At 37.7% G+C, this 72,089-nt stretch overlaps 1 protein-coding gene across 1 annotated transcript; it reads right to left on the bottom strand.

Moving 5' to 3' along the window:
* Positions 1-18,818: 18,818 nt before the first annotated feature.
* Positions 18,819-20,007, bottom strand: LOC127123429 (uncharacterized). Its single transcript, XM_051053649.1, has 2 exons — positions 19,345-20,007; positions 18,819-19,124 (listed from the first exon to the last, which is right to left on the bottom strand). Exons 1-2 carry the CDS (start codon positions 20,005-20,007, stop codon positions 18,819-18,821), a joined length of 969 nt encoding a protein of 322 aa, XP_050909606.1.
* Positions 20,008-72,089: the final 52,082 nt, after the last annotated feature.

Raw genomic sequence — 72,089 nt, 5'->3', positions numbered from 1 at the left:
GAGTTAATTGAATGACATACTTCTTATTTTAAAAAAAAAATCTAATTTTTCATGCGTGCAATCGATTGACACAGGATGTCAATCGATTGACATTAGCCAAAATCCCAAATTTTTTAAATATCAACATGTTTACTTAATCTTCCTCATCCTCTAACTCCCATACATCAAACCAATTCATATTATAACATTCAAATACATCATATCATGAATTTAACATCATATAACAATCTCATAACAATTAAACATGTTATAACGCACATATTAAATCATGAATCACAACAATTCAACACATAATTTGCATAAATTTCATCAAGAACACATGAACACATCCACTATAGTGAAATCAAAATAAAAACCTAGAAGAGAGTGATGATTCCTCTCTATCCTTCATACAATATACACTCATTGAATATAATCCCCCCCCCCTCCTAACCTTGGATTTCCAGTAAAGTAAGCTCTAAGCTCCTCAATAATGGTATTTTCTTCCCAAACCATAGGTTGTCTCCCTTGCCTCTTTTCTCTTGTTTCAAAATAATACGTACTTTAAAAAGGTCTAGCCCTCATTTTTTTCTATTTAAACCAAAACCTAATTCCCCTAATTAGGTTACTCCCTTATTATCCTCAACTTACTTTCATATTCCCTATTTTGCCCTTACTCTTCTTAGTAACTTCAATCTCCTCTATTTTAATTTCTAATAATTCAACTATCCACCGAATTCTATTATTTCCCTTAATTTTCTACAACCACCATATTCTTTATTATTCCACTCAACTTAGATTAATTAAAATAAGTCTAATTAATTTTTACAATTCCCTTAACTTTCTCCAATACCCTCCAAAACACATATATTCTCCAATTATCCCAATAAAAGCATATAAGTTACTTAATAATTTAAATAAAATGAAACTAATTCAAATAAATAAATTAACTGAATTTGGGGTGTTGCAGTAAGCATTGTGTAGAGGTTTGTCATTTTAAGTTCAAATATGTAGAGTTCTCTTTCTAGAGGTTTTCTTTTATCCCAAATGTCATCATAGGTTTTGTAAGCATTATATGGTTATGTTCTATTGCTCTCATATTTAATAGTTTATGTGTTTGGTTCAAAGTTTAAGAGGGGGAGGGGAGGTAGATGGAGGGGACCAAAATCTCTCCTGATCCACTTTTTGCTTCCCCCCAATTTGGAGGGCAGGGGAGATGTTTCATTTTAATTATAATTATATTTACAAATTTATCCTTATTTATTTATTTAAATATAAATTTAACTTATTATAATGTTAAAAGTTCTATTTTGAACAAATTTTATCTTTCTTCTATATTTCTTGTATTTTTATATCTTCATCTTATTATCATTATATGTGTTTAAATTTTTTAATTTTATTTTTTATATTTTAATGTTACTTTTTAATTATCTAAATGTTTTTGTTTATAATAAATTTTGTTAGATTTTATTGTATTCGATAATCTTTTTAAAATCATATATCATAATTGTTACGTTTTTATAAAATCTTTCATAATGTTCTCTGATTGAATACTTATATTTCGTCAATAAATTTGTATTTGAATTATAAACGGTAAATATCATAAGTCTTATGGTAAAATTAGAAGGATAAAAAAGTAAATTAGTTTTAAATACCTCTCATCCCCTTGTGAACCAAACATATTTGTAAATAAAATGCTTATCTCCCTTCCCCTTTCATATTTTAAACCAAACATATATGTAATTAAAATCCCTCCCCTCCCTTCCCCTCACCTCCCCTCCCTTTGATAAAAATATCTCCCTTCCCCTCCCCTCGATTGAACCAAATAGACCCTAAGTGAAATTGAATGTGCATCCAGTTTCTCACATTTTTAAACAGACGTTCGCGTTTTAATTTCTATTTTAGATTGGTGCATAAAAAATGTGAAAAATTTCTAAGTTAAAAACACCTAAAAAATGCAATCACCCAACTTTTCATCAAAAATCACAATGATGTTATAACAAAGGTTTTTTAAAGAAGGCATAATGCATGATCAAAAAAAACTTTGAGCACTAAGAGTGTATATGTCAAGAAATTCATATACCTTAAAACTTGATCCATGAAAGTCTTGAACAAAGTTTTGATAAGATCCTTCTTTTTCCTTCTTTTGATATGGAGGTTTGTGTTTGAAATATTGTCTTCATCAAAATCATGTTGGAAGTTTGTCTTCACAATCTCCCCCTTTTTGATGATGACAACCAATCTTTATGTTTGAACATAAAAACTCCCCCTATCTCTTGAAAGCAAAGCTTGGGAAAGTCCCCATATCTATAATATGACTTGCTTTGAGATTTCCTGCATTAAGTTAGAGAGCAAAGCACACAAAATCAAGCATACAATCTTCTCCCCCTTTGCCATTATCAAAAAGAAGGGAAAAATAAAATAACAACAACTAGGAAATTATGAAATTAAGCAAACATTTAGTACACGGAAGTTTAAACATTACAATCAAAATACGCACATAATGTCTGAAACATAAGCAAAGTACGAACAACAATAAAAAACATAGTAAGACAAGGACAACAAGACAAAATAAAGAGATATTCAATCACATATCATTCCCATCAACATTGAAACCACCTCTTGAAAAACCGCCTTGGAAAAGTTCCCATTGATCCATTCTTGATGATAAGTGGCCAATCTATGTCATTACATCCGTTTTAAACCCGTGAAGATAGTCCATGATCATTCCGTTTGATGGTTGTTCTACTGGAGCTTCTGGAGGGGGGTGCTTTAGAGGGGGGTTTATCTCTTCATCACCTTGAGCCTAAGGCTGGTTTTTGCCAACATCATTATACAAATATTGGATCTCATGAGTTCTTTGGTTGAAAATAACTCTTATTTTTAGGTTGATCCTTTTGATGCTGATGTAGTATGATAGCTTGTTCATAGAGAAACATACTTCATTTTCAAAATTGACATTGAAGTGATGAAAAATCCTAGTTATAAAGTGAGCATAAGGTAACACGTTTGCATGTTCATTGTATGTTAGCATGTGACATAAAATGACATGCCCCCAGTCTACACAAATGTTGTGCTTGATAGCATAGAGAAGCAACATTTCATAATCAGTGATAGTGCAGTGATTTGAATATTTAGGCACAAGAACATATACCAAAAAATAATGAAGCATTCTATCATCAAGAGCAAACTTAGCTGGTGACCAATAGACACGTTCTGGAAGACCTCTTGAATTTTTCTTTCTCTTGTTATAAAATTATTCCTCAGACAAACTACTTAGACTATAGTAAAATGCATGCTTATTATAGCCTTCCCAAGGAACTTTGGTAGTTCCATAAAACCTAAATCCTTTAGAGGGAATACCAAGAATAGTGCTTAAATCGTTGGCAGTCATGGAAATTGGTACTCCTCTTACCACAGAGGTAAATTTTCCCTTCTTTAAAACCATGTTTGAGTATAAGACTTTTACTAGTTCAAGATAGAAATCAACAGGTTCACAAATTAGATGTCTTAAACCCAACTTCTCAAAGACAGAAGAAAAACTAAAAACTTCATCTGGAAATGATATAAAGGATCCATATTTAGGTTTCATAATCTTCTTTTGGTAAAAAAAAAATTCATACCTTTCTTGTTGACTTTGAGTGGTGAAGAGCCTTGAGAGATCTAATGGGCCTCTGGAACTTTATGCATTTCCTTTCCCCTTTGCCTTAAGTTAAGAAGCCATAACTTTTCTTAGATAACATAAGTTTGAAGCAGTGGAGGAAGAAGAGAGAGGAAGTTTTGGTTTGCACAAGGGGAGAGAGAATGTTGAATTTTTTCTTTGAGTGAAGGTAGGGTTTTATTACCAAAGCTTAGCATAAAAGGAGTTATGATGGGTCAATGTGATTGGACCATTCAATAAGAGAATTAAATAAAAAATAAATTGTGATAAATAATATGACTAAGTAATAGGTTTCACATGATACTAGGAAATAGGAAACGTGTAGCAGTATCCAATCCAAAAGTTAAAGTTTAAATGTGAGTAAAAGTAATATAATATAATAAGAAAATAAATAAATAGGAGAAAGTGATAAGGCGTGTAGCAGTAAAAGAGACTGCAGACTGCTATGAAGGGTTTCATGCGCGTGCCAAAAAAATTACAAGTGACCAATCGATTGACCAAAGGAACCAATCGATTGACATAGCTTCAAAAACTGCTTTTTTAAAAGAAAAAAACATAGGACCAATCAATTGATGGTTAGAGCCGATCGATTTTATGAAGCTTCGGACAGAAAAAAATTGATAAAAAAAATATGGGTCAATCGATTGATGGAGTGACACAATCAATTGACATATATAAAAAGAAAAAAATGTAAAACTACAACAAGTATGAAGCATATTAAAAAAATAACATAATCATTTATTTATCATACATTGTATCATATACCCAAGATTATCTCAACAAGGAAAATTATAATTTCACAAATGGAATTTTGAAAATCATGAGAGAATTATATTTGGTGAGAAAATTAAATGAAGAAGAGTGCATGTACCTTGTCAATTTTTATGAGTGAATTCAGATGAAATTTTTGAGGTTCTTAATTCGATTAAATTTCACTTTTGCTTAGAATACCAAGATCCCTTCTGATTTTATAAAATGAATCTCTTGCCAATGGTTTAGTAAAGATGTATGCTAGTTGATTTTGGGTATTAATAAAGGAGATTTCAGTGTCGCCTTTGAGAACATGATCCCTTAAGAAGGGATGACGTATATCAATATGCTTGGTTCTTGAATGCATTATAGGATTCTTTGAAATATTGATTGCACTTGTGTTGTCTCATTTGAGAGAGATTCTTCCTATATTTACACCATAGTCGAGAAGTTGTTGCTTCAACCAAAGTATTTGTGCCCAGCAGCTACCGGAGGCGATATATTCTGCTTCTGTAGTACTGAGAGCCACACTTGCTTTCTTTTTACCTGACCAAGAAACTAGAGCATTTCCAAAAATGTGACATGTTCCACTCGTGCTTTTCCTGTTTGTCTTACATCCTGCATAATCTGCATCAGAGAAACCAACAATACAACATATACTACCTTTGGGGTACCATAAGCCGACATTTGATGTTCCTTTGAGATACTTCATTATTCTCTTTACAGCAGTGGGATGATATTCCTTTGGACATGCTTGAAATCGAGCACATAAACATACACTAAACATAATATCGGGTTAACTGGACGTTAGATATAACAAGGAACCGATCATACCTTGATACTTAGTGATATATATTGGAGTTTCAGATTCGTCATGATCAAGATATGTCCCCGATCCCATTGGAGTGGCTATATCTTTGCAAGCATCCATGTCAAATATTTTGATAAGTTCTTTGCAATATTTAGATTGATTGATGAATATCCATTCCTTTGTTTGTTTGATGTGCAACCCAAGGAAGTAGTTGAACTTACCATTCATGGACATTTCAAATTCTCCTTGCATGATTGTTGAGAATTCTTCACATAAGGATTCATTTGTGGGTCCAAATATGATGTCATCTACATAAATTTGCACTAATGTAGTATGATGGTTAATTCTTTTGATAAACAAAGTAGTATCCATTTTACGTTTTTCGAAATCATGTTCGCAAGGAAAATTACTTAACATATCATACCAATCCCTTGGTGCTTGCTTCAATCCGTACAAGGTATTTTTAAGTTTGTACACATGATTTGGATGTTTGAAGTCTTCAAATCCTGGAGGTTGACTTAGATAAACTTCTTCAAGTATGTATCCATTTAGGAATTCACTTTTAACATCCATTTGGTACAATTGAAAATTCAATGAACAGGCATATGCCAACAATAATCTAATTGCCTCTAGTCTACTAACAGGAGAAATGTTTTCTCAAAATTTGTACCTTCCTCTTGATTATATCCTTGGGCTACTAATCTTGCCTTGTTTCTTACAATGTACCGTTTTCATCTAGCTTATTTTTAAAAATCCATCTAGTACCAATAACATTCTTACCTTTTGGTCTAGGAACTAGATCTCATACTTGATTTCTTTCAAATTGATTAAGTTTCTCTTGCATGGCTAGAATCCATTGGTCATCATCTAAGGCATCTGTGACTTTAGAAAGTTCTATTTGAGAAATGTATGACCCCAATTTTGACCCTAAGATCCCTCATGCAATTTCATCATATGCATTAGCATTGGGATCACACCTTGGCATTCTCCTTACCCCTCTTTCATTGGGTTTGTTTGGGGAGAGATCACCAAGAACTATGTGATTGTCTCATACTTGTATATTATCTTTTTTACTAACCAAAATACCAAAAATATGTCTTTGTATTTGTCTAACCCCTTTGTAGGTAGGGCATGATCCTCATTGATCTATCAAGTTCACATTTAGGGTTTAAGACCATCATGGCTAAGAGAACCAACAAGGATTGATCCACAATGTCTATAAGCATCATATATGAGTCCCATTGATCTCTACATGTCATATTGATCATGTTTTCTTCAAGAGTTTGGAAGTGATTTGCCTTGGAAACCCTAGTTTGACTGGGTATCTTAAGTAACTTCTCCAACAAGCTATCTTACCAATTGATCAAAATTCTCAAGGGACACTCCAAAATTAATCATCTTATGCATATATGGTCTACCATGAGCCTATAAAGTCAAGAGAATTGAAGGTTAGCAAGTTGGTTGATGGTGGTTGGCCAGATGAATTCATCTGATCAAAACTGGGTCTCCCTAGACCCTATCTCCTACAATTTTCACCATATGAAAATGATTCCAAGAGAAACGTTACTCTAAATGACATTACAAACAACCTTCATGTTGAAGTCTAGAGCTAATTTTGCTTGTAAAGTCATTTTACATGTTGAAACATTATAGGTCATTTTGTCTAAACCCTAATTTGAAAGTCAACTTCCCAAGGCCATAACTTTCTCAATTTTTATGAGATGAAAGATTTACAAGTTGAAATATTAAATTCAATATGTCTACTTAAACTTTTATGTTTGGAGTGAGAGCTAAATAAACTTTTATGAGCATGTGATATGAGAATACATTATAGGTCATTTTTGCCCTATACTATTGAACAAGTGATTTTCCTCAACTTCAAAAATGCATAAATCTTTCATTATAAATCCAAATGACATGAAATTGGTGACCATTTTGAAGGTATTTGAAAGAGATACAACTTTGATGAAGACACGTTTTTCATTTGGAGCTCACATAAAAAGTTAAGCAAGGTGGCACATTGAGGTATATGACTTGACACTTAGAAAAAATTTCAACATGTTGAAATTTCCAAACTTCCACCTCAAAATTCACCATGATCCATGTCCCAAATAAAAAAGTGTTCAACATCAAACTTGTTACCCTTGATCTAAGCTTTCCAAATAGTCCTATTTCATACATTTTGGAAGAGGTTTGCTAGGTCTGTGCATGGTCTTAATAGGTTTGCATCATTGGAGAAAATCAAATGTCCAAAACTCCATTTCACTTTGCCTTGCCATTCAAGCATGATTTGAACTTTAGTACAATTGCAATTAGATCATAATGGATTGCTTCAAGGGCCTGTACATGCCCATGCAAGCTTGTGCATCACCCTTGCCATTTTTAGCAATTTTTCAAGTGTGCAATTATCAATCCCAAATGCTATAAATACACCTTGCGCGCCAACTTTGCCCCCCAATTGAAACCCTCACAATTCAAAGGAAAATCTAAGAATTTTCAACTTAAAAATTGAGTTTGAATCTCACTGTTTGGAGATTCAAAAACTCCAGGATCCAAAGCTTTGTACCATTGCCAAACCACTTCTGCAAGCTCCTCGAGTGTGATCAAGTCAAGTTTGAAGCAAGCAAGATCCATTTCTGCACAGCATTGAAGGTAATTTTCAGAAATCTTCTTCTCTTTGATTCTCAATCAATTCTCATCAATTCACTTGGATCTTTGGTTGTCTGATGTCCTACCAATATAGGCAAGAAGATGGAGTTGCTTTGAGGTCAAATTGAAGCAACTCAGTTGACACACCTCAAAATTCAACTCCTCATATCTTTCTATATATTTGGAGTTAGTTGAAATTGAGGCCATATTCGTGCTCTACGCCACTTTTTTCTTTCAGATCATGTCCTCTTTTTTCATTTTCTTGATGGTGATGAGTGAACCAGTCCGGTGGACCTAGCCTGAGAAGGTGACCGGAGGTCCAGCGTCGGTGATATGCTGGATAGGTTCTGAGCCATTGATCTTGTTTAAATTGTTTTAATCTTGAGCGTTGCTTTTGAATACCATTGGTGTGGCACGCTGACTCGTATGTTTGGTGGAACACGCACTTTAGACCACTTGATCTGCCACCTCAATTAATGAGGGAGATCAAGTGGTCCACGTTTTTTTGATTTTTTGATTTTCATTTGATTTTCATTAATTCATATTAATTTTAATATTGATCCAAAAAATATGAGAGTTTCACCAAAAAAATTTAAATAAATTCTTCTTTCATGTTCTGAATTAAAATTATTTTTTGGATCATTATTAATATTTTTCATGATTTAATTGATTTTATGGATATTTTAAATTGTTTAAAAATACTTTTAAGTCTCCAAAAATTATGAAAAAATTTCTCCAAGGACCTTTGACCTTGTTTGACCTATGATAAATCTCATGACCATTTCTTTGGTGTTTTGATGAGATTTTAGGAATTTGATAGACCATATTTAATTTTATGCATTATTTTTAGTATTTTTAAATTGAATAAATGTCAAATAATTGTGTTGAGCTATCTTGATGATTTGTATCAGTTTGACTTGTGTTGTTGGGTCTTGATCAAGGTTGATTTGACTTTGCTAGGTCAAGATCATTGGATTTAGGGGATTGATGGAATGTGCATTCCATCTCCCAAAATGAATGAATGATCTTAATTTGGTAAAAGTCCTCCTTTGACCAATTTGAGTTTTGATTTATTCCCCCCCCCCCCCCTCCCTCTCCATCTAATTCCCCTTCTTTATGCATCCATCTCATTTGGCCTATGATATCTCAAAGTCCTAAGGCTAGTTGATTGAAAAATCAACATAAGTATGGATGAGATTAGGTCACCTCTTTTACATATTCTTTTTGTGTGTGGTATGTTCCATGAGCATAGTCCATTATACTATGTCTCTGACATGCATTAACACCAAAATTCTATTGCCCGACCTCAAATAGTTGTAACTTCTACATAAGTCCAATTACGATTGCTTAACATAACGCTAAATTTTTGACACAAAAAGGCATAGCATTCTAGTTAGTGAGATTGTAAGTCTCCCCTCTTTCATGGTATTGTGTGGAAATTTGGACTTTTTGAAGGTTGAGAAAAACAAGAAAGGGGTTTGAATTGTTTTGGAAATAAAAACTTTTTCAGAAATCAAAACACACACAAAATTTTATACTGGTTCGCTTGAAATTCAAAGCTACTCCAGTCCACCCGGCCAAGGTGATTTCACCTTCAAAAAGGACTTAATCCATTAATCTTGAAAGATTACACAACCAATAGTCTAAGAGAGTAATCTCTTAGCCCTCTCAGGTATTCAGACTGCGCATAGTCACTCTAGGAAATAGTTTAAGCAAAAGTAAATTGTAATGTAAAGTGCTTCTAACAACAAGCAAGTATTACAGTAAATATGAGAGCAATAGATTTTCACGTAAGAGCAGCAACTCGTGAAAAAGAGAGAGAATGACTGATATTTCTGTGTGTCTCAGGTGTGTTCTCTAGAAAAGTAATTTGTCCTTTATATAGTCGTTGTGAAGGACCGTTGGAGTGATGACAGAATCTTGGTCATTGAAGAATAATTAATGTCATTACTTCTACTGTTTCTTTCTAAAACCATTTTGTCCGCCTCATTATTCCTTTCTTTAAATACTTTCTTTCCATAATGAGATTCTTTTTGGTTATACGTTCTGAACTGGTGAGTCTGCATTAGAGTCTTGATATACCAGTGTTTGTCTTCAAAGGATGATTATGTTTGATTTCATCAGAGCTTCTCAGTGCTCTGGACTTCTTAAGTATCAGAGTCTGGCTCCAGTAGTCTTTTGTTGGAGCTTCTGACTTCTTAACTGTTGCGTTGGTATCTGCGTTGATCAGAATCAGAACCTTCTGGACGTATCCTTTTTGAGTGGCATCTGATCATCGAATACTTTATATCTGATATAATTTTGTATCTGATGTATGGTCAGAGTCTTGTGTAAATGTTCAGAGTCTTGCACACTAAGAAAAAATATCGTTAGAGTACCATTTTTGGTTTCATCCTTTGTGATCATCAAAATCTTATATATATATATATATATATATATATATATATATATATATATATATATATATATATATATATATATATATATATATATATATATATATATATATATATATATATATATATATATATATATATATATATATATATATATATATATATATATATATATATATATATATATATATATATATATATATATATATTATAGAACCAATCTTTGTTCTTACAATCTCCCCCTTTTTGATGATGACAAAACAATTCAGATTAAAGATGAAATGTTTAAAGAAACTCTTAGATCGGATATTACAGTGGGCTCCCCCTGAGTTAAATCTTTGGATAGTTCAGAAGTTCTTAACGGACCTTCCATGGTTTGGTGCTTATAGCTACTTTCCTGCATATCTTAAGTCATTGATTTTAGAGAAGATGTTTTCAATGCTTGAAAGGAATTAGTTATGTTTTCATCAGAGATGTTTTAGTTCTCCCCCTTTTTGTCAGAATAAAAAAGACATAGCAAAAGAGTTGATATTGATAGGTAAGCATTTACATAAGCCAGAAAGCAGAAAGTGTAACACCCTTCTAAATACCCCAATTATTTAATTAAAACAACATATATAAATCAGAGTAATTATGCTATTTAAGGGTGTCACACAAACACTTCACACCATGTTCCAAATTATCCTGTCATGCTCATTTATTTAATCAAATAAAACATTTGCATAATTAGCAGCGGAATAAAATCCAACATCAATACAAAACATGTAACACAATACATGTAAGCTTATTCAACAATCATTAATGAAAACAAGTAAAACATCCCGTCCCGATGTTACATCTATCAGAGCATGACCCACTAAGGAACTACTCTAGACTCCAAGGACTAGCTTCTACTCAATCACTGCTCGTTACCTGAAAATAAGGTTGTAAGGGTGAGTTCCTCAATCGATATAATAAGCATTATAAAATCTCATGTAATGTTAAGTAAATAACACATTAATCACCCTAATCGTATCACACATTCAGTAACGGCACATCAACTCAAATATCATATTCAATACCAACACAATTCATACTCATACTCAATGACAACACAAACACACAACACACGTATAATACTGGAATACATCCATTCATATTATACGCCATACATAATTTATGCAATGAGACTCCATGTATGCGGTACCGACTATTCGTGAACATATAGTTCAACTTCACCGACCAATCCAGGTACGGCTACCAAGCTCACTAGTCCCACTCATTTGAGACCTAGTGACTCACATCACTAATTCCTCACTATGGGAATTAGCTACCACCCCAAGGGCCATGCTATGCACGCTAAATCACCTAGCATGCAACATCAACGACATTCCAAAATGACTAACATCACTAATTCCTCACTATGGGAATTAGCTACCACCATAAAGGCCACAATATGCACGCTAATTCACCTAGCAATGCAACATCATCAACAATAATTCACAATGGACACATGCTCACACTCTAAGCCATAATCAGTCCATTCACAATTGCATACATAACATATACATTCACAGCATTATGCATACAATCATACATCATTAGCATATTATCACGAAATCACATCATGTCATGCCAATTAGAAATCACAGTATTAGCACACTCTACTAATACCTACACTATTCAAAACAGCGGGAAATAATCCCTAATACATCATACATCAACTAGATCACATCACTCAGCTGAAATGACCAAAACTGCGCAACCAAGGTTCAGAAAAATCACAATCCTGCCCATACGCGTATTGCCTATGCCCATACGCGTATGGCACATTTCCTCGCCCAACCCATACGCGTATCATCTGTCTCATACGCGTATGCTACGCGTACCACTCTCCCATACGCGTACCAACAGAGACAAATCCACGTTCAAAATATCATTTTTCCTCACCCATACGCGTAAGGCCTCATCTATACGCGTACCAGCCATCTCATACGCGTACTGCCTAGTGCCATACGCGTATGACCAGAAACCAGAATTTCCAGATCTGCAATGGCTTTCTCTGCTACGAGATCTATCCAATTCAACCTTTCACAGTCCAAATTTTACACACAATTCATTCATATCATCTAACATGAATCATACACTTTCGATTTCACAAATTGCTAACCTTTCTACCTCTAATTCCTACGAATTTCTTCAATTATAATCCAAATTTCGTTCATCCCAAAAGTTCACAAATTCATCCTATATCATTCAATCAGAGGCAAATCAATGGTTTCTCACTACCCATCACATATTATCCCATAATACCCATTAATCGATGATAAACCCCCCTTACCTGAGTTAATCCGGCAAATCTCTGAGCTCCAAGCTTTTCCTTCCTTCAACCCTTGTTCTCTGGCTCTTCCTCTTTGCCCTTTTCTCCACTTTCTCAATCGCTTCTCTGTTTCACGTGAAAACCTTTTCTTTACCAAAAATGGGCTCTTCTTCCTTATTTCACACTTATATATTTTCCAATTTATATTATTATCCCAATAATAATAATAATTCAAAAATTCCAAAATAATAATAATAATAATCCAATTATCTAATTAAATTAATAAATATATTATTAACTCAATTTAAATAATTACCATATTATTATCGGGGTGTTACAACTCTCCCCCACTAAAAGAGTTTTCGTCCTCGAAAACATACCTCAAGCGAATAACTCTGGGTAAGACTCCTTCATCTTACTCTCCAGTTCCCAAGTCACATTGCCACCTGTTGGTCCTCCCCAAGCTACCTTTACCAAGGCAATCTCTTTACCCCGCAACTGCTTCAACTCTCGATCCTCGATCCTCATAGGTGATGCTTCAACAGTCAGGTTATCTCTCACCTGTACATCATCTACTTGGACTGCATGCGACGGGTCATGAATGTACCTCCTCAACTGAGACACATGAAAAACCTCATGCAAATTCGCAAGCGACGGCGGTAAAGCGATACGATAGGCTACTTCCCCTATCCTCTCCAAAATCTGATAAGGACCAATAAATCGAGGTGTCAACTTCTTTGACTTCAAAGCTCGACCAACCCCAGTTATCGGAGTAACACGAAGAAACACATGATCTCCCTCTTGAAATTCAAGTGACTTCCTCCTCTTGTCATGATAACTCTTCTGATGACTCTGAGCAATTCTCATCTTCTCCTGAATCATCTTAATCTTTTCCGTAGTTTGTTGAACAATCTCCGGTCCAACCACAGCACTCTCACCGGACTCGTACCAACATAAAGGTGTCCGACATCTCCTACCATACAAAGCTTCAAACGGTGCCATACCAATGCTCGAATGAAAACTATTGTTGTAGGTAAACTCAATCAAAGGTAAGTAACAATCCCAAGCACCTCCCTTTTCCAAAACACAAGCTCTCAAAAGATCCTCTAATGACTGAATCGTCCTCTCAGTCTGACCATCAGTCTGCGGATGATATGCAGAACTCAATCTCAGCTTAGTTCCCAAAGCCTTCTGCAAACCTTCCCAGAACTTTGATGTAAATCTCGGGTCTCTGTCCGAAACAATACTAGACGGAATACCATGCAAACTTACAATCTTCTCAATATACAACTCAGCTAACCTCTCTAACGGATAATCCATTCTGATCGGAATGAAATGAGCCGACTTCGTCAATCTATCCACAATCACCCAAATAGCTTCAGAATTCTTACTTGTCCTCGGTAGACCAGAAACAAAATCCATGTTGATACTATCCCACTTCCATTCCGGAATTGCCAACGGCTGCATTAGCCCAGACGACTTCTGACGCTCAATCTTTGACTTCTGACAAGTCAAACAAGAATAAACAAAACTCGCAATTTCTCTTTTCATTCCCGGCCACCAAAATAACTTCTTCAAGTCATGATACATCTTCGTAGCTCCAGGATGAATACTCAGACCACTACGATGTCCTTCCTCCAGAATACTCTTCTTAAGTTCGGTAACATCCGGAATACACACCCGATTACCAAATTTCAAAATGCCATTCTCATCAACTCTGAATTCACCACCTTGACCTTGATTCACTAGAGTCAACTTATCAACCAAAAGCACATCGGATTTCTGACCCTCTTTAATCTCATCTAGAATACCACTCGTTAACTTCAACATCCCCAATTTAACACTATTGTGAGTACTCTCACACACCAAACTCAAGTCTCTAAACTGCTCAATCAAATCCAATTCCTTAACCATTAACATAGACATGTGTAACGATTTCCGACTCAATGCATCAGCTACTACATTTGCTTTACCCGGATGGTAATTCAAACCAAAGTCATAATCCTTCAGAAACTCTAACCATCTCCTCTGTCTCATATTCAGCTCTTTCTGATCAAACAAATACTTTAAATTTTTATGGTCACTGAAAACCTCAAATCTTGACCCGTACAAGTAATGCCTCCATAACTTCAGAACAAAAACCACAGCTGCCAACTCTAAATCGTGCGTCGGATAGTTCCTCTAATGAACCCTCAGCTATCTCGAAGCATAAGCTATAACCTGCTTATTCTGCATCAACACACCACCCAAACCCAACAATGAAGTATCACAGTAAACTTCAAATGGTTCCGACGGACTCGGTAATATTAGAATAGGAGCAGTAGTCAACCTTCTCTTTAACTCTTGGAAACCTTCTTCACATTTTGAGTCCCAAACAAACGCTTGCCCCTTCCTAGTCAACATCGTCAACGGTAACGCCAATCTTAGAAAATCCCTCAATGAACTTCCTATAGTAACCTGCCAAACCAAGGAAACTTCGAATCTCAGCAACAGACTTAGGAGCTTCCCACTTAGACACCGCTCTATCTTAGAAGGATCAACAGCAACACCACCTCTTGAAATCACATGACCAAGAAAACTCACCTCTTATAACCAAAATTCACACTTAGACAGTTAGCAAATAACTTCTTTTCTCGTAGAACTCCTAAAACCACTCTCAAATGCTCAGCATGCCCTTCTTCAGATTTCGAATACACCAAAGTGTCATCAATAAACACCAACCAGTTCATACCCAAGATAACATCAATCTGCACAAGTGGAAGATACACTAGGTCCATCCCAAAGTCTCTACCAAAAATACTCAAAGGACATTTTAAACAAACTGAAGTAGTAGTCATTGAACCCTTCGCAGGAGTATCAATCACCATACTTCCAAGCATCTCAGATATCTCTAACTTAAGTTTCACAACACAATCCAAAGATATAAAGGAATGAGTCGCATCAGTGTCAATAATAGCTACAAGAGAAAAGCCATTAATATAACACGTACCTCGGATCAACCGATCATCTGCAGCAGTCTCAGAACCCGATAAAGCAAAGACCTTGCCTCCCGACTGATTCTCTTTCTTCGGCTTAGGACACTGCGGACTGATATGACCCACCTCTCCACAGTTGAAACAAGTCATAGTCTTCAACCGGCACTCTGCAGCCAAGTGACCACCTTTGCCACACTTGAAACACTTCTTCTCAGCACTGGTACACTCATGGAAACGATGTCCAGCCTGACCACATCTGTAACACTTAGCAGGGGCACTGGAGTCTCCCCCACTAGGCCTCTTCATCCCACTCTGTCTCTGGAAACCTTTGCCAGCTGCATACGGTTTCCCACGATCAGTCTGATTCTTGCCTTTCCTATCAACCCTTTGCTGATAGCTCTCTGCTCTGGCTTTGGAATCCTATTCAAAAATCCTGCAACAGTCAACCAAGTCAGAAAATACTCTGATCCGCTGATACCCAATAGCCTGCTTGATCTCGGGACGTAACCCATTCTCAAACTTCACACACTTTGAAAATTCCCCAGCAACCTCATTATAGGGAGTGTAATACTGCGACAGCTCTGTGAACTTAGCAGCATACTCAGTAACAGACCGATTGCCCTGCTTCAATTCCAAGAACTCTATCTCTTTCTTTCCTCTGACATCCTCTGGAAAGTACTTCCTCAGGAATCTCTCTCTGAATACAGCCCAGGTGATCTCAGCATTCCCAGCAGCTTCCAACTCAGTGCGAGTAGCAACCCACCAATCATCTGCTTCCTCTGACAGCATATGCGTATCGAACCTGACCTTCTGGTTATCGGCACACTCAGTCACTCGGAAGATCCTCTCGATCTCCTTCAACCACTTCTGAGCACCATCTGGATCGTATGCTCCCTTGAACATTGGAGGATTATTCTTCTGGAACTCACTCAGTTGACGAGCAACTCCCATTCCCACAACATTCGGATTTCCCCCAAGTACTCCAGCTAGCATACCCAGAGCCTCAGCAATTGTAGCATCATCTCTACCTCTTCCAGCCATCTCTATTCTGAAAACCCAACAAACTAAAACAATAAGTACTGATAGGGTTACACAACACCTATCCCGTACAGGGGAACAGAATAATTACGACTCGACTCGACCGACTATGCTCTGATACCACTAATGTAACACCCTTCTAAATACCCCAATTATTTAATTAAAACAACATATATAAATCAGAGTAATTATGCTATTTAAGGGTGTCACACAAACACTTCACACCATGTTCCAAATTATCCTGTCATGCTCATTTATTTAATCAAATAAAACATTTGCATAATTAGCAGCGGAATAAAATCCAACATCAATACAAAACATGTAACACAATACATGTAAGCTTATTCAACAATCATTAATGAAAACAAGTAAAACATCCCGTCCCGATGTTACATCTATCAGAGCATGACCCACTAAGGAACTACTCTAGACTCCAAGGACTAGCTTCTACTCAATCACTGCTCGTTACCTGAAAATAAGGTTGTAAGGGTGAGTTCCTCAATCGATATAATAAGCATTATAAAATCTCATGTAATGTTAAGTAAATAACACATTAATCACCCTAATCGTATCACACATTCAGTAACGGCACATCAACTCAAATATCATATTCAATACCAACACAATTCATACTCATACTCAATGACAACACAAACACACAACACACGTATAATACTGGAATACATCCATTCATATTATACGCCATACATAATTTATGCAATGAGACTCCATGTATGCGGTACCGACTATTCGTGAACATATAGTTCAACTTCACCGACCAATCCAGGTACGGCTACCAAGCTCACTAGTCCCACTCATTTGAGACCTAGTGACTCACATCACTAATTCCTCACTATGGGAATTAGCTACCACCCCAAGGGCCATGCTATGCACGCTAAATCACCTAGCATGCAACATCAACGACATTCCAAAATGACTAACATCACTAATTCCTCACTATGGGAATTAGCTACCACCATAAAGGCCACAATATGCACGCTAATTCACCTAGCAATGCAACATCATCAACAATAATTCACAATGGACACATGCTCACACTCTAAGCCATAATCAGTCCATTCACAATTGCATACATAACATATACATTCACAGCATTATGCATACAATCATACATCATTAGCATATTATCACGAAATCACATCATGTCATGCCAATTAGAAATCACAGTATTAGCACACTCTACTAATACCTACACTATTCAAAACAGCGGGAAATAATCCCTAATACATCATACATCAACTAGATCACATCACTCAGCTGAAATGACCAAAACTGCGCAACCAAGGTTCAGAAAAATCACAATCCTGCCCATACGCGTATTGCCTATGCCCATACGCGTATGGCACATTTCCTCGCCCAACCCATACGCGTATCATCTGTCTCATACGCGTATGCTACGCGTACCACTCTCCCATACGCGTACCAACAGAGACAAATCCACGTTCAAAATATCATTTTTCCTCACCCATACGCGTAAGGCCTCATCTATACGCGTACCAGCCATCTCATACGCGTACTGCCTAGTGCCATACGCGTATGACCAGAAACCAGAATTTCCAGATCTGCAATGGCTTTCTTTGCTACGAGATCTATCCAATTCAACCTTTCACAGTCCAAATTTTACACACAATTCATTCATATCATCTAACATGAATCATACACTTTCGATTTCACAAATTGCTAACCTTTCTACCTCTAATTCCTACGAATTTCTTCAATTATAATCCAAATTTCGTTCATCCCAAAAGTTCACAAATTCATCCTATATCATTCAATCAGAGGCAAATCAATGGTTTCTCACTACCCATCACATATTATCCCATAATACCCATTAATCGATGATAAACCCCCCTTACCTGAGTTAATCCGGCAAATCTCTGAGCTCCAAGCTTTTCCTTCCTTCAACCCTTGTTCTCTGGCTCTTCCTCTTTGCCCTTTTCTCCACTTTCTCAATCGCTTCTCTGTTTCACGTGAAAACCTTTTCTTTACCAAAAATGGGCTCTTCTTCCTTATTTCACACTTATATATTTTCCAATTTATATTATTATCCCAATAATAATAATAATTCAAAAATTCCAAAATAATAATAATAATAATCCAATTATCTAATTAAATTAATAAATATATTATTAACTCAATTTAAATAATTACCATATTATTATCGGGGTGTTACAGAAAGCAAGAAGGCAAGAAACAGACATCAAAACATAGAAAGCAACAAGCAAAACAGCATAGGTGCCTAAGGGTTTGGAGGCGGAGGCATCCTCTGGAGAAGCTGGGACATCATGTTCTGAATGTTTACATTGACAGAGTCCTGTTGATTCAGTCTGGCTCGAACTATCTGTTGTTCTTTCTGCAGTTCTTCGAGAGTCTTCAAAACCAGAGGGATGAATCCAGAGTTGGAGGACTCCTCCTGAGTCAGTGCATCATCTCTAGCTTTGGCAGCAGACTCTTCAGCAAGGCGCGTTGCTTCTTCAGCATTGGCTTTGGCTTTTGCCTCAGCATCAGCGTCAGCAATAGCCTTTGCTTCAGCTTCTCTGATTCTCTAGAGTTCTTCTTGCCGCGCTTTCTCTTCAGCTTCCTGTCTTGCCCGTTCCTCATCTTCTCTGGCTAGACGCTCTTGGAGTCTGATCTCAGCGTCTTTGATGAAGTCGTTGCGGACTTATCACTCTGTTCCAGTGAGTCCTTACAGCGGAGGGATCATCATTGATACCAGAGTTGATGGTCAGAGACTTGACCTTTTCAACTGAAGACTCTGCAAAAACCTTAATTGCTTCTTCAAGGGTCAGAAGGGTAGTTTCTGGTTCATTGGCAGAGGCTTGGGAGGGTGAGGTGGTGGCACTTAGGTTAAGTGTGGGAGTTGTTGGGTCAGCAGAAGTTATGGGTTGTGGTATGTCAGAGTGTGTTGGTTCAGATGGTTGTGATTCAGAGTGGATTGGTTCAGATGGGGTTATGTTTGGATTTTCCAGAGGTGGGGAAGTGACTTCAGGTTCAGGGTTAGGATATGATGGCTTTTGAGAGGCCAAAGCATGGTCTTGGAGTTGAGCCAGAGTGGGGGAGTGAGGGTCAGATGGTTCAGTGTCTGATGGAAGTTCGTAGTAAGGTGGGGATTGAGGAGATGGTGATGAAGATGGGGAGGTGGTTTCATTTAGCATTTCTGCTTCTGAAACAGGTAGAGTTGTGGTGGCAAGGTTGGATTTTTGAGATGGTAGGTTAGAGGATCTGGTGGTTGAGGGGGGAGTGTCAGCAGTGGTGTATATATGGTTTGTTTGAGGGAGAGAAGAAGCAATGGGTTTAATTTTTACAGAGGGAGGGAGAGACACAGACTTACCTGGAGAGACAACCAGAGGCACTATGGGTCTTGATCCAGATGTTTCTCCCAGCTTAGCTTTCTTCGCCTGCTTGGTCTTCTCAGAGGGCTCTCGCATCCTCTTCTGGAAGTTTGGAGAAAACTCAGGCAGCCAGTCCACTGAGAATTCTGTGATATCCACCCCTTACTTGTACAGATCCTCTAGATAGTAGGCAATTACCTCTGGAGGTTCGATCTTGGAGAATAAGTAGAGTCCGTTAGGAATCTCCCTCTGATCTTTCAGTGCTTCCCAGGAGGTATCAAGTGTTGGTTTGGCTCTTACTTAATCAATGATTCCCATGCTCTTCAAATTGCGAGCATTCAGAGGTCTGTCAGTATCATTCATGACGTCTTCCATGAGTCTGAGCTTAATCAGATGGTCTACGAGGCCACTATCGATCAGCACATCAGATATCAGTCTCCCCAGAGGGATGTAGTTCCTTGTCTTCATATTGTTTTTGGTGTCCTTGACGGAATCTCTGAGGTACTTGAATAGAAGTGCAGGTAGGCAGAGCTTCAGACCCTTGTGAATGCAGTACAGGATGCACTTCTGATCTGTGTTGATGTAGTCAGAAGAGTTTGAAGTTGGACGATGATGGATGGGGCCCAAGATAATCTTCAGCCAGACCCGGAGGTTCTGATGCAGTTCCTTGTTCTTGGAATGCTTGCCTTCAGCGTTCTGTTGGAAGATGGTAGGGTTTATCTCCTGGGAAAAGTACTTTGCCCTAGGGTTGATATTCTAGATGCGTCTTCCTCCTATCTCCTTCATGTTCATAAGAGAGGCAATCGATTTCTCTGTGATAACTATCATGACTCCCATAACGTAGGAGACAATGTAGTGATCATCAGAGTCTGCGAAACGCCAAAACTCCTTTACCAGATTCGTGTACACCGGGCCATAAAGGCGTTGAAAGTAATTTTCCCACCCTTGCTTTTTCAGTTCTTTAGTGAGGTCGACGCCATTGCGCTTCATGTTGTCAAAATTCACCAAGGTTTCCCAAAGAACTTCCAGCTTATCAAAAGGAGTTGCTAGATGAAAATGAGGCTCACGATCAAGAATGTGAGGTTCCTTGTAGATAGGAGTGTAAACGACGCCGGTGGTTGCAGGGGTTTATTGACTGGAACTTGGTGCTTGCTCTGTTGAGTTCATCTGTTGGGAGAAGTTGTACACTGATTGTTGTTGAGAATCCATGAAGAGTGGTTAAAGATGATGATGAATGTTGAAGAACTTGATGAAAAACTGCAGAAAAACTGCAGAAAAACCTTTGAAGGAGGAGAAAACTAAGAGAGAGGGTTTTGTGAGTTCGTGAGTGAAAGTGTGCAATTTTAGATTGTGAAATGCATATATACAATTAGGGCCCATGCAAAACGACACAGAAAAGTTGAGTTTAACAGATAGCACGTTAACCAAGTAAGCACGTTAGAGAGGAGAATGATTACAGCTCATAAATGACGTCTAATCCCAAAATCAGCACACTGCTCGAGGAGATATCAAGAGTTTGTTTCTTGATTACCGCTAGACAACTGTCTAGAAGTTCCAAGGTCATACACAAGATGTATCATGTGTTACTTTATCTGATATTCAGGAATACCAAAGGGTTTGTTCCTGGAGATTTCTAACTCAGATGACTTCTAACTGGTAGTAGCATCAGAGTCAGATAAAGGATCCAACTGTTTACTTCAGAGTCTTATTTTGTTATCTTAGAGGCACATTTCATTCTGGACAATTTTGAATGTTTAGATTTTTTAAGATAAAAGAGAATCTATCTTCAGCAAGGGGTTTGGTAAAAATATCAGCCCATTGATGGTCTGTATCAATAAATTTTAATGTTACTACCCCTTTCTGAACATAGTCTCTAATGAAATGATATTTTATTTCTATGTGCTTAGCTCTGGAATGCAAAATAGGATTCTTACTTAAATAGATGGCAGCAGTATTGTCACAGAAGATAGGAATGTTACTCTCAAAGATTTGAAGATCTTCTAGTTGATTCTTCATCCAGAGCATCTGAGTAGTGCATAGTGATGCTGAAATATATTCTGCTTCTGCAGTGGACAGAGTTATGGTTGATTGCCTTTTGCTGGCCCAGGATATCTAATTCTTTCCTAAGAGCTGACAGTTTCCAGATGTACTTTTACGTTCCATTCTGTCCCCTGCGTAATCTGCATCACAGTAACCAGGAAGTATATACTCTGATGTTTTCTCATACATCAGGCCCATGTTAGGGGTTCCTTTCAGATACCTGAGTATTCTTTTAACATCTGTTAAATGCGATTCTCTAGGATCTGATTGGAATCTAGCACAGAGACATACACTAAACAGAATATCAGGACGTGTAGCAGTCAGATAGAGAAGAGAGCCTATCATACCACGATAGAGCTTCTAACAAACCTTCTGGCTAACTTCTTCTTTTTCAAGAACGCAAGTTGGATGCATAGGTGTCTTAGCCGGTTTGCATTCCGCCATTTCGAATTTCTTCAGAATGTCTTTAATGTATTTACTTTAATGAACATAGGTGACTTCTGACGCTTGATTGATTTGAATTCCTAGAAAGAACTTTAGTTCTTGCATTAAGCTCATTTCAAATTCTGCCTGTATTAGCTTAGAGAATTCTTGACATACAGAAGGATTAGCTGAACCAAAAATAATGTCATCAACATATATCTGGCATATCATGAGGTCATTTCTAATGTTTTTATAAAAGAGTGTAGAGTCAACTTTTCCTCTAATAAAGTAATGTTCTAGAAGAAAATTGCTTAGTCTTTCATACCAAGCTCTAGGAGCCTGTTTTAAACCGTATAAAGATTTCTTAAGTTTAAAAACATGTTCTGGACAATTTGAGTTTTCAAAACCTGGAGGTTGATTGACATACACTTCTTTTGATATATAAACATTAAGAAATGCACTTTTGACATCCATTTGATATAGTTTGATTGAATTATTTACAGCAAATGAAACAAGTAAGCGAATAGATTCTAACCTGGCGACTGGGGCAAAGGTTTCGTTGTAGTCAATGCCTTCTTGGCTGTACCCTTGTGCCACCAATCGAGCTTTATTTCTGACAACTTCACCTTTTTCATTCAGTTTGTTTCTGAACACCCATCTGATTCCAATAATGTGAGTGCCTTTAGGCTTTGGAACAATATCCCAGACGTCATTCTTTGAGAATTGATCTAGCTCTTCTTGCATAGCTAGAACCCAGTCGTCGTCTTGAAGTGCCTCATCATAGAAAGTAGGCTCGATCAGAGACACTAGTCCAAGAGGAATTTCTTCAGGTACCTTGAATGTTGACCTAGTTCGGATAGGTTCAGCCTTGTTTCCCATAATCAAATCTTCAGAGATGTTGGGGCGACTTCTTGATTTCTTCTGGATAGCTGAGGCTTTAGTTGCATCTGGAATTTGTTTGTCAGATGCTTCTGAAGCTTTGAACTTTTCGTCAGAACCTGCAAGAGTAATCTCAAATCTGCAAGTTTCTCAACTAGCTTTGACTTTTCAGGGTCAAGCTGATCATCAAATCTAACATGAATTGATTCTTTCATAATTTTGGTTTCTGTGTTGTATACTCTGTAGCCTTTAGAGTGTTTTGAGTATCTTAACATAATATCTTTTTGTGCTTTTGAATCAAACTTTTTCAGATGTTCTTTAGTATTCAGAATAAAGCAAGAGCATCCAAAAGGATGAAAATAAGAAATGTTGGGTTTTCTTCCCTTACACAGTTCATAGGGAGTCTTCTCCAGAATAGGTCTTACAGAGATTCTATTCTGAATATAACACGCTGTATTTACAGCTTCAGCCTAAAAGTGCTTAGCCACATTTGTTTCATTGATCATGGTTCTGGCCATCTCTTGGAGTGTCCTATTCTTCCTTTCTACAACTCCATTTTGTTGTGGAGTTCTAGGGCAGGAGAAATCATGAGATATTCCATTAGAATCAAATAGTTCCTCAAAAAATTTGTTTTCAAATTCTCCACCATGATCACTTCTGACTCTGATGATTTTAGAGTCAAATTCGTTTTACACTTTAAAAGAGAAGCTAGTGAATACAGAGTGAGACTCACTCTTGTGCTTTAGGAATTTTACCCATGTCCAGCGACTAAAATCATCAACAATAACTAGTCCATATTTCTTTCCATTGATTGATGCTATTTTAACCGGACCAAACAGAGCAATGTGAAGAAGTTCTAGAGGCTTAGAGGTGGAAACAATTTTTTTTTAAAAGATGTTTTGGAAAATTTTCCTTTTTGACATGCTTCACACAGAGCATCTGAAGAAAACTTCAGCTTGGGTAGACCTCTGACTAACTCAAGTTTATTTAGCTGAGATAGTTTTCTCATGCTAATGTGGCCCAAGCGTCTATGTCATACCCATTGCTCTTCATAAACAGACATCAGACATTTTATATTTTGTTCTTTTAAGTCTGAAAGATTTATTTTGTAAATATTATTTTTCCTCTTGCTAGTGAATATGACTGTTCCATTGTTCTGATTTATTGCTTTACATGTTTTTTGATTGAAGATTACATCATAGCCGTTATCACTTAATTGACTTATTGATAACAGGTTATGCATTAATCCTTCTACATAGAGAACATCGGATATAGAGGGAATATTACCATTACCATTAGTTCCGGAGCCTCTGATCCTTCCTTTCTGATTTCCTCCGAAATCGATGAAGCCAGCATCTTTAAGTTCCAGGCTTTGGAACATATACTTTCTTCCTGTCATGTGTTGCGAGCATCCAGAGTCCAGGTACCATGACTGGTGTCTTAACTCTGCTGCATAAGATATCTGCAACATAAACAATCTTATCCTTTGGTACCCAGAATCATTTGGGTCCTTTATGATTAGTTTTCCCAGAGTTTCTAGGAACTTTGGGTTTTCTAGCATTATCAAAACGTTGTGCTTGTGTATGTGTGTAGTGATAAGAAAACGGAGATTTAGGTTTGTCATTAGTGGAAGATTTATCTTCACTAGGGTCATACCCAGTTCCTCTTCTATTATTATGACTAACTCCATAAATCATGGATGCCATTCTGCTTCTCTCTATCCCATTCTTCAGAAACTTTTGAAAAGATTTTTCATATTCATAAATTATTGTGTTCAAAGTTTGTGGAGCTTGAGCTAATGCTTCTTCAAGTTTTAAACATTGTTTATTTGTGGAATCTCTTTCTAATATCAAAGTTCGATTTTCATCTTTTAGATCTGAGACTGTTATCTCAAGTTTACCACATTCTTCTATGGTTTCTTCAAGAACCTCTTTTACAGCTTTAAATTTTTGTTTAAGTTTCTGGTATGAGTTTAGAGTTTCAGAAAGGCATGATTCGAGGTCAGAGCGAGAAAGATCAGAAAATACCTCTTCAGACTCAGATTCTCCATCTGATATATTTCTGGAGGTGGTAGCCATGAGTGCAACATTTGCCTGTTCTTCAGAGTCTGATTCTGAGGAATCAGATCCACTGTCATCCTAGGTGGCCATCAATCCCTTTTTAGTTCTGAAAGAACTTTTCTTGAAATTTTCTCTTCTAGAGCTTTCTTTCTTCAACTTGGGACATTCGTTTCTATAATGACTTGTTTACTTACATTCATAGCATGTTATATCTTTGTTAGATTTACCTCTGGAAGTTGATTCTGATCAATCTCCCTTGGGTCTTTTGAGACCGAGATTCGACGCATGCGAAGGAAATACGCGCCTTCAGCCAGATCTTCCGACATTGTTGTTAGGGATCCTTAGGATGACTAGTCTCCTTTTCTCTTGTATTTTTCATTTGGTTTCTGAAATTGTACTCAGTGTAATCCTTCCAATTATATAAATAAAAGACATTTTTGGTCATATCAAATTGTTGCAATTGTAGTTAAATATATATATATTTGCAAATAATACAGTAAGTTCCTTGAAAAATAATAAAAATAAATAAACAAGCATTGCATTTCATGCATCATTTGCATAAGCAGGTTTCTCTTTCGCCAGATGTCTCATTGGTGTTTCTTCCGTGCTTCAGCCAAGCTGATCATCGTTACAACACTCGCGCCAATCACTCCAGAATGATGGAGCATCTTGAGCAAGAGAATAGAGAACTGAAGGACGAGATCGCTCGACTGACTACCATGATGGAGTAAGTGCTAGCTGCTCAGAGCCAGTCTTCTCCGACACCCGCAACTCCTCCTCCTCAAAGGACTGTTATCTCAGAGGTGGCTACCTCTACCATGCTTGTTGCTACCGCTCATTTTGTGCATGTCATGCCTGCCGAATTCCCGTGGGGAATGCCGCCAAACTTCATGCCTGAAGGCTTTGTGCCTACCTTTGCTTCTATGCCGACATCTAGCCCGGTCATGTCTGTGCCACCTCCCATTGTGCACACCTTACCTCGTGTAAAAGACATCATTTATCATTCCAAGCCATCTGAGGGCCCGGATGTTTATGAGAAAATGGATGAAATGAAGGATCAATTTCTTGAGCTGCGCAAGGAATTGAAGACATTAAGAGGAAAGGATCTTTTTGGGAAGAGTGCTGCTGAATCATGTCTGGTGCCGAATGTGAAGATTCCGGTGAAGTTCAAAGTGCCTGACTTTGAAAAATATAGAGGGAACACATGTCCGCTCAGTCATTTGGTGATGTATGCCCGTAAAATGTCTACCCAAACTGACAATGATCAGCTGTTAATTCACTACTTCCAAGACAGTCTGACCGGTGCAGCGCTCAGATGTTATATGGGGTTGGACAGTGCAAGCATCCGCACTTTCCACGATTTAGGAGAAGCTTTCGTCAAACAGTATAAGTATAATGTGGATATGGCGCCTGATAGAGACCAATTGAGGTCTATGTTTCAGAAAGATAAGGAGACATTCAAAGAATATCCGCAGAGATGGAGAGAGTTAGCTGCTCAGATCACCCCTCCTTTAGAGAAGAAGGAAATGACAAAGATCTTTTTGAAGACCCTGAGTTCATTTTACTATGAACGTATGATCGCCAGTGCCCCCAGTGACTTTATCGAAATGGTAAATATGGGGATGGGGCTTGAAGAAGGTGTCCGAGAAGGATGATTGTCAAAAGAGGAGGCATCATCGAGTAAGAGATATGGCAGCAATTTCGGGAAGAAGAGACAATGAAGCCAACACAGTCATTAATGGGAGGCGAAGGAGGCCTCAGATCAGAAGGAATCAACCACCCCGTCAACACCATCATCAAGTATCCTCCGTAATTCCAGTATTTTCAGCAAATCAATCAACACCAATTCAACAACAACCACGTCAACAGTAACAACCTCAGCAGCGAGCAAACACCTTCAACAACAACTGTAAGACCCCAATTTTGTCCCTAAGATCCTTCATGGCATCATATCATAGCATTACATTGCCTCAAGGATCATTGGACACCTTGCTTCCTTCCCTGTGGGGGGGATCTTTCTTGAGAGTGGTTCTTGATCACCAAGCATTGCTTGCATTTGTATATCATTGCTTTTCTTTTAATCACTAATCAAAAATGTACAAAAATATGTCATCTAACATTTGCCTTGCAGCTTAAGCAGTCAACAGGTCAAGGCATATCAAGTGAATCCTTTGTGCAAGAGAGGAGGTTCCATTGAGATATGGATCATGTGGTCATTATATTAAGCTTATATGATCTAGAGGTTCATTGTGAAGCAAAATCCCCAGGTGGTTGAGGCCCAAGTTCATCAAAATATTTTCAGGTCATCTAAGGGCCTATGTCAGTCAACTGAAAGTCAACTGTGGTTTTTGAATTGGGGAATTGAATTTCTTCATCCCATTCATGTTCAAACAAGTCTTATTCATCATGTAAAACATCTACATTGAAGAATTTGAAGCCAGTGCAAAAGTTTCCCAAAATGGAAAGTGACCTATAATTTCAAGTTTCCAAAAATGGAAAGTTTTTGGACCAACTTCAACTCAACTTTCCAACATCAAAAAAGATTCAAATGAACTTTTGTCCAACACGAAAGTTGAAGATCTCTCTCTCCCATTTCCAAAAAGTCCAAGATCATGAGCATCTGATGAATGGTTAAGGAGATATGATCCAATCATTGCCAAGTGTGCATGGAACTTCAAAAGGCCATAACTTTTGACTCATAACTCCAAATTTAGTGCCTCTTTTTGCATTTTGCTTGTCATGACCTCTAATTTCCAAATCATTCATCACATTGCATGAAATTTCATCATATGATCATTTGCTCATTCATGCCCATTTTGGAGGGAAAATGACAAATTTAAAATTGGTGCATCATATGAACAAAATACCATTGCCAACATGTGCATGAGGTGATTTTAAGTGAATTTGAGCTCCCATTTGGTACTGTTCATGTTTGAATTTGCCATGCACCACACAAATTGTCTTTTTTGGTCACACACCCCATTTCCACTAATCTCAATTAAACCATGCTTAATTTTAATTAGGATGTGATTAAGACTGAGTATATATACCAAATCCAACAGAATTTCTGAAGCTTCACCATTTCTAGATCTAAATTCAAGTTCCCTCCAAAATTTCTCCAATTTGAAACTTCAATTTCTTCCACATATGCCTTTGATTTTATTGCATATTGTGGTTCTCTGAGCATCATTAGGTATAGATCAAGCTCTTGATTGCAGCATTTGGCCAAGATTCGTGTTGTGCAAGCTCAAGAACAATGAACATGGAAGCTTCCATCTGAGCTAGATCCAAGCATCTCCAAGCTTCAATTCACACATAAAGCTTCATAACATCATCTCAGGACTGATTTTGGAGCTTGCCAAGCCTTGAATTGCTCGTTTACTCATACTGCTCTTCAAGAGGTAGGTTTTTTGAAGCTCTTAATTCTCCAATATTTTGCCATGTTTATGTAGAGCTTCTCATGCTGAGCGTTCTCGTAGTTGTAGAATTGAAATCGGTCGTATATTGAGCAAGTTATGATGATTAGAAGTTTTGGATGTCAAACTGTTTTTGCTCGATTTGCATTTGTTATGATGAATTAATATGATTTGATGATGGATTCGTGTTCCTCGTGTGATAACGGTTCGAATGATATAAATTTTGCCCGATTCTGCAAAAAAAATTTGAAGCTTGGTACTGTTCATCCACCGTCTAAAGGTAGGAGACGGTGGTTTCCACCGTGTGAACCGCCGTCTAGTTCAAGCTTTGAATGCTAGGGTTTTGGCCTAGTCAGATGCCACGCGAGCGCTTACATGTCCAAGCGATTGGCTCAGGTTTAGTTGACCGCGTCCACATGTGCTTGGATCGTTGACTGTGTTGCCAGCGCATTATTGAAACTGCATCGTTTTGATCCCTCCCTCCATTCGACCCTTGGCGCTAGCATTTCTGAATTATTTTGTTCAGCACGCTTCATTTTCATATGTACCTGCTTCGATTCCTGCTGAAGCCACTTTTTTTCAAATTATTTCATCATTATCTTTCCCTCCAAATATCATGTACATGTGTTACATTATATTTCAACATTTTTCACACCATTCAAAAAATCATTAAAAATTGAAAACACATCCAATTAATTCCCAATTTATTTTTCTACATGATCATGTGTTTGTCTATCATTTTTTGGTTGTGATTCCATGATTTTACCATTTCTGGATTTTGAATTGTGGATTGTTAATTGATCATGTATGCATATGTGACATTGCTTCATTCTTTCTAGTGTGAAATGCTCAATAATGATCCAAATGCCATGAAATTTTACACACTGATTCCCAACATGTTGCTTAACCTTTGAGGCTTGATTATGCATTTTTCTCATTTTTCATTTCTGTTTTAGACACATGATTGTATGGTGTGACAATGTGTGTCACACAATTTGATGTCATACTTGTGCATTTTCATTTCTAGGTCAATTGAACTCTGTTGATTCTAATTTTTGGCATGATGATTATGTTTGACATTTTGTGTGATCATAAAAATTTCCATAATTGTTTGAGTCATTTCTGTTTTAATATGGAATTTTGATTCTTGACATCCAATTGTGTGCTTTGAAATTGCCTTTGCCTTATCTTGCTTGGTTGATGACTTTGCTTAATGATTTTGATTTGGTCCTTTTTAGGACATGTTCTTACTTAATTAAATGTGATTCATGTGGAATTTTAGCTTCTGTTTTGACTTTTTGCCTCACCTTTGACCCTAGGCTTTGCCCTAGGGGTTTGAACTTACAATTTGAGCTTTGCATTTCAGGTTCATGCAATAAGTCATAATGGATGATGTGATCTCTTTGATTGAGATACAATTTGCTTTGTTTAACTAATGTTGATTGTATTGTAGGTCCTTGGATGGCTAACTCACTTGAGTTGTTGACTTACATTGTGTATATTGGTTGTCTGACTATTGACTGTCTGTTTAGTTTGTCTGAATGTGAATATTGACTTGTTTGATTTTCTTACAGGTACTTTAGTAGCTTTAACTCATTACTTGAGTTGCTTTGCTTTGCTTATGGTTGGCATACCACTTAGGTAATCTCTTTGACTCCATGTAGTCTGGAAGACCTGCTATCTTTGGCCGGCACCTGTCTAAAGCCCTCCTTAAGAGGCCATGTTCTTGATTGTTTAATTTTGTGCTAAAGACCTCAATGAGGCATGGTTACATATTAAGACCTCCTAAGTGAAGAGGCATTGGCAGATAGAAGGGATGTGCAATCCATCCCCTGCTATTCAGTTGAGTCTTTCACTTTGCTCGCACTATGTGCTGATGCATTTGAATAAACACCCAAAATCTTGTATATAGAGTCAGTCATTGTGGAATAGAGTTCCTCATTCTGGACTCCCACACCTTCTTTGATTCAATCTCACCCCGGCCAGGGTTAAGAGCTATGAGGTCTAACCCTCATCTCCCATTTCATCTGCTCACCCTGACGGTCAATGTCAGTGGTTAAGAGCCTGACACCCCTTCCAGTATTTGGATTGTCAGTCAAGGTTGATATGACCCCTTGACTAAAGCCCAACTTTGATTGAGCCTCTTGGTTGTGTATAGCGTGTGATAATTGATTTCTTGTTTGCTTATTTGTGCATCATCCATATGTTTTCTTTGCATTTGTTATGTTTTTTCTTTTGAGGAGTCAGATGTAAGACCATTGATTGGCTATCTGTTTCCTGTTCCTTTTGGGGAGCTGGATATAAGACCATTGGTTGGCACTCCATTTCCTTTCTTATGTTGTTTTGTGGAGTCAGGTGTAAGACCATTGATTGGCTATCTGTTTCCTAGCTTGTTTCTTTTGTGGAGTCAGATGTAAGACCATTGATTGGCTATCTGTTTCCTATCGTGTTGCTTTGTGGAGTTGGACGTAAGACCATTTATTGGCACTCCGTTTCCCATTTGTTTTTGGAGTTAGATGTAAGACCATTTATTGGCAATCCATTTCCAGTTTTGTTGCTCCTTTGAGCTTGCTTATTTGTCTTGCTTATTGCTTTGTGTTGCCTGATTCCAAAGGAACTTACTTGAATCATTTCTATGATTTTGAGAAAGCAATCCTGCCTGTGCCTAACACTTTCCCACAACATAATTACCCCCTTACCCAGATCTCTGACCTTTTATTAGTTTTCTTTGCGTAAAACTTCTTAGGCTTTTGTTCGCTTTCTAGCCATTCCTTTGGATAAATAGAAGTGCGGTGGCGACTCTATCTTTATATGCTTTGCTTTTGATTTAGTCAATAAATCATAAAGTGACGAATACACCGCTACATAAAAGTGGCGACTCTGCTGGGGACGCAAAATTCCTAGTGGGTTTGCCTACTTTTCACAATTGTTGTATATTTGTTTATGACATATTTTTGGTGCTATTTGGGGATTACTGTATTGATTGTAATGTTTGAATTGCTTGATATATCAATTGCTTGCTTGCTTGGTGATCTCTGTGAGATGAGTTCTATACCCGAACTCGAGTGCACCTTATGATAGGAGAATGGCATAGTCTCGTCGACTTGTGTGGAGTTATTCCTTAGCAAGTTGACTTGCAAGTCCATTCAATTGGTGGAGGTCATGTTGGATTAATGATGTCACACAAGTTATTTGTGGTTAGGCATTGCTCTTCCAATATGTGCCGTAGAAGCCAAGGACCTTAGTTTACCAAGCCCATCTTGGCCTATTTTTAGGATGTAGTGCGGAGGCCGTTCAAATGTCAGATTTAATGCGATTGTTACGCGATACTACACTCATAAGAGTCTCTCTTGAGAATATTTTTGGAATACGAGTATTCGTTCCTCCGATAATATTCGAAAGATGGGATGATGACTATGGGAACCTCTGATAGAACATGTTCGGCAGGTTTAAACCATAGTACACTCCCTTTGGGTGGTTCTTAACCGAGACTCCATGCTCGTGACTCACAACAAACCCGTGATTCATGGTTGATCCGTTCAACTATCATTAATATCAATGGAACTTGGGTGTCGATAAGGTGTAAACCATAATCCACCAAAATGGATGATTGATATTAAGGATGGTTGAATCGTTCGTATATCGTTAATATCAATGGAACTTAGGTGTTGATACGGTGAAAACCATAATCCACCAAAATGGATGATTGATATTAGGGATAACACGAACCATCCCATGACCTTTGTCTGGTGTGCTTTGCTTGATCCTTGAGTGTGATTGTTGCATTCATGCATCCATGCGTTCATCTGCATCCATATCATCAAAAAATGAGAATCTTTTTTTCAAGGAACTTAAGGGGTTTCTTTGCAAAAAATTTCAGACATGGAAAGACAAAGAATTATTCAATGAGATATTTCCATATGCGATAAAATGATTAATATTTCAAAGTTTGCAAATAAAACCCTCGAGTTCCTTTGAAATAAAAACAAAGCATATGCACAAACATTGCATGCATCATATGCATAAGCAGGTGTTTTGTTCCGGTCTCCTGTCCTGTGGTCTGATCCTGTGCTCTTCATTTATTTTGAAGACACGCTGACGCCCGGTACTACACCAGAGCCAATTCTTCGAGATTGATGGATCATCTTGAGCAAGAGAATTGTGAACTCAAGGAGGATTTTTCCAGACTGAGTGCTTTTGATGGAATTATTCCTGGTTAGCCACTTGTCTTCCTTCTCATACATTGATGCTGAGGATGAAGTTGGAACGCCTTTCCAAGCTTTGTCTATAGTCGAGCCTGTTGAGAAGAAGTCTCCTTCATTTGCTTCCTATCGTGATGCGAAACTGGCCATTGAATGTGGTGCAATTGCTGGTTTAGGGAAAATGATCGAGCTTGAAGATAACAAATCTCGGGCCAGCATTGGCTATTCTTCTGGGGTCTTCAACAACAAAGAAGGGTTGTTCAAGAGTGGAGGTTTCATCCACGCCGATCAAGTTGAGAAAGCTGCTGCTATTCTGGAAGAAGATGCAGAGGATACTGACAATTTTGTCATCCCTGGCGGGATCTGCCACAATTGGGTCGCTGTGGATGTTCCTACGGTCATTCATAAGTCAGCGTAATATGTTTGCTTTGTTTAAAAAACCCTTCTCCCATGCCAAAAGGAGAAGTGATGACATTGTTGGCATCATATATACAATGATATTTCATTTAATAAATTCATGTTAAACATTTGTTTTCCATTTGTTTTCACTTTTTGCTTTTTTGCATGAAATTGGTGATCACAAAAAACCCTAAAAACAAGAATAAAAGCAATCTTTTCATCTGCATAATGATTTGTTTGTTTAAATTCTAAAGTTTTTCATTATCCAAAAACATTATGCAGGTTGATTCTAAAACCCATTGAACATAATGATCCAACGCCATCTCCCAATTTTGAATCCCCTGTATTCGAAGCAGAGGAAGATGATGTTGAAGGGGATTCCTGACGAGATTACCCATCTTCTTGAGCATGAAAAGAAGATCATTCAGCTGCATCTTAAGAATCAGCAAAAACAGTCAAACTGGGGCATTACAAATGTAATAAAAAAAAAGAGGGTTGAAAAAAATCAAAATAAAAGAATCAAAATCAAAATCAAAATCAAAAATGAAAGAAAAAATGATACCCTCAAACCCCAAGGTTGACTGATGCTGAATGGATTCAGAGTCGTTATGACCAACTGAATTTGATTGAAGAGAAGCGATTGACTGCCATGTGCCATGGTCAGTTATATCAGCAGAGGATGAAGAAAGCATTCGATAAGAAGGTCGAGCCTCGTGTGTTCCGAGAAGGTGACCTTGTGCTCAAGAAAGTCTTGTCTTTCGCGCCCGATTCCAGAGGCAAGTGGACTCCAAACTATGAAGGTCCATATGTTGTCAAGAGAGCCTTTTCAGGCGGAGCTTTGATACTTACAACTATGGATGGGGAGGATTTCACTCGTCCTATGAATTCAGATGCAGTCAAGAAATACTTTGCCTAAAAAGAAAAACAGAATAGCTCGCTAAGTTGAAAACCCGAAAGGGCGGCTTAGGCAAAAATGAGCGTCTCGGTGGATAACCCGAAAGGGCGATCCAGGCAAAAGTTAGAGACATAAAAAAATTGAATTTGCATCCCGCTAGATTGAGTACCTCACCCTGGGGCAATCTAGGCAAAAATTAGGGATTTGGCAAGTAACTGCATCCTGACAAGACTTTCTATTTCACAACTGTCTTTTCGTCAGAGATTCTCGCTCAATCATCGTCAGCTGAAGCTTCAAATACATCGGATTTAAATTGGTAGAGAAATGGTCATTATGTTCAATGTAGCCCTCTTCCAATATATATCACCGATTTCAAATTTTGTACAGATCTATGGAGTCTTGCCATTTGCAGGCTACCATTCCATCAAATAAATTTGAGCTTTTATCCAATTATTTGCACTCTTATTTGTTTCAATTCAACAAATGTTTTGCATGTTTTAATTGATAAAATGTCATTGTTTTAAACAAACAAAATTTTTCAAAATTGTTTTTAAACAAAGTGAACATTCACAATGATGAAAGGATACTTAAGAATTTCCCAGTGCTCTCCCAAGGGTGGCATGATTTCCAACAGGGTAAGAATTTTGGTTCATACTCCTGGCATGGCTGTATCCTCTTTCTCCAGATTGTTGTTGGGGTTTCTCCCCAAGGAGAGCTTATGTTGAGATTTTTACCCCGAGCAGGGTGTTTGTTGGGATTTCTCCCGAACGGTTTTTTGTTGAGCAGAGCCTTATTATGACTCCTCCTCAGTCAGAGTGTTGGTTGAAGACTTTAACTTTCCTCTCCAGCATTATTCTCTCCCTAGCATGAGTGCTTTTCTTTGGAAGATTTGGTAGTTGGTGGGTTGATACCCCAGTACTTCGTCATTTCCTCGGATAGATCCCTAGCGAAGTTGTTGGTATGATGAACTTCATCTATGTTATCTATCCCCATCAGAGATCTGGTTGCTTCCTGGCATCTCTGGTCCCTAGCGTGAGTTGTTGTTGGGGTGTTTCTGCCTGTACATTGAACTCTTTTCTCCGGTTGTGACTGACGATCCCTCCGAAAACCTCTTGAGGCCTTCCTCCCTGCAGAGATTTGGTGATGTCCTGATATCTCCGATCCCAGTAGAGTTGCTTGTGTGGCAGGATCTACTTGTGTGATCTTTTCTCCCTCAGTGGGTTCTCCCCCAGTGGAGTTGTTTGGAGTTGCTTTTGTGGCAGTTTTTATCGGTGCAGTGAGCTTCTCTTTCCCAGTTGAGACTGATGATTCATCCCTTGCAGAGGATCCTTGTTGTCCCTGATCCCGTCAGAATTGTTTATTCTCCGGTGATCCTGGCGTTCTCTCTTTGGTGTAGTACCGGGCGTTTGATCCCTAGGCCTGTTTGTGTTAGAAATGTCTATTTGTCAGCATTCATCAAACATAAATCACACATATTCATGCATACTTTTAACATTCAGATATTCATGTTACATTGTTTGCCATATATCTTTTGTTTGTTGTCTCCTGCTAAATGGTGATATAGATCTCCCCTGTAGATCTCCCCAAGCAGATGTCGGGTGTCTAATCTCTCAATATAGAGTCAGCCCCTAAGCAGAAAGTGTCTGTCCTTCCTTTTGCATTTCCCCACTGAGTTATATCCTCGTGGATGACGGTTGTTTCCGTTTCCTCCCAACACATATATTGGGATGGGTTTCCCTATTGAGTTATATCCTCATTAGGACAAATCTTGATTCATTTTGCCTTTTTGGCTTGATCCTGAATTGGCCTTTTTCAACTGTCTCTTGTGCTTCCCTGTGGAATAAATGGATAATTGCTCAGTAACCGGCAATCATTCACTTTATCCTCAGCAGGAATTGTGGCCTTCTACCCAATAACCGGTAGTTGTAAGTCCTAACCTTTGTGGTTTTCTACCCAGTAACCGGTAGATGTAAATCTTATATGCCTTTTTTCCCTCTTTGCGGAATCTGTGGTTGTTTACCCAGAGATTGGTATTTGTGAACCTTTTGTTCCTCAGCAAGAGTCGGTGGTTTTCTACCCAGTATTCGGTAGTCGTAAATCCTGTTTTCTTGCTCTCCAACAGAGTTTGTGGTTTCTACCCAGTAACTGGTAGTTATAAACCCTATTTGTTCCCCCATGCGGAGTTGTGATCCTTTCGCTCCCCACACAGAGTCTTTGGTCTTCTACCCAGTATTCGGTAGTTGTAAATCCTACTTTTTTGTCCTCATCAGAGTCGATGGTTTTCTACCCCGTATTCGGTAGTTATAAATCCTACTTTCATCCCCTAGCAGAGGTAACCTTTGTGGTTCATCCTGGTTGATGGCGGATTTTGTGGTTTTCTACCCAGTATTCGGTAGTTATAAATCCTATGTTGTTTTTTTCTCCCTATCGGAGTCTGTGCTTTTCTGTGGAATAGATGGATAATTGCTCAGTAATCGGCAATCATTCGCCTTATTCTCAGCTGAGTTTTTGGTTTTCTACCCAGTATTCGGTAGTTGTAAATCCTATTTTCTCCCCTTTGCAGAGTTAACCTTTTGTGGCTCATCCTAGTTGATGACGGTTACTCTTGGTGGTCATCAATATCCAGTATTTGATGTTGATCTTTCCTCATCCTCTTCTGGGTAATTGCTCTGAGTAAGCAATTGTATCTCCAGCAGGTCTTTCCCTCCTTCTTGTGGATAATTGCTGTACGCTAGCAATTTTATCCTCAGCGGGTCCTTTCACCGTTTGCCAGTGATTTCTTCCTCGGATCATTGATTTTTTTTATCAATGCATCCCCAGTGAGTCTTCTTTCATCTACCCTTTTGTTGGTGATGTCTGTTGCTCCCTTTGATTGGTTATCATTATATACCTAGTTTTGGTATCCCGATGCCTTTCTTTTCGGATGATTTATCCTTTATTAACCCAGTAACCGGTTATGGATAATCTTCCATGCAAGTGTATTATCTACGTTCTGACGGTAATGGATAATATACCTCATGCACTCTTCAGTTGAAGCCTGTTGTGTTTCCCCAGTCGAGTAAGATTTGTGTTCCTTTGCGGAATCGAATATTCATTTTCCCCCTTTTGAGCGTATCTCCCAGTAACCGGTGATATGTTTCCTGGATAATTGTCGTATGCTTGCAATTTATCCCCAGCGAGTCATCTTTCGTCTACCCTGTTGTTGTTGGTAACGATTGTTTCTCTTTTCGGTCGGTCACCTATTATATACCCAGTAACCGGTATCCCTGGTGTTCCTATGCGAGTATATTATCTACGTTCTGACGGTAATAGATAATATATCTCATGCACTCCTTGGTCAAAATCTTTTGGTTGTTTCTCCAGTGGAGTAAGATTCGTATTCTTTGTAGAATCGAATATCCATCCTTTAACAAGTTTGCGTTTTGCTCTCTTCAGGATGATGAGTGTTTTGGCAGTAAAAACCAATTCACGTTTCGGTCGGCCACCTATTATATACCCAGTAACCGGTATCCCTGGTGTTCCTTCCATGCGAGTATACTATCCACGTTCTGACGGTAATGGATAATATATCTCATGCACTCTTTGGTTGAAGCCTTCTGTCCTTCCCCATTTGAGTAAGGTTCGTTTTCCCGTTGCGGAGTCGAATGTCCATCCTGTAAGTCGATTTTCTTTTTTTCAAGCCCTCCTTTCGGATGATGAGTGTTCTGGAAGTAAAACCAATTCACGCTTTGGTTGGTCACCTATTATATACCCAATAACCGGTATCCTTGGTGTTCTTCCTTTTCTGCTCCCTATTATGACCTTGGTCCCCTGTGGAGTCAGATTTTTCCTGAGTTGATATACCTTTTTCAGGTCTTCCTCAGATGTTTTTGGTTGATTGTTCTTTCACCCAGTAACCGGTGTTTAGATCACATGTCTCTTTGAGCTTGTTGCCCAGTAGCCGGTAACACCTCATCATTTTGCTTCCTCTGGAGAGTCTTTGTTAGACATTCCTCAGCGGAGTTTCTGTTGTGATTCACCCTTTTGCTGTATTGGCGTTTTCCCCAATACATGCAATTTTCCCCGGCAGGGAGGTTCTGTGTGAATCCTATCCCCAGCCTGAGTCCGGATTTTTATCCGAAGTATCCTTTGTGGATAGTTTTGTTGTATTGGTGTTTTCCCCAACACATGCATCTTTGAGTCAGCTTGAGTCTTTCCATCGGATTTGTTTTTCCTTTGGAAATCTTTTCCCCAGTGTGAGTCTTCTACTCCCCAGTTTAGTCCCCGGTTTCAAGTCGTGTCCTGCTCACGCGTTCTTTTCTTTTTCTTATCCCCATAAGAGTCCCGTCAGAGTCTCTGTTCCATTAGGAAGTGCATCATTCATGTGGATTTGCCTTTTCTCCTGAGTTTCTTCTTTGTGGACCTATGTTCCCCACAAAGTTTGTCTCTTTTGCATTCATACATTTGCATCATGAGGTCACTTAGGGACCAAAATTTGTCTCATTGTTGTTATTTAAGCTCATTCTACCGCGTCGAGACGAAGATTTTAACCTTCACTTCTCCGGCTAGAATGACCTTAAATAGGGGCATCTGTAAGACCCCAATTTTGTCCCTAAGATCCCTCATGGCATCATATCATAGCATTACATTGCCTCAAGGATCATTGGACACCTTGCTTCCTTCCTTGTGGATGGGATCTTTCTTAAGAGTGGTTCTTGATCACCAAGCATTGCTTGCACTTGTATATCATTGCTTTTCTTTTAACCACTAATAAAAAATGTACAAAAATATGTCATCTAACATTTGTCTTGCAGCTTAAGCAGTCAACAGGTCAAGGCATATCAAGTGAATCTTTTGTGCAAGATAGAAGGTTCCATTGAGATATAGATCATGTGATCATTATATTGAGCTTATATGAGCTAGAGGTTCATTGTGAAGCAAATTCCCCAGGTGGTTGAGGCCCAAGTTCATTAGAATATTTTCAGGTCATCTAAGGGCCTATGTCAGTCAACTGAAAGTCAACTGTGGTTTTTGAATTGGGGAATTGAATTTCTTCATCCCATTCATGTTCAAACAAGGCTTATTCATCATGTCAAACATCTACATTGAAGAATTTGAAGCCAGTGCAAAAGTTTCCCAAAATGGAAAGTGACCTATAATTTCAAGTTTCCAAAAATGGAAAGTTTTTGGACCAACTTCAACTCAACTTTCCAACATCAAAGAAGCTTCAAATGAACTTTTGTCCAACATGAAAGTTGAAGATCTCTCTCTCCCATTTCCAAAAAGTCCAAGATCATGAGCATCTGATGAATGGTTAAGGAGATATGATCCAATCATTGCCAAGTGTGCATGGAACTTCAAAAGGCCATAACTTTTGACTCATAACTCCAAATTTAGTGCCTCTTTTTGCATTTTGCTTGTCATGACCTCTAATTTCCAAATCATTCATCACATTGCATGAAATTTCATCATATGATCATTTGCTCATTCATGCCCATTTTGGAGGGAAAATGACAAATTTAAAATTGGTGCATCATATGAACAAAATACCATTGCCAACATGTGCATGAGGTGATTTTAAGTGAATTTGAGCTCCCATTTGGTACTGTTCACGTTTGAATTTGCCATGCACCACACAAATTGTCATTTTTTGGTCACACACCCCATTTCCACTAATCTCAATTAAACCATGCTTAATTTTAATTAGGATGTGATTAAGACTGAGTATATATACCAAATCCTAACAGAATTTCTGAAGCTTCACCATTTCTAGATCTAAATTCAAGTTCCCTCCAAAATTTCTCCAATTTGAAACTTCAATTCTTCCACATAAGCCTTTGACTTTATTGCATATTGTGGTTCTCTGAGCATCATTAGGTATAGATCAAGCTCTTGATTGCAGCATTTGGCCAAGATTCGTGTTGTGCAAGCTCAAGAATAATGAACATGGAAGCTTCCATCTGAGCTAGATCCAAGCATCTCCAAGCTTCAATTCACACATAAAGCTTCATAACATCATCTCAGGACTGATTTTGGAGCTTGCCAAGCCTTGAATTGCTCGTTTACTCATACTGCTCTTCAAGAGGTAGGTTTTTTGAAGCTCTTAATTCTCCAATATTTTGCCATGTTTATGTAGAGCTTCTCATGCTGAGCGTTCTCGTAGTTGTAGAATTGAAATCGGTCGTATATTGAGCAAGTTATGATGATTAGAAGTTTTGGATGTCAAACTGTTTTTGCTCGATTTGCATTTGTTATGATGAATTAATATGATTTGATGATGGATTCGTGTTCCTCGTGTGATAACGGTTCGAATGATATAAATTTTGCCCGATTCTGCAAAAAAAAATTGAAGCTTGGTACTGTTCATCCACCGTCTCAAGGTAGGAGACGGTGGTTTCCACCGTGTGAACCGCCGTCTGGTTCAAGCTTTGAATGCTAGGGTTTTGGCCTAGTCAGATGCCATGCGAGCGCTTACATGTCCAAGCGATTGGCTATGGTTTAGTTGACCGCGTCCACATGTGCTTGGATCGTTGACTGTGTTGCCAGCGCATTATTGAAACTGCATCGTTTTGATCCCTCCCTCCATTCGACCCTTGGCGCTAGCATTTCTGAATTATTTTGTTCAGCGCGCTTCATTTTCATATGTACCTGCTTCGATTCCTGTTGAAGCCACTTTTTTTCAAATTATTTCATCATTATCTTTCCCTCCAAATATCATGTACATGTGTTACATTATATTTCAACATTTTTCACACCATTCAAAAAATCATTAAAAATTGAAAACACATCCAATTAATTCACAAGTTTTTTTTCTACATGATCATGTGTTTGTCTATCATTTTTTGGTTGTGATTCCATGATTTTACCATTTCTGAATTTTGAATTGTGGACTGTTAATTGATCATGTATGCATATGTGACATTGCTTCATTCTTTCTAGTGTGAAATGCTCAATAATGATCCAAATGCCATGAAATTTTACACACTGATTCCCAACATGTTGCTTAACCTTTGAGGCTTGATTGTGCATTTTTCTCATTTTTCATTTCTGTTTTAGACACATGATTGTATGGTGTGACAATGTGTGTCACACAATTTGATGTCATACTTGTGCATTTTCATTTCTAGGTCAATTGAACTCTGTTGATTCTAATTTTTGGCATGATGATTATGTTTGACATGTTGTGTGATCATAAAAATTTCCATAATTGTTTGAGTCATTTCTGTTTTAATATGGAATTTTGATTCTTGACATCCAATTGTGTGCTTTGAAATTGCCTTTGCCTTATCTTGCTTGGTTGATGACTTTGCTTAATGCTTTTGATTTGGTCCTTTTTAGGACATGTTCTTACTTGATTAAATGTGATTCATGTTGAATTTTAGCTTCTGTTTTAACTTTTTGCCTCACCTTTGACCCTAGGCTTTGCCCTAGGGGTTTGAACTTACAATTTGAGCTTTGCATTTCAGGTTCATGCAATAAGTCATAATCGATATTTTGATCTCTTTGATTGAGATACAATTTGCTTTGTTTAACTAATGTTGATTGTATTGTAGGTCCTTGGATGGCTAACTCACTTGAGTTGTTGACTTACATTGTGTATATTGGTTGTCTGACTGTTGACTGTCTCTTTAGTTTGTCTGAATGTGAATATTGACTTGTTTGATTTTCTTACAGGTACTTTAGTAGCTTTAACTCATTACTTGAGTTGCTTTGCTTTGCTTATGGTTGGCATACCACTTAGGTAATCTCTTTGACTCCATGTAGTCTGGAAGACCTGCTATCTTTGGCCGACACCTGTCTGAAGCCCTCCTTAAGAGGCCATGTTCTTGATTGTTTAATTTTGTGTTAAAGACCTCAATGAGGCATGGTTACATATTAAGACCTCCTAAGTGAAGAGGCATTGGCAGATAGAAGGGATGTGCAATCCATCCCCTGCTATTCAGTTGAGTCTTTCACTTTGCTCGCACTATGTGCTGATGCATTTGAATAAACACCCAAAATCTTGTATATAGAGTCAGTCATTGTGGAATAGAGTTCCTCATTCTGGACTCCCACACCTTATTTGATTCAAGCTCACCCCGGCCAGGGTTAAGAGCTATGAGGTCTAACCCCCATCTCCCATTTCATCTGCTCACCCTGACGGTCAATGTCAGTGGTTAAGAGCCTGACACCCCTTCCAGTATTTGGCTTGTTTGTCAAGGTTGATATGACCCCTTGACTAAAGCCCAGCTTTGATTGAGCCTCTTGGTTGTGTATAGCGTGTGATAATTGATTGCTTGTTTGCTTATTTGTGCATCATCCATATGTTTGCTTTGCATTTGTTATGTGTTTTCTTTTGAGGAGTCAGATGTAAGACCATTGATTGGCTATCTGTTTCCTGTTCCTTTTGGGAAGATGGATATAAGACCATTGATTGGCACTCCATTTCCTTTCTTATGTTGTTTTGTGGAGTCAGGTGTAAGACCATTGATTGGCTATCTATTTCCTATCTTATTTCTTTTGTGGAGTCAGATGTAAGACCATTGATTGGCTATCTGTTTCCTATCATGTTGCTTTGTGGAGTTGGACGTAAGACCATTTATTGGCACTCCGTTTCCCATTTGTTTTCGGAGTTAGATGTAAGACCATTTATTGGCAATCCATTTCCAGTTTTGTTGCTCCTTTGAGCTTGCTTATTTGTCTTGCTTATTGCTTTGTGTTGCCTGATTCCAAAGGAACTTACTTGAATCATTTCTATGATTTTGAGAAAGCAATCCTGCCTGTGCCTAACACCTTCCTACAACATAATTACCCCCTTACCCAGATCTCTGACCTTTTATTAGTTTTCTTTGCGTAAAACTTCTTAGGCTTTTGTTCGCTTTCTAGCCACTCCTTTGGATAAATAGAAGTGCGGTGGCGACTCTATCTTTGTATGCTTTGCTTTTGATTTAGTCAATAAATCATAAAGTGACGAATACACCGCTACAACAACAATACCAACAATCATCAACAATAAACTTTTGAGAGGAAGAAGGTCTCTTTCAACCCAATTCCTATGACATATGCAGAACTGTATCCGTCTTTGGTTCTCAAGAACCTATTCCAACCGAAGAATCTGCCACAAATTCCTGAACCACTTCCATGGTGGTACAAGCCTGAACTCCGTTGTGCTTTTCATCAAGGAGCACCCGGACATGATATTGAGAACTGATATCCACTCAAATACAAAGTTCAGGAGCTAATGAAGAGTGGAATGGTGTCCTTTGAGGACCGTGCGCCAAACGTGAAAGCTAACCCACTGCCAGCTCATGAGAATTCATCAGTCAATTTGGTAGACGGTTGCCCTGGGGAGTTCAAAGTGGTTGATGTCCGTTTCATCGGAAGGTATTTAGTGACGATGCATAAAGACATTTGTTTAGTGAGAGATTGTGAGCATGACCATGATGGTTGTGCTATCTGCAGTGTTAACCCAAGGGGTTGTATGGTTGTGAAAAGAGACATCCAGCGGCTGATGGATGAAGGTGTGATTCAAATTGTTCAATCCCGTCACATAGATGACGATGTGAATGTCATAGTGCCCGTTTTCAAGAATCCAGAAAGAGTAGTCATTTAGTACGACAACAGTAATAGTAACAACATCAGTTAGAGATCGGTATCATCGTTGGTCATACGGTTAGTGGGTATAGTCCCGTATTCATCCGATAAGGCTGTTTCATATCAGTACAATGTGACAATGTTGAAAGATGGTCAAGAGGTTCCATTGCCTACGACTAGCTCTGTAGTAAGCATTGCTGATGTAACTAAGGTGACCCGTAGCGGTCGAGTGTTTGGGTCGGTGTTCCCAAAAGATAAGGAAGAATCAATTGTCAGTAAGAAGGTGGAAGTGCTAGTTGTAGATCCAACTAGTACTTCAAAGTGTCAGTCTGGTGAATCCATCAATTTGAAGGCTAATGATGATGATGAGGTACTTCATTTGATCAAGAAAAACGAGTTTAATATGGTGGAGCAGCTGCTCCAAACCCCCTCAAAGATTTCAGTACTGTCTCTGCTTATGAATTTATAAGCTCATAGAGAAGCACTGCAAAGAGTTCTAGAACAAGCGTTTATGGAACAAGATGTTACGGTGGATCAGTTCGATCAATAGTAGCTAACATCACTTCCTGCAACAATCTCAGTTTTTGTGATGAAAAACTCCCTGAGGAGGGTAGGAATCATAATTTGGCTTTGCATATCTCCATGAATTGCAAAGATGATGCTTTGTCCAGTGTGCTTGTTGACACCGGATCATCGTTGAATGTGCTACCAAATTCAACATTGTCTAAGCTGACATATCAAGGAGCGCCCATGAGGTATAGTGGTGTAATCGTCAAAGCTTTTGACAGTTCATGCAAAACTGTGATAGGAGAAGTGGACCTTCCAGTGAAGATAGGTCCGAGTGATTTTTAGATTACTTTCCAAGTAATGGATATCCACCCGGCCTATAGTTGTCTGTTGGGAAGGCCATGGATCCATGAGGCAGGAGTTGTTACCTCCACATTACATCAGAAGCTCAAATTTGTGAAGAATGGAAAATTAGTCATTGTTGGTTAGCCACCTATCATCTTTCTCTTACGTTGAAGCTGGAGATGAGGTTGGAACTCCGTTCTAAGCCTTATCTATTGCCGCTGAAAAGAATGTTGGGGCACCTATGTCCTTATTGAAAGATGCAAGGAAGATTGTTGAAGGAGGTAATGTTGATCAATGGGGGCGCATGGTAGAGGTCTCCGACCACAAAGGTAGAACCGGCCTAGGTTTTCAACAAGGTTCATCAATTACTAGAGCTGAAGATATACAACTTAGCTTTTGTAGCGGAGGGTTCATTCATGGCAATGAACAACACTTAGTTGTTGTGCTAGAGGATGACGAAGAAGAGGACTGCACCAATTTTGTGACACATGGAAAGGCTTGCAACAATTGGACTACTGTTGAAATTCCTGTTATTTTGCATCAATCTAAGTAATTGATTTTATTTGTTTTTAAAAAAAATCCTTCTCCTACGCCTAAGGGAGAAGTGAACATTGTTAGGCATTTTCAAATTTGATCATCAATAAAATTAATTCTATTCATCCACATCTTTGATGTTTTGTTTTTACTTTTTGCTTTATTCTGAAAGTGGTAATCACAAAAAAAAACATAAATAAACAATATAATTGCCCATCTGCATAATATTTGGTCACAAATTCACTTCTCTAAAATCAAAATATCAAATCATTATGTAGGTTGGTTTCTAACCCCATTGAATACAATGATCCTTCTCCTTCTCCAAATTTTGAATTCCATGTGTTTGAGGCCGGGGAGGAAAGCGATGAAGAGATGAGTGATGAATTGTCTCGTCTTCTTAAACATGATGAAAAAGTCATTCAGACGTTCGAAGAGCAGATTAAGTTAGTCAACTTGGGTTCTGAGGATGATGTGAAGGAAGTCAAGATTGGGTCTCGAATGTGTCCAGATGAGAAGAAGGGGTTGGTTGATCTTCTTCGAGAATATTCATATGTGTTTGCTTTGTCCTATCAAGACATGCCTGGTTTGGATTCTAAGATTGTGGAGCATAGATTGTCGTTGAAGCTAGAATGCCCGCCAGTCAAGCAGAAGTTGAGAAGAACGCGTCCTGATATGGTAGTGAAGATCAAAGAAGAAGTGCAGAAGCAGATTGATGTCGGTTTCCTTGTGACCGCTGAGTATCCGCAATGGGTGGCCAATATTGTGCCTGTGTCGAAGAAAGATGGAAAAGTACGCATGTGTGTCGATTATAGAGATTTGAATAAAGCTAGTCCAAATGATGATTTTCCTCTGCCGCACATTGATATGTTGGTAGACAATACTGCTAAATTCAAAGTCTTTTCGTTTATGGATGGATTTTCTGGATATAATCAGATCAAGATGGCACCCGAAGATATGGAGAAGACCACATTCATTACACCTTGGGGAATATTCTGTTATAGAGTGATGCCTTTCGGTTTGAAGAATGTTGGTGCAACTTACCAAAGAGCAATGACTATTCTTTTTCATGATATGATGCATAAAATGATTGAAATCATGTCGATGACATAATTTCTAAATCAATTGATAAAGAGGAACACGTTGAACATTTGTTGTAGCTATTCCAGCGTTTGAGAAAGTATAAACTCCGCTTGAATCCCAATAAGTGTACTTTTGGTGTTTGTTCCGGTAAGTTGTTGGACTTTATTGTCAGTGAGAAGGGTATTGAAGTTGATCCTGCCAAGGTCAAAGCAATACAAGAGATGCCTGCGCCCAAAACTGAGAAGCAAGTCAGAGGTTTTCTCGGTCTCTTGAATTATATCTCAAGATTCATTTCACACATGACTGCCACATGTGCGCCTATATTCAAGCTTCTTTGGAAAGATCAATCTTGTGATTGGACCGAAGATTGCCAAAAAGCTTTTGACAATATCGAAGAATATCTGCTTGAGCCTCCGATTTTGTCTCCGCCTGTGGAAGGAAGACCGCTGATCATGTATTTGATTATGCTTGAAGATAGTATGGGTTGTGTTTTAGGTCAGCAAGATGAGACTGGAAGGAAAGAATTTTCAATTTACTACCTCAGTAAGAAGTTCAGCGATTGTGAGACTCGATATTCTATGCTAGAGAAGACTTGTTGTGCCTTGGCTTGGGCTGCTAAGTGTCTGCATCAGTATATGTCGAATCATACCACTTGGTTGATATCTAAAACGGATCCAATCAAATATATATTTGAGAAGCCTACTTTAACTGGGAGGATTGCCCATTGAAAGATGTTGTTATCAGAGTATGATATTGAATACCAATCTCAAAAAGTGATCAAAGGTAGTATCTTGGCTGACCATTTGGCTCACCAACCGATTGAAGATTATCAGTCAGTACAATATGACTTTCTTGATGAAGAGATCTTGTACTTGAAAATGAAAGATTGTGATGAACCATTGCTTGAAGAAGGGCCAGAACCTGGTTCCCGTTGGGGCATGGTATGTGATGGAACTGTTAATCAATATGGTAATGGCATTGGGGAAGTGATCATTACTCCTCAAGGCACGCATTTTCCTTTTATAGCTAGATTGACTTTCAAGTGTACAAACAACATGGCAGAATATGAAGCTTGCATTATGGGGCTCGAAGAGGTCATTGATCTCAGAATCAAGCATTTAGATGTCTTTAGAGATTAAGTTTTGGTTGTGAATCAGATCAAAGGTGAATGGGAGACGAATCAACCTGGTTTGATACCATATAGAGATTATGCAAGGAAGATTTCAACTTTATTTACCAAGGTTGAATTTCATCATATCCCTCGAGATGAGAATCGGATGGCAGATGCTCTTGCAATGTTGGCATCAATGATTGTAGTGAAGTATTGGAATGAAGTTCCCAATTTGACTGTGATGCGTCTTGATAAGCCAGCTCATGTGTTTGTTGTGGAAGAGATCAAAGATGAAAAGTCGTGGTATTACGACATCAAGTGTTTCCTCCAAAGTCAGATGTACCCGTCTAGGGCATCTGTGAAAGATAAGAAGACTTTGAGGAGATTAGCCGGAAATTTCTACCTTAATAAAGATGTATTGTACAAGAGAAACTTCGATATGGTTTTGCTCAGATGCGTGGATAGACAGGAAGCAGACCTGTTGATGACTGAAGTCCATGAAGGTTTTGGTACTCATTCCAATGGACATGCAATGGCAAAGAAGATGTTGAGGGCGGGTTACTATTGGCTGACAATGGAATCTGACTGTTGCAAGTTTGTGAAGAAATGCCACAAGTGTCAAATTTATGTGGACAAGATTCATGTTCCTCCGACACTGTTGAATGTTATTTCCTTCCCATGGCCCTTCTCCATGTGGGGAATTGATATGATTGGCATGATTGAGCCTAAAGCTTCGAATGGACGTCGTTTTATTTTTGTGGCAATTGACTACTTCATAAAATGGGTTGAAGCGGCATCATATGCGAATGTGACCAAGCAAGTGGTTGTAAGGTTTATCAAGAATCAGATCATATGCCGTTATGGTGTGCCAAGTAAGATCATTACTAATAATGGATCGAACTTGAATAATAATATGTTGGAAGCTATTTGTAAAGACTTCAAGATCGCACATCATAATTCTTCTCCCTATAGACCCAAGATGAATGGGGTTGTTGAAGCTTCGAATAAGAACATCAAGATTATTCAGAAGATGGTTGTGACATATAAGGATTGGCATGAGATGCTCCCATTTTCTTTGCACGGGTATCGTACATCCATCCGCACTTCAACAGCGACAACCCCTTTCTCACTCGTTTATGGTATGGAAGCAGTGCTCCCCATAGAGGTTGAGATTTCGTCGTTGCGTGTGCTCATGGAAGCCAAGTTGACTGAGGCTGAATGGTGTCAAACCAGGTTTGATCAGCTGAATTTGATTGAAGAGAAGAGATTGACTACCATGTGTCATGGTCAGTTATATCAGCAGAGGATGAAGAAAGCTTTTGATAAGAAGGTCAGACCTCGGGTATTCAGGGAAGGTGACCTTGTGCTCAAGAAGATTCTATCGTTTAAACCAGATTCTAGGGGCAAATGGACTCCTAATTATGAAGGCCCATGTGTTGTTAAGAGAGCCTTTTCAGGCGGTGCATTGATTCTTACAACTATGGATGGTGAAGAGTTCACTCGTCCTGCGAATGCAGATGCAGTCAAGAGATACTTCGCCTAAAAAGGAAAGAATAGCTCGCTAAGTTGAAAACCCGAAAGGGCGGCTTAGGCAAAAATGAGCGTCTAGGTGGATTGAAAACCCGAAAGGGCGATCCAGGCAAAAATTAGAGACATAAAATAGAAAGGAAATTTTACCGATAAGTTGAGTACCCCACCCTGGGGCAACTTATGCAAAAATTAGGGATTATGGCAAGTAACTGCATCCTGTTGATCTTCAATTTTTGAGAAACTTTGTTGAGCACAAGGTTTGACGTCAATTCATCATCCCCAGTAGCGGCCGAAAGCACAACGGATATCAAGAGTTGGTAGAAGGATTAGCGATCACTTGTATTCAATGTAACCCTTTTCCATGTAAATTACCATTTTTAGCTTTGTAAAGATCTATGGAGTCTTGTCATTTAGAGACTACCATTCTATTAAATAAAGTTGAGTTTTTATCCAATTGTTCCACTCTTATTTACTTCAGCCAAATAGTGTAAATTTTATTATGATCATTTTTGAATTTAGATTTTTTTTAGTCAAAATCATTTTCTTAAACATATAAAAGCAAGAATTTTAAAGCAATTAAAAATAAATATCAACAGCATTTCGAAAGCAGCAAGTCCTAAGTGTGGAGCACTAATGGTTCCCCCGATCAGTTAACCATTCAGTTATCCCTAGTCGAGTTGGTTGATACTTTCCCCCAGTGGAGTCTGTGGATATTCCCCAGTAAAGTTTGTATATTCCTCAGCAGGGTTGATGTTGGTTTTGATCTCCAGCAGAGTGAGACTGATTTCCTCAATAAATTGCATTGGTTTCTCCACCAGTCGCCATCCTGCATGATCCTCGGTCAGAGTTTCCTCCTGGTTTCTGAGCAACTATTTGTGTTTATCCTCTGTACGGTTGTACCCCATTTGATATGGTGTTGACATAACATTTTCCGCAGATTCGATAACATTTCCTTTCCTCAACAGATCTCCTCCTTCCCTAGCTTGGGTTAAGCCTTTGGGATGTTGATCTCTTTGCTCCAGCAGTTGTTCCCTTTTTTTGTGGATTGACCGAGGATTGTATTGATGATTCAAGTTTTTGCGACACCTTTGTATCCTTTGCGATCGTTTTGTCAGCATAATCATCATATATACATAGACATATACATATACACTCATATAATTTCATAATTGCATGATTATATCATCATATTGGATGATTCATTGTTTGAGACTCTTATTCTCTGTTATGGCGGTACTTTATCCCCATACAAAACTGGCGTCTGTCCTCCTTCAATTGTAGAGTATCGACCCCTTAAGCAGAAAGACTTTAACCTTTCTCCTTTCCCCACTGAGTTATTTCCTCGTGGAATATTATTGTTTTAGTTTCCTCCCTAGTGGATTATCTGGATGGAATCACTCTCCTTGAGTTATATCCCCATTCGGTTGAGTCTTAATTGACTGTTTATTTCTAGTTCTTACCTAGATAGATGCTTTGGGTCCCCTAAGAGTTTATTACCCAGTAACTGGTAATATTCTTTTTAGTTTGCAGTTTGTTACTTCTTGCCCAATACCCGGCAAGGGTACCCCTGTTTTTCCTATCGGTCGAGTCCCTAGTGGATTCATTCTTTTCCCGGAAGAATATCCTTGATATGTTCATCCTAACCGATGACGAATATTTTCTTCCCCTATCTGAGTTTATCCTTGATATGTTCATCCTAACAGGTGACGGATATTCTCATCTTTGGTATTCTACCCAGTAAAAGGTAGTTATAATCCCTATTTTGTTCCCCAAAGAGCTAATCCTTGATATGTTCATCCTAACCTATGACGGGTTTCCTTCTCTTTGCGATCTTCTACCCAGTAACCGGTAGTTGTAAATCCTGCTTCTCTTCCCCCTTTGCAGAGTTAATCCTTGATATGTTCATCCTAACCGGTGACGGATTTTTCTCTCCGATGGTAGTCTATACAGTAACTGATAGATGTAATTCCTATTTTGCTCCTCAATAGAGTTTATCCTCGATATGTTCATCCTAACCGATGACAGATTTTCTTAGTGATGGTATTCTATCCAACATTCGATAGATGTAATTCCTACTTTTTGCTCAATTGGTTTATCCTTGATATGTTCATCTTAACCGATGACGAATATCCTCCTTGACATCCCTAGGAAAGTATATCCTTGATATGCTCATCTTAACCGATGAAGGATTTTTTTCCCTTCTGAGTATATCCTTGATATGTTCACCCTAACCGGTGACGGGTATTCTCATCTTTGGTCTCCTACCCAGTAACTGGTAGTTGTAAATCCTATTTTTTGCAGTTTTCCTCGGCAAGGCTATTCTTACCCAGTAACCGGTAATGAATAGTCCCTCCTGGTAGTTCTCAGCGAGTCATCCTTGATATGTTCATCGTAACCGATTACGGGTGTCCTATCTGTCAGATCTTTATTATCTCTTTACCAAGTAACATGTAGTGGATAATAGATTTCTGCTCCTCCTATGTTGAAGTTTATTTCTTCCCTAGTTGAGTTGAGTGCGCATTTCCTTAGTGAAATCGTTTCTCCTGCAAGATTCAAGTATGACAGTTTTACCCTGATCTACTCGTATCCCCTGCAGATGTTTTGTTTCCCTGGCTGATTCTTTCCATTTTTCTTGGAATTCCTCTGAGTCCCCTAGCAGTTTTTAAGTCGTATCCTAGCCTACGCATAATCCTTTTTCCCCTTAGATTCTTTGTCTCCCTAGTGAGTTTTCCTTACGGAAGGCATTATACTCCTGTGGACCTTCGGTCTCTCTGATTTCTTTGTGGCAATATTTCCCCACAAAGAAATTGCGTTTACATTCATAGGATATGCATCATGAGGTCTCTTATGGACCAAAATTTGTTTCTATATGTTGTTATTTAAGCTCATTCTACTGAGTCGATATGAAGATTTTAACCTTCACCTCCTCAGTTAGAATGTCCTTAAAGAGGGGCAGCTGTAAGACCCCAATTTTGACCCTAAGATCCCTCATGCAATTTCATCATATGCATTAGCATTGGGATCACACCTTGGAATTCTCCTTACCCCTCTTTCATTGGGTTTATTTGGGGAGAGATCACCAAGTACTATGTGATTGTCTCATACTTGTATATTATCTTTTTCATTAACCAAAATACCAAAAATATGTCTTTGTATTTGTCTAACCCCTTCCTTTGTAGGTAGGGCATGGTCCCCATTGATCTATCAAGTTCACATTTAGGGTTTAAGACCCTCATGGCTAAGAGCACAAACAAGGATTGATCCAAAATGTCTCTAAGCATCATATATGAGTCCCATTGATCTCTACATGTCATATTGATCATGTTTTCTTCAAGAGTTTGGAAGTGATTTGCCTTGGAAACCCTAGTTTGACTAGGTATCTTAACTAACTTCTCCAACAAGCTATCTCACCAATTGATCAAAATTATCAAGGGACACTTCAAATTTAATCATCTTATATATATGGTCTACCATGAGCCTAGAAAGTCAAGATAATTGAAGGTTATCAAGTTGGTTGATGGTGGTTGGCCAGATGAATTCATCTGATCAAAACTGGGTCTCCCTAGACCCTATCTCCTACAATTTTCACCATATGAAAATGATTCCAAGAGAAATGTTACTCTAAATGACATTACAAACAACTTTAATGTTGAAGTCTAGATCTAATTTTTCTTGTAAAGGGATTTTACATGTTGAAACATTATAGGTCATTTTGTCTAAACCCTAATTTGAAAGTCAACTTCCAAAGGCCATAACTTGCTCAATTTTTATGATATTAAATATTTCCATGTTGCACAATCCAATTCAAGATGTCTACTTCATCTTTTATGTTTGGAGTGAAAGCTAAATCAACTTTTATGAGCATGAGATATGAGAATACATTATACGTCATTTTTGCCCTATACCATTGAACAAGTGATTTTCCTCAACTTCAAAAATGCATAACTCTATCATTCTAAATAAAATGACATGAAATTTGTGACCATTTTGAATTTATTTGAAAGAGCTACAACTTTTATGAATACACTTTTCTCATTTGGATCTTACATAAAAAGTTAAGCAAGGTGGAATATTGAGGTATATGACTTGACACTTCGAAAAAATTTCAACATGTTGAAATTTCCAAACTTCCACCTCAAAGTTCACCATGATACAAGTCCCAAATAAAAAAGTATTCAACATCAAACTTGTTCCCCTTGATCTAAGCTTTCCAAACAGTCTTATTTCATGCATTTTGGATGAGGTTTTCTAGGTCTGTGCATGGTCTTAACAGGTCTGCATCATTGGAGAAAATCAAATGTCCAAAACTCCATTTCACTTCGCCTTGCCATTCAAGCATGATTTGAACTTCAGTACAATTGCAATTGGATCATAATGGATTGCTTCATGGGCCTATACACGCCCATGCAAGCTTGTGCATCACCCTTGCCATTTTTAGCAATTTTCCAAGTCTGCAATTATCAATCCTAAATGCTATAAATACAAGGCCTCTAAGCTCATTTCAAACACACCTTGCGCGCCAGCTTTTCCCCCCAATTGAAACCCTCGCAATTCAAAGGAAAACCTGAGAAGTTTCAACTTGAAAATTGAGTTTGAATCTCACTGTTTTGAGATTCAAAAACTCCAGGATCCAAAGCTTTGTACCATTGCCAAACCACTTCTGCAAGCTCCTCGAGTGTGATCAAGTCAAGTTTGAAGCAAGCAAGATCCATTTCTGCACAGCATTGAAGGTAATTTTCAGAAATCTCACTCAAGTCTCATCAATTCTCTTGGATCTTTGGTTGTCTAAAGTCCTACCAATGTAGGCAAGAAGATTGAGTTGCTTTGAGGTCAAATCTAAGCAACACAGTTGACACACCTCAAAATTCAACTCCTCATATCTTTCTATATATTTGGAGTTAGTTGAAATTGAGGTCTGATTCGTGCTCTACGCCATTTTTTCTTTTAGATCATGTCCTCTTTTTTCATTTTCTTGATGGTGATGAGTGAACCAGTCCGGTGGACCTCGCCTGAGAAGGTGACCAGAGGTCCAACCCGGTGATGTGTGGATAGGTTCTGAGCCATTGATCTTGTTTTAATTGTTTTAATCTTGAGCGTTGCTTTTGAATACCATTGGTGTGGTGCGCTGACTCGTGTGTTTGGTGGAACACGCGTTTTAGACCACTTGATCTGCCACCTCAATTAATGAGGGAGATCAAGTGGTCCACATTTTTTTTATTTTTTTATTTTCATTTTATTTTATTTGATTTTCATTAATTCATATTAATTTTAATATTGATCCAAAAACTATGAGAGTTTCACCAAAAAAATTTAAATAAATTCTTCTTTCATATTCTGAATTAAAAATATTTTTTTGGATCATTATTAATATTTTTCATGATTTAATTGATTTTGTGAATATTTTTAATTGTTTAAAATACTTTTAAGTCTCCAAAAATTCTGAAATTTTTTCTCCAAGGACCTTTGACCTTGTTTGACCTATGATAAATCTCATGACTATTTCTTTGGTGTTTTAATGAGATTTTAGGAATTTGATAAACCATATTTAATTTAATGCATTATTTTTAGTATTTTTAAATTGAATAAATGTTAAATAATTGTGTTGAGCTATCTTGATGATTTGTATAAGTTTGACTTGTGTTGTTGGGCCTTGGTCAAGGTTGATTTGACTTTGCTAGGTTAAGATCATTGGATTTAGGGGATTGATGGAATGTACATTCCATCTCCCAAAATGAATGAATGATCTTAATTTGGTAAAAGTCCTCCTTTTACCAATTTGAGTTTTGATCTATTCCCCTCCCTCTTCATCTAATTCCCCTTCTTTATGCATCCATCTCATTTGGCATATGATATCTCAAAGTCCTAAGGCTAGTTGATTGAAAAATCAACATAAGTATGAATGAGATTAGGCCACCTCTTTTGCATATTCATTTTGTGTGTAAACATCACCTTGTACGAAATACATATGCACACAAGAAAGGGCTCCCTAGGAGTACCTAGGACACTTTGGTTGCTAACACCTTCCCTCTGTGTAACCAACCCCCTTACCTGTAATCTCTGGCATTTTATTAGTTTTGATTTGAAAACTTCTTAGTTTTGGGTTTTGTTCGTACTTTTTCCCTTTTCCCTTGGAAACAATAAAAGCGCGGTGGCGACTCTTGTTATTTGATGTCTTGCTTATCCATAGCTTGATGATCATGAATTTATCGCTACAAGAAACAAACGCCATGTTGAGACAAGCATCTTTAAGATTCAATCGAGTAGATACTCCCTGATTTATGTCTCCAATAATTTTGTCAATAGTATAATCTCTATGCATTCTCCATTATTTGAGGAAGATATTCTTGATTTGTCTCTTGTTGAACATGTTCCTCTTAGTCTTTTATTTGATTATTAATATTGATTTTGGTAGAACCTTTCGTAGGATTTCCTATAGTCTCATCATCATCACAAATAACTTCATCCTCTTTCGAGGTGTTAGATTCATCAAATGAAACATGCATAGATTCTTCAATTGTTAAATTTCTTTTGTTATACACTCTAAAAGCTTTACTAGTCAGTGAATATCCAAGAAAAATACCTTCATCGGATTTCTCATCAAATTTACCAAGACTGTCTTTATCATTGTTTAAGATAAAGCACTTACATCCAAAGATGTGAAAGTAAGAGATGTTTGGTTTCCTTCCTTTTAAGAGTTCTTAGGGAGTCTTTTTCAATAAAGGTATAATAATAATTCTATTACTTACATAGCATGCCGTGCTCACCACATCCGCCCAAAAATACTTTGGAAGATTTGAATCGCTAAGCATTGTTCTTGCAAGTTCCACAAGTGACCTATTCTTTCTCTCCACCACTCCATTTTGTTGAGGAGTCCTTGGTGCCGAGAAATTATGAAATATTTCATGTTCTTCACAAAACTCTTCGAAGGAAGCATTTTGGAATTCTCCACCATGGTCGCTTCTTATGGAGGCAATAGTTAGTGATTTCTCATTTTATATTTGCTTTGCATATTTCTTGAATGCCTTGAATGCATCACTTTTCTACACTAAAAAGAATGTCCAAGTGTATATAGAAAAATCATCAACAATAACTAAAGCATACACATTATCTCCGAAGCTTCTTGTTCTTGATGGACCAAATAAGTCCATATGCAACAATTATAGTGGCCTTGTAGTGGATACCATATTCTTTGAAATGAAAGTTGATTTGGTTTGCTTACCCTTTTGACATGCATCACATAATCTATCTTTGACAAACTTTATATGAGGAAATCCAATAACAAGATCATGCTTTATTAGTTTATTCAAATGTTCCATATAAATATGAGCGAATCTTTTACGCCGAAGCCATGACTCATTATTGTTTGCCATAAGACATTTTACCTTCAAAGACACATCATCAAGGGAAATCATAAATATATTATTAAATCTCGTACCTTTGAGTTTTACCTCATGTGAGACTTCATCTTCAATCAAGAATTCATCCTTGGTGAACTTGATTTTGAAGTCTTTGTCACAAAGTTGGCTAATACTTAGAAGATTGTGCTTTAGTCCTTCAACATAAAGAACATATTTAATGGATGTGAATGGTGGTGCTCCAACTTTGTCTATGCCAATAATTCTTCCTTTGTTGTTATCTCCACATGTAACAAAACCTTTGGCCTTAAGCACTAGATTTTAAAATTTGTTGATGTCTCCCGACATATGCTTGGAACAACCACTATCGAGATACCAAAGATTTGATGTGGTTTTCAAGCATACCTATAAAACAAATTAAGTTTTGTTAGGTACCCAAATTGCTTTAGATCCTTCATTATTAGTACCTTTCTTTATCCACGCAAAATTCCCACTTACCATACTAAAGTTTCTAACATAGAAAGCATTAGGTGTATGGTCAACTATTTCGCAATAAAAACAAGTAGGTTCAAAATTGCTTCTATATCTAGGAACATAAGATTTCTTTTTAGCAATTTTTTTCCTTTTAGGATAGTGATGAACAACTTTTGGCTTGTTCACTTTCTCTTTGGAAGATTGGTCATTAGCTTTAATGAAGATAGTTTTACTAGAACTTGGTTTGAAAAACTTTGAATAACCAAGTCCACTTTCATCATTTGAATATATTTGTTGGCTAAGGACACCTTCCAACCCAATTTGTCCTTTCTCATACCTTTCAAGAACTCTTTTTAATTGGACAATTTGTAAAGAAAGTGATTCACAATTTTCACATACAAAATTCTATTTTGCACTAATCATCTTTTGTTTTTCATCATCGACATCTTTTTCCATTGTCACGACTTTTTCTTCTAGAAATGAAATTAATTTCTTTTGTGATGGTATTGTTTTATACAGAATTTTGCATTCTTGAAGAAGTTCATTTATAGAATCTTGTGCATCACTATTATAAAGAGAAAAAATATTACTAACCTTGTCTTCTTCATCATCGGAATGGTGTGAAGCCATTAATACTAAATTTGCACATTCGTCGCTTTCTGATCTGGATGAAGAACTTATCTCATTATCTTCCCATGCAACATATGCATTTTTATTCTTGAATTCCTTCTTGCCTTTAAAGCCACCTTTCTTGGAGAGTTTCGAACAATCCGGCTTTATATGAGCTTGCTTTCCATATTCATAGCATGTGACATCTTTGTAAGAACAAGATTCGGTGTTTATAATTCATCTCTAAAGTTTTGATGATAACAAAGGATGAAACAAATTGGTACCCTAATACAATTTATCTAAGTGTCCAGGACTCTAATCGAAAAAGTGTCAGATAGACATATATCTGATATACACGTAAGTCCATAATGGCCACTTAGAAGTTATTCAAGCATAGGTTCTGACTCTGAACAAAAGGAAGCGCACAAAGCTCTACGAAGAAAGAGGTATCAGACGCACTGAATCTGAACAGTGCATTCTAGGATCTGATGATTTTTCACTCTAAAGAAATCACTATCATAAAGACATCAAGAAACTCTGAAGTCAATCAACTTTCAGCAACTATCTGAAGATACACACGCTGAACAGAAACATCTGAGCTTTGCATACTCTGACTCAGAATGTTCAACAAGACATAGCTGCGAAGTCTTCCGCTTTTGGCAAGAATCTATTTTTGGAAGAGAGTTAACGCGCCTCAAAATTGCTCTGGAAAGGACAAAGATATTAATTACATTAAAAGTCCACCATTGCCAAGATTTCCTCATCCAACGGTCTCTTCATCAAATATCTATATAAAGGATGAATCATTTTCATAAAGAGATAACGAAGCACTCAAGAATACTGCAAACAAACTCAAATCTCTTTTATTCTTGCAAATTCTCTTTCACACGAGTTATTGCTCTAAGTGTGGAATATTTTATGTTCTCATATTGTGTAACCTCTGCTTATCTAGAAGCACTAAGGACATTACTGTATTTTTACTACCTGCTGAATATTCCTCAAGTGACTTGTGCAGTCTGTAAACTTGAGAGGACTAAGAGATCTTTATCCTCTTAGACTCTCTTTGTTGTAATCTTTCAAGATTAGTGGATTAAGTCATTGTTAAAGGATAAATCACATTGGCCGGGTGGACTGGAGTAGCTTTAAATTTCAAGCGAACCAGGATAAACTTCTATGTTGATAGTATTATTTTTCGTGTGTGTTTATTTTCAAAAGTTTTTATTATATGTGGAAACAATTCAACCCCCCCCCCTTTATTGTTTTTATCTACCTTCAATTGGTATGAGAGCTTCGCCTCTGTTATTGATTTTCTAATCTAAACACTTAACAGTGTAGAGAGATCTAGCATGAGAAAAATACTATGGCCAACACCAATGAAAGAGACAGTTACAATGCCAAACCTCCAGTTTTTGATGGAGAAAAGTTTGATTACTAGAAAGACAGAATATAAAGTTTCTTTCTGGGTTATGACGCTGACCTATGGGACATAGTTATTATTGGCTATGTACCTCCTGTATTTGATACCGGTATTTCCATTGCCAGAAACAAGATGACAAATGACCAGAAGCATGATTTCAAAAATCACCACAAAGCCAGAACAATATTGCTGAATGCCATTTCCTATAATGAATATGTAAAGGTCACCAACAGGGAAACTGCTAAAGAAATACTTGACTCCCTAAAGATGACACACGAAGGCAATTCATAAGTTAAAGAGACAAAGGCTCTGGCTCTAATTCAGAAATATGAAGCCTTCAAGATGGAAGACGATGAAGCTATAGAGGTAATGTTTTCTAGATTTCAAACTTTAATTGCAAGACTCGAGGTTCTAGACAAAGGCTACACAACTGCAGATATGTCAAAAAGATTGTCAGAAGCTTTCCAAAGAAGTAGAGACCTATGGTCACTATATTAATATTATCAAAGGATCTGAAAAACATAAGCCTAGAAGAACTCGTCAGCTCCCTCAGGAGTCACGAGATAGAACTTGAGGAAGATGAGCCCCAAAAGAAAATCAGATATGTAGCTCTAAAGTCCAGATCTGAGAGATGCAAACCAGAAAGGAACAAAGCCTTCCAAGCTGAAGAAGATAATGAGGACTCTGAAAAAGACGATTCTAATGATGAGGAAGAGTTATCCCTTCTAACCAAAAGAGTAAAACAACTCTGGAGAAAAAGGAATAATAACGTCAGAAGACCAAGACACAAGGGAGATCACTCAGAATCAACTTCCAAAGGAAAATCAAACAAAGAGGTAACATGCTATGAATGTAAATAACCAGGTCACTATAGAAACGAATGCCCAAAGCTTAAGAAAGAAAGCTCCATAAGAGAAGGATTCAAGAAAAATTCCTTCAAAACTAAGAAGAGACTCATGGACACCTGGGATGACTCTGAATTTGATGCCTCAGGATCAGACTCTGAAGAAGAACAAACAAATGTTGCATTCATGGCTACCACATTTGGAAGCTCATCAGAAAGAGAATCTGATCCTGAAGAGGTATTTTCTGATATGTCTTGCTTTGGCCTTGAATCTTGCCTATCTGAATCTCTAAACTCATATCAGAAACTTCGACAAAAATTTAAAGCCTTAAAAAGGGTTTTTGAAGGAACCATTGAAGAATGTGATAAGCTTGAGATAAAAGTTTTTGAATTAAAAGATGACATTCTGATTTTGGAAAGAAAAAGAATCTACAAATAAACAATGTATAAAACTTGAAGAAGCTTTATCTCAAGCCCCACAGACTTATAACACAATTATATATGAATATGAAAAGGCTTTTCAAAAGTTTCTAAAAAATGGGATAGAAAGAAGCAGAATGGCCTCTATGATTTATGGAGTCAGTCAAAATAAGAAAAGAGGAATAGGATATGATTCTGATGAAGACAAACACATATCTTCTGCAGATGATAAACCTAAATCCCCATTTTCTTATCACTACACACATGCACAAAAACAAAATTTTACTAATGCTAGAAAACCCAAAGTTTTAAGAAACTCTGGGAGAACTAATCACAAAGGACCCAAAAGATTCTGGGTACCAAAGAATAAAATATTTTATGTTGCAGATATCCTATGCAGCAGAGTTAAGACACCAATCATGGTACCTGGACTCTGGATGCTCGTGACACAAGACGGGAAGAAAACATATGTTCCAAAGCTTGGAACTTAAAGATGCTGGCTTCGTAAGTTTCTGAGGGAATCAGAAAGGTAGAATCAGAGTCTCCAGAACTATTGGTAATAGATCTCTTCCCTCTATATCTGATGTTCTCTTTGTAGAAGGATTAATGCATAACCTATTATCAATAAGTCAATTAAGTGATAACGGTTATGATATAATATTCAATCAGAAAACATGTAAAGCAATTAATCAGAATAATGGAACAGTTCTATTCACTGGTAAGAGGAAAAACAACATCTACAAAATTAATCTTTCAGATCTAAAAGATCAAAATGTAAAATGTTTAATGTCTGTAAATGAAGAACAATGGGTATGGCATAGACGCTTGGGCCATATTAGCATGAGAAGGATTTCTCAGCTAAATAAACTCGAGTTAGTCAGAGGTCTACCTAAACTGAAGTTCTCTTCAGATGCTCTGTGTGAGGCATGTCAGAAAGGAAAATTTTCAAAAACTTCTTTTAAAAATAAAAATGTTGTTTCTACCCTAAGCCTCTGGAACATCTTCACATTGACCTATTTGGACATGTTAAGACAACTTCAGTCAATGGAAAGAAGTATGAACTGGTCATTGTTGATGATTTTAGTCGTTGGACATGGGTAAGATTTCTAAAGCACAAGAATGAGTCACACTCTGTATTCACTAGCTTCTGCTCTAAAGTGCAAAACAAATTTGACTCTAAAATCATCAGAGTCAGAAGTGATCACAGTGGTGAATTCGAAAATAAGTTCTTTGAGGAACTTTTTGATACAAATGGAATATCCCATGATTTCTCATGTCCTAGAACTCCCCAACAAAATGGGGTTGTAGAAAGGAAGAATAGGAAACTTCAAGAAATAGCGAGAACCATGATTAACAAAACAAATGTGGCTAAGCACTTTTGGGTTGAAGCAGTAAATACAGTGTGCTATATTCAGAATAGAATCTCCGTAAGACCTATTCTGGAGAAGACTCCTTATGAACTATGTAAGGGAGGAAAACCCAACATTTCTTACTTCCATCCTTTTGGATGCTCCTGTTTTATTCTTAATACTACAGAACATCTAAACAAGTCTGATTCAAAAGCACAAAAAGGTATTATGTTAGTGAAATTCTAGTTACCAGACTTTAGATGTCACACAGGTTGTTATGACATCCAATTCTGCACAGACAAGAATTATGCAGAACTTAAAAGTAAGTGCAGTAAATAACACAAGTAATTGTTTACCCAGTTCAGTCCAACATGACCTACATCTGGGGGCTACCAAGCCAGGGAGGAAATCCACTATCAGTAGTATTAATTCAAAGCTAAACTCACCCGTTTACAACTCTTCACTTAATCCCTACCCAATGCAATTTCAATCTTACTCTAAGATCAGAGTTCCTACTCACTCCCCCTCAATCACCTCAGTGATTACTACCTTTAATCAATATTAAAGACAATTTTGAAGTCACACTTCAAACAACTCTTGATTGTGCTTAACAGCTTTAATCAAGATACACAGCACTCACGCTTAAAAGCTTTGAGCGACACAACGCTTACAACTCAATGAACACCCTATGCCAAAGCAATCATCTACGTGATAATGGCTTGGCGTACAAGATATGTCTAATACAACACTCACAAAAATTACAGCAGTGAAGTATGATGGACACACTAAATCTTCACGCCTCAAAATCCCCAGTTCTGAATGAAGGAACGACTTCCTTTTATATTGCAGTACTTGGGCCTTTGCACTTGTATTCTCCTGAATTTAAGGTCACCCGAGTTCCCCTAAATTCCACATCTAGGTTACTAACAAATAGGCTATTTGTTAGGTTCATTAAATGTAGCTTGGTTGTTGATTTCCTGGATTTTCTCTCAGCTGTTGAATCCCTAAAGAATAGCCTGAGAAAAAGCTGAAACAGAAAACTGAACAACCTACAATATAGCATATGCTGTCAGAAATGAATGTCACGACATTCAGCTTGACATCAAGGATCATATGCTAAGTCTGTTTTTCCAGAAAACAGACTGTACAATTTTGCTGACCTGTATATGACCAGAATGACCATACTACAGTAACAGCTTACATTAATACATGTCAAAGTATCCAATTTGACATTTACACATTTGGCCTTAAGTCAGTTCTGTTATCCTCTTGAAGAACAGACTAAGAGACATGCTGAAGTATAGCAGAACACCACTCTGTCTATTGTTCAGTATATGCTGTCAATGATGAAAGTCATAACATCCAGTTTGACATTCAGTCAGTAGGCCTTATGCCAGGTCTGGTATTTCCTTGATAACCAGACTGGAAATAAATACTAAGTTCTAACAGAACACCAGCTGTTCTCTTCCTTAGTATCTGCTGACAGGGATGAATGTCACAACATCCAGTTTGACATTCAATAAATCCTGTATTAGCTAATCCTGCAGTAACTACTCAAGTGTGTCATGACATCCGTCAAGACATCAGAGTACAGTTAGATATTCTAACCTACAATGCAGTCACACATACACACCATGTCATGACATCAGTCAAGACATTAGAATCCAGCTAGTGTTTTACCATATAATGCAGCCAATTAAACACCTACAGTTAGGATACTCATACCGCTCTAAGCGCTACATAGTATGCAACACAGAAACCAAAATTGTGGAAGAATCAATACATGTCATATTTGATGATAAGCTTGACTCTGAAAAGTTAAAGCTAGTTAAAAAACTTGCAGATCTAGAGATAACTCTTGCGGGTTCCTGACAAAAAGACTACAGAATCTGAGGAAATTGAAAAGCAAAATCCTAAAACAACTGAAATCTCAACTATTCAGAAAAGATCAAGAAATCATCCAAACATCTATGAAGATTTGATTCTGGGAAACAAGGATGAACCTGTCAGAATAAGGTCTACATTCAAAGTATCTTAAGAAACCCCTTCTGGGATTAGTGTCTCTGATTGAGCCTACTTTCTGTGATGAGGCACTTCAAGATTATGACTGGATTCTGGCAATGAAGGAAGAACTTGATCAATTCACAAAGAATGACGTATGGGATCTGGTTCCAAAGCCCAAAGGAACCCACGTTATTGGAACAAGATGAGTATTCAGAAACAAACTAAATGAAAAGGGAGAAGTAGTCAAAAACAAAGCACGACTGGTAGCATAAGGTTACAGTCAACAAGAAGGCATTGACTACAACGAAACCTTTACTCCAAGCGCCAGGTTAGAATCTATTCGCTTACTTGTATCATTCGATGTAAATCATTTCATCAAATTATATCAGATGGATGTTAAGAGTGCATTTCTAAATGTTTATATCTTAGAAGAAGTGTATGTTCACCAACCTCCAGGCTTTGTAAACCCTAAATGTCCAGAACATGTTTTTAAACTGAAAAAATCTTTGTATGGTCTAAAGCAAGCTCCTAGAGCTTGGTATGAAAGACTAAGCACCTTTCTTACGGAACATGACTTTATTAGAGGAAAGGTTGATTCTACACTCTTCTATAAAAATATTAGAAATGATCTCATGATATGTCGGATATACGTTGATGATATAATTTTTGGTTCAGCTAACCCCTCTGTTTATCAAGAATTCTCTGAGTTAATGCATGCAGAATTTGAAATGAGTTTGATGCAAGAACTAAAGTTCTTTCTGGGAATTCAAATTAATCAAGCTTCAGAATCCACATATGTATACCAAAGTAAATACATAAAAGACATTCTAAAGAAATTTGAAATGTCAGAATGCAAACCAGCAAAGACACCCGTGCATCCAACCTGCATTCTGGAGAAAGAAGAAGTAAGTCAAAAGGTTTGTCATAAGCTCTATCGTGGTATGATAGGCTCTCTTCTCTATCTGACGGCTACACAGCCAGATATTCTTTTTAGTGTATGTCTCTGTGCCAAATTCCAATCGGACCCAAGGGAAACTCATTTAGCAGCAGTTAAGAGAATCCTAAGGTATCTAAAAGGGAACACCTAACCTTGGCCTAATGTATGAGAAAACATCAGAGTATAGACTCTTTGGATATTGTGATGCAGATTATACAGGAGACATAATGGAACATAAAAGCACATCTGGAAACTGTCAGTTCTTGGGAAACAATCTTATATCCTGGGCCAGCAAAAGACAGTCAACCATTTCACTTTCTACTACAGAAGCAGAATATATATCAGCTTCATTATGCACTACTTAGATGCTCTGGATGAAGAATCAACTAGAAGATCTTCAGATATATGAGAGTAACGTTCCTATCTTCTATGATAATATTGCTGCCATTTTTTTAAGTAAGAACCCTATTCTACATTCCAGAGCAAAGCACATACAAATAAAACATCATTTTATCAAAGACTATATTCATAAAGGGGTAATTTCTTTAAAATTCATAGATATAGACCACCAATGGAATGATATCTTCACAAAACCCCTTGTTGAAGATAGATTCTCATTCATTCTGAAACATTTAAAGATTGAAAATTGCCCAAAATGAATCAAATGTGTGCTCACCTGAAATGGAAAAATAAGGCTTTGAACATAACATCTGGTGTCTGGATCTGACTCTGATACTTCTACCGTTAGAAATCATTTGAATCAGAAATGCTCTGGATCCAATATTTTGGTATTCCTGAAGATCAGATAGATTAACACGTGGTTTCTCTTGCGTCTGACTTTGGATCTTCTAGACATCTGTCTAGCAGAAATCAAGAGACAAACCCTTGAGATCTCCTCGAGCAGTGTGCTGATTTGTGGATTAGACATTCATCATTAGTTGTAATTAATTTCTCCCTTAGCGTGTCAACTCTTTTTCTGTGCCATCATTAAATTTAACTGTTCCTTTTCCATCTAACGTTGTTGTTTTGCATGCCCATCTTATGTATTTATAGTTACCACACTTCATACTTTCACACCTTTCACTCACATCCTACACAAACCTCTCTCTCTCTCTCAAGCATCCTCAGCATCCTCAACGTTATTCAACAACTTCATTTTTTTTATGGATTCCCAGCAACAATCAGTGTACAACTACTCACAACAAATGGAATCAACGGAACAACCTCCATGCTTTGAATAACTATTCATCTGTAATTCTCCTTCTCATATATGAATTATTTTGAGTTTTGTATTTTTTTGCTAAGTCTTTTTTAGTCTGATAAAAAGGGTGAGAATAAAAACAGCTCTGATGAAATAAAATCTAAGCCTCTTGCTGCACTGGGCACATTAATCTCTTATGAAAATTCTAAGCTATGCAGGAAACATCTAAGGTAAAAACTAGCTGCTACGCAAGGAAGATCTGGTAAAAACATCTAAAAAATTATTATGATCTATCTCAGGGGGAGTCGTCACTCATCTGACTCTGAGATAATCCTTAAATCCTTGTTAAAGTATCATTGTTTCATCATCTCTCTGAGGTTTTTGTCATCATCAAAGAGGGGGAGATTGTAAGAACAAGATTATGTGTCTACAATTCATCTCTAAAGTTTTGATGATAACAAAGGATGAAACAAATTGGTACCCTAATACAATTTATCTAAGTGTGCAGGACTCTAATTGAAAAAGGGTCAGATAGGCATATATCTGATATACACGTAAGTCTAGAATGACCACTTAGAAGTTATTCAAGCAGAGGTTCTGGGTCTGAACAAAAGGAAGCGCACAAAGCTCTATGAAGAAAGAGGTATCAAATGCTCTGAATCTGAACAGTACACTCTAGGATCTGCTGATTTTTCACTCTGAAGAAATCACTATCCGAAAGACATCAAGAAACTCTGAAGTCAATCAGCTTTCAGCAACTATCTGAAGATACACACGCTGAACAGAAACATTTAAGCTCTGTATACTCTGACTCAGAACGTTCACCAAGACGTAGCTGCGAAGTCTTTCGCTTTTGGCAAGAATCTATTTTGGAAGAGAGTTAACGCGCCTCAAAATTGCTATGGAAAGGACAAAGAGATTAATTACATTAAAAGTCCATCATTTCCAAGATTTCCTCATCCAACGGTCTCTTCATCAAATCTCTATATAAAGGATGTATCGTTTTCATAACGCGACAATGAAGCACTCAAGAATATTGCAAACAAACTCAAATCTCTTTCATTCTTGCTATTTCTCTTTCACATGAGTTGTTGCTCTAAGTGTGGAATATTTTCTGTTCTCATATTGTGTAACCTCTGCTTATCTAGAAGCACTAAGCACATTACTATATTTTCACTACTTGCTGAATATTCCTCAAGTGACTTGTGCAGTCTGTAAACTTAAGAGGGCTAAGAGATCTTAATCCTCTTAGACGCTCTTGGTTGTAATCTTTCAAGATTAGTGGATTAAGTCCTTGTTAAAGGCGAAATCGCCTTGGCCTGGTGGATTGGAGTAGCTTTGAATTTCAAGCGAACCAGGATAAACTTCTGTGTTGATAGTATTATTTTTCGCGTGTGTTTATTTTCAAAAGTTTTTATTATACGTGGAAATAATTCAAACCCCCATTTCTTGTTTTTCTCTACCTTCAATCTTGTGTAGATATGGAAGCCTCCTTTTTCTTGAAATGTTTATTTCTTTTTGCATAAAAGGATTTGTCATTTTTACCAAAAAACTTACCAAGCCTTTTAACAAGGAGCATAAAATTTTCATCTTCCTCTGGTGCGCTCTCATCTTTATCTTCCTTTGAGTCTACTTTTAAAGCAATGCCTTTGGATTTCTTCTCTTGACTTTCATGCTTTTCAAGTCTTCCATGTTCAAGTTCATGTTCTTGGAATTTCCGAATAATGATGCAGACATCATGGTAGAAAGACTTTTCTTCTCCGATATAGCAGTTGAAATTCTGGTATCAGATATAAGATGTCGAAGGTAATGTTACGACACTAATATCTGTCAACACACAATGGATAAATAAACAGAATGGTAAAGCAAATAACACAAACAATTGTTAACCCAGTTCGGTGCAACTCACCTACGTCTGGGGGCTACCAAGCCAGGAAGGAAATTCACTAAAATAGAATTAGTTCAAAGACTATCCGTACACTTCAACAAGTTACAGTATTTCTCACCTAATCTCTACCCGTGCAACTTCTACCTAAGCACTCTTAGATATGAGAACCCACTCACTTCCCTTACAATCACACACCAGTGATCTTAAACAACAACCCCTTGTGAAAAGAAAATACTTTTCAATTACAAACTCTTGATTTTACTTCACAGTTTCAATCAAGAAGACACACTCTTGATCTTGCTTCACAACTTTGATCAAGAAGACACACACTTGATCTTGCTTCACAGCTTTGATCAATAGACACACACTCTTGCTTAACATCTTTAGAGTGACAAATTACAACCACAAATCAGTCAAATTCAATCATCAATGGATGACTTGAATGACCTACAAGTCTTACGACTAAAACAGACACAAACCCTAGCTCTCTCTCTCTATTTCGCTCAGTCTTGGTTGTGTGTTCAAACAGGTTTTCTAGGTCCCTTTTTATAGAAGCATTGGACATCTTGAAAACCCTAAATATATTTTCCAATCAAATCTTTTTATAACAGCTGTAGAGATCTCCTTGGAAAATAAGCAAATCTGGTTGTAATCCATGATTGAATGCGCCAGCTAGCCATATCTTCAATCATCCAAAGATTGTCATTAATTGTGCAATCACAAAACACCAGACATTCATACTGAATGTTCTGTGTACAGGTTGTCATGACATCGGGTCTGACATTCTGGAAAAATCCTACATAATCCAATTTCCTTTTATAGCAGGTACAACCATATCAGATACCATGACATTGTGTATGTCATCTGAAACAATCCTGCATGAACATGTCTTTCATCTAAGCTCCAGCAGGTACATCCAATATCAGAAGCCTTGTCATTTTATGTGGCATTCTGAAACAATCCTGCTTGCATATGTTCTTTAACTCCAGCAGGTACATAGAATATCTAATGTTAAGACATCACACATGACATCTTGTGAACACTCTTTGTTTTACCAAAATTGCTGCCAACACTTAGAATCAACAAACTCCCCCTTTGGCAAATTTTGGCTAAAACATATATCTGTCCTTTTTGTTCACAAGGCAAACTATCAGCAGTTTAAACAACTTAACAGTAGTTTAATCAGCAACAGAAGCAAAATAATTACTAGCTATGGCTACTAGTAATACACACATGCACAAGGGTACTTCTCCTCCCCCTAAATCTGTGCAACAATCAGAATTACTAGTTATGGATGCAACTAGTAAGACACACAAATGCATAATGCACCAGGGTACTTCTTCTCCCCCTAAAATTGTGGATACAACAACCATAACAGCTACTGAACTCCAGTACCTGTACCAGTCAGAATGTCATACTGACATCTGCTACAACATCAGCACCTGTGCACCTCTTTCAATAATAGATGTCCTTCTGTCCAGCCACATACAACTTTCACACATCAGCTTCCATATCAAGCACTTCTCCCCCTTTTTAGTCAAAATTGACCAAAGGTGACCAATTAGACAAAATAAATGTCTATTAGCCTAGCAGAGAATGTTAGAACAGATGTTATAGCATGTTAAAACAAAAAATCAGGAAGTACACACCATCATTAAACACAGCTGTGATAGCTGGAATAATGAACAAATCCAAGGAACTCATTAAGAGCCCTAAATATTACATAACAGGCATCAAGAGGACTGCCACAAAATACAAAAACAAAAACCAAAAAAGACAACAACCTTCCAAACCGTAGCCCAGCTTCCACCACACCTCCTAGTCTTTAATTCAAGCAGGAACCATTAATCAAAAGAGGAAGTATCACCTTCACCTTCATCTTCATCTTCTGAACACTCAGAGCTTCCAGAGCTGCCACGGGATTATGCTTTTCCATCTGAGTCCTTACCATCCTTTTCTAACTCTTCTTTTTCCAGGTTACAAATAAGAGCTTCCAAAGCTTCTTTTCTTGCCTTTGCCACCTTCATACCCTTCTCCAATTCCTTGCAGGTATCTTTCAATTGATCAATTAGGCTTCCTTGAGATGTAGGCTCTCTTCTGACTGATGTCATAACATCATTTATATGACTTCCCTCAAACAGCTTATAATGAATGGATAGAGGGGTTTTTCTCCTGCTTGGCATGTCATTAGTATTGAGTATGCCTGGTTGTTGGCAAGGATAATGCCACACATTTTTGGAAGGGAATGCAATAGGTAACTTCACAGCATTTGTAGAAGCATGTTTGATGGTTTGATCAAATATGAATTTCCCAAAATCATGGTTTATCTTGGTTCCAATTGCATGAATGATCCTTCCCAGGGCAATGGAGATGGTAGAGATATGATTAGTAGGTACCCAATTTGCTGAACCAATCTTATGCAGAATGGCATATTTCACAGTGAGCTTACTAGCTGATAGGTGTTTCCTACTAGGTCATTCCTTAACTTGGCCAACTGTAATAATTCTACAGACCTCATTGTCTGTGGTCTCTAGATCTACTCCTCCATCAGTTCCTCTCCCTAGGAACTTGTTGGTGATAGTAGGTGAAAGTTTCACACACTTACCCCTTACAAACACTTTGCAGCCCTCCCTGCTGCTTCTTTCATATATCTCCTCAGGGATGTTCACAATGAATTCTTTGACTAACCCCTCATAGCACTGAGGCAGAGCAGTCACAATTTTCACAAGACCAACTGTCTTAATTAACTCCATGACTTCCTTTACTTCACTTGCTTCTTTTCCCAATTCTCTTTCAACTACTACCCTTCTTTGAGTCACAAACTTCCATTTGGCAGCACCACCTTCCACGTGAAACGAGATATTGTCAAGATGAACAGCAGCCACTTTGTTTAGAGACTTCTTTACAGGCTTCCTTTTAACAGGGGAAATGTCTGAGACATCATATTCGACATCCTCATCAGATTCAGAACTCTCACTTTCCTTCATCTTCCTGACCTCTACTTTACTCCAAGTCTTGGAGGGACCTATACCAGCAACCTTTTTCTCCTTCCTAGATGTCCTTATCTCAGCCATACTCTTCCTTTTTCTCAGTCTATTAGCTACACTTGTTTTCATAAGATTGACCAACATGTCATCTTCTTCCTCAGACCCTTCTTCCTCAATGTCCTGGGCAGTATCAGGGGACATACTAGATAAGTTTTTTCCAAGAGAACATAGTCCCTCAGGAGCTACTTCCTTTTCTGTTTTAGATGAGTCATCATCTTTCTCAGCTTGGGTTTCCACCTCAGGTGAGGGGTCCCTTCTGGACAGAGGGGTAAAAATGTCCTTAACTCCATGCTCTTCATTCAGTATCCTAGTAACTAGGTTTCTTATGATGTGATCAGTAGAGTGCATGTCCTCTTTATCAGGCGATTTTTCAGGAGTGTTACCTTGCTTAGCTCTAGCCATGGAAGGAGAGCTTGGAACATTACCTGGTATCATACGCAGAGGAGTTACGTCCATCAAATCTTCATCTAAAAATTCCATGGAGGAAGTTCTAGTATGAAAGGATTTTGAGCTAGATGTTGACGGATGTTGAGACATGTTGTTGAACTTTCGAGAAAACTTTATTTGCCCTAGCAGAGGTTCTTTGAGAAGTTTGATGAAGATGGAAAGAATTGTGTTCAGGCAGAGTGTGCAAATGAAATAGATGTTATTTCCAATACTAGGAGATGATTCATTATTAATGTGTCTTTTTCTTTTCATTGGGCAGACAATATTTTTGTTACCTTTTCCACTTCTCATTAATTGCCATATTTTCTCAAGAAACCAATCCCCTAATTTTCCCTTTTCATATTTCAGTTGAACAACATACCAATCCCTTGCAGTCCTGTTGGTTAGTTGCATTTCATGCTGTAGAACTATGAGTTTGTTTTCAACATATTTTCTACATGAGTGATGAAAGCAAGTGATGTACTTGGTCCAGTTGTGCTGAATATGTTCTTTGGACAAAGGTGTACCATCCAGGTTGTCATAATATAATGTCATAACATCGAGTGTCACATTGTATATAATTATCAGTGATTTCATCCAACTTGGTTGAGCATTGTTGCTTTCATCTGATATTTTCTCAATTTCCTTTGCACTCATAGTCCCTTGTGTCTCAGCAAAGCTCTTACTACCTTCAGACTTCATACCACCAGTCATATGTTCAGGTGTTTGGGCCATCATGACCTTTTCTTCCTTGAGGTTAGGTCTTAGCATCCTTATCTGACACTTTTCCTTTCCCTTGATGATTCTTCTTGCAACTGTACTCATCTTAGAGGGGTTATCCATTTGAGAGCTCCACATGTAGCAGTTGTTGTTGGTCCTGATTCCTTTCATAATTACTTCACTGTCTTTGTTCACAATCAGACATTCAGTTTTAGTGAAGATGATATTCAGACCTTGATCCCCTAGCTGACTGATGCTTATTAGATTTGAAGTCAAGCCCTTGACCAGTAGAATATTGTCAAGTTTAGGAGCTCCAGGACACTCAAGCTTGCATATCCCCTTTATTTCACCTTTAGCTCCATCACCGAAGGTTACATAGCTTAAGTCATGAGGGTGAAGATCAGTTATCAAGTCTGAGTTCCCAGTCATGTGTCTAGAGCATCCACTATCAAAATACCGCTCTTCTTTGTGAGCCATTAGACTTGTAACATTAGTCTTAGGAACCCATTGCTTC

The sequence above is a fragment of the Lathyrus oleraceus genome, chromosome 2 (genome assembly GCF_024323335.1).
Source record: "Lathyrus oleraceus cultivar Zhongwan6 chromosome 2, CAAS_Psat_ZW6_1.0, whole genome shotgun sequence".
NCBI lineage: Eukaryota > Viridiplantae > Streptophyta > Magnoliopsida > Fabales > Fabaceae > Lathyrus > Lathyrus oleraceus.
The sequence above is the reverse complement of the archived record's forward strand: the minus strand, read 5'-3'. Positions and strand labels throughout refer to the sequence as shown.

What these genes read in the sequence shown, in the direction of transcription:
- LOC127123429 (XM_051053649.1), bottom strand. Translation starts at nt 20,007, where the DNA reads ATGCGAGAGCCCTCTGAGAAGACCAAGCAGGCGAAGAAAGCTAAGCTG. An exon ending in CCCTTGAAGAAGCAATTAAG is followed by an intron (nt 19,125 to 19,344) that starts GTTTTTGCAGAG and finishes GAAGAACTCTAG; the next exon opens with AGAATCAGAGAAGCTGAAGC.